Source organism: Somniosus microcephalus, chromosome 7 (genome assembly GCF_052327205.1).
Source record: "Somniosus microcephalus isolate GS21.2 chromosome 7, FLI_Smic_1.0, whole genome shotgun sequence".
Taxonomy (NCBI): Eukaryota; Metazoa; Chordata; class Chondrichthyes; order Squaliformes; family Somniosidae; genus Somniosus; species Somniosus microcephalus.
This window is the reverse complement of record NC_140993.1, coordinates 213686198-213758286: the sequence shown is the minus strand read 5'-3', so window position 1 is coordinate 213758286 and position 72089 is coordinate 213686198.

Sequence of the window (72089 nt, the reverse complement as noted above, 5' to 3'; positions counted from 1 at the left end):
AAAGTCTTCGCGTGCTTTTGAGCTAGCTCATTGGCTTGGCATATTTTCACAGCATTTTCCAATGTTAGTTCGGTTTCTCTCAACAGACGTTCCCTGACCTTTTTATCATGAATACCAAACACAATCTGGTCACGAATCATGGATGATTTCAGTTCAGAGAAATTACATGTCTGTGCTTTCAGTTTCAGATCGGTCACAAAGCTATCAAAAGTCTCATTTTGCTGCTGTGTCCTTGAACGGAACACGTACCTCTCATAGGTTTCGTTCTTTTTGGGAGAACAATGTGTATCAAACTTCTTTAGCACATCATCTAATTTTTTTCTGTTCTCCTCTGGATTAAATACAAATGTATTAAATACCTTTATTGCCTGTGGGCCTGCAACCGTAAGCAGCAACGCTATCTTCCTTGCGTCTGGCTTCGTACCGAACCCGATGGCAGCAATGTAGAGTTCGAATTGTTGTTTGAAAGTCCGCCAATTGCAGTCGACATTCCCCGTAAATTTCAAACCCTCCAGTGGCTTCAAAGTCTCCATGTCGCGTTTCACAATATTCAGCAGATTTGACCAATCCTGGTACCATGTTATGTTCATTAATAACTAGTCGTTTTCATTATGAACAGCTAGCTTCTAGCTAGTCACTTTATTGAGCACATGTGGACTTCTACAGCATCCATCTTGACTACTGCCTTGTGGGTAGCCTACTCTTATATACATACAGCTCTACAGCTCCACCTAGTGTACCATTCTAGAATGACAGGTTACTGATCATTACACCCTTGTCCTTCTAGGTGGTAGAGGTTGCAGGTTTGGGAGGTGCTGTCAAAGAAGCCTTGGCGAGTTGCTGCAGTACATCTTGTAGATGGTACACACTGCAGCCACGGTACGCCCGTAGTGGAGGGAGTGAATGTTTAAGGTGTTGGATGGTGCACCAATCAAGCGGGCTGCTTTGTCCTGAGTGGTGTCGAGCTTCTTGAGTGTTGTTGGAGCTGCACTCATCCAGGCAAGAGGCGAGTATTCCATCACACTACTGACATATGCCTTGTAGATGGTGGAAAGGCTTTGGTGAATCAGGAGGTGATTCACTCGTCACAGAATAACCAGCTCTTGTAGCCACAGTATTTATGTGGCTGGTCCACTTAAATTTCTGGTCATTATAACCCCCAATATGTTGATGTTGGGGAATTTGGCAATGATAATGCCGTTGAATATCAAGGGGAGGTGGTTAGACTCTTTCTTGTTGGAGATAGTCATTGCTTGGCACTTTCGTGGCACGAATGTTACTTGCCACTTATCAGCCCAAGCATGAATGTTGTCCATTCTTGCTTCATGCGGGCATGGACTGCTTCATTATCTGAGGGGTTGCGACCAGTCATGTGCAGTCATCAACGAACATCCCCACTTCTGACCTTATGATGGAGGGAAGATCATTGGTGAAGCAGCTGAAGATGGTTGGGCCTAGGACACTGCCCTGAAGAACTCCTGCAGCGATACCCTGAGGCTGAGATGATTGGCCTCCAACAACCACAACCATCTTCCTTTGTGCTAGGTATGACTCCAGCCAGTGGAGAGTTTTCCCCCTGATCCCCATTGACTTCAATTTTACTAGGGCTCCTTGATGCCACACTCTGGCAAATACTGCCTTGATGTCAAGGGCAGTCACTCTCACCTCACCTCTGGAATTCAGCCTATTTGTCCATGTTTGGAGTAAGGCTGTAATGAGCCAAGTGGTCCTGACGGATCCCAAACTGAGCATCAGTGAGCAGGTTATTGGTGAGTAAGTGCTGCTTGATAGCACTGTCGATGACACATTCCATCACTTTGTTGATGATTGAGAGTAGACTGATGGGGTGGTACTTCGCTGGATTGGGTTCGTCCTGCTTTTTGTGGACTGGACATACCTGGGCAATTTTCCACATTGACAGGTAGATGCCAGTGTTGTAGCTGTACTGGAACAGTTTAGCTAGAGGTGCGGCTAGTTCTGGAGCACAAGTCTTCAGCAGGACAGCCGGGATATTGTTGGAGCCCATAGCTTTTGCTGTATCCAGTGCGCTCAGCCATTTCTTGATATCACGTGAAGTGAATTGAATTGGCTGAAGACTGGCTTATGTGATGGTGGGGACTTTAGGAGGAGGCCGAAATTGATTATTCACTCGGCATTTCTGGCTGAAGATGGTTGAGGACGCTTCAGCCCTGTCTTTCAGCCCTTCACATGTTGGGCTCCACCATCATTGAGGATGGAGATGTTCACGGAGCCTCCTCCTCCTGTTAGTTGTTTAATTGTCCACCACCATTCACGACTGGAAGTGGCAGAACTGCAGAGCTTTGATCTGATCCTTTGGTTGTGGGATCGCTTAGCTTTGTCTGTAACATGCTGGTTCCACTTTTTAGCATGCATATCCTGTGTTGTAGCTTCCCCAGGTTGGCATCTCATTTTTAGGTACGCCTGGTGCTGCTCCTGGCATGCTCTTCTGCACTCCTCATTGAACCAGAGTTGGTCCTCTTGCTTGATGGTGATGGTAGAGTGAGGGATATGCTGGGCCATGTGGAGGACTGCAATTCTGCTGCTACTGATGGCCTACCGTGCCTCATGGATGCCCAGTTTTCAGCTGCTACATCTGTTCTGAATCTATCCCATTTAGCATGGTGCCACTCAACATGATGGAGAGTGTCCACAATGACTATGTAGTGATCACTACAACCAATGCTGTCATGGGCAGATGCATCTGCAACAGGTAGATTGGTGAGGACGAGGTCAAGTAGGTTTTTCCTTCGTGTTGATTCTCTCACCACTGGCCGCAGTCCCAGTCTGGCAGTTATGTCCTTCAGAACTCGGCCAGCTCAGTCAGTAGTGGCGTTACTGAGCCTCTCTTGGTGATGGACATTGAAGTCCCCCACCCAGTGTAAATTCTGTGCCCTTGCTACCCTCAATGCTTTTTCCACGAGGTGTTCATCAGCTGAGGTAGGACAGTAGGTGGTAATCAGAAGGAGTTTCCTTGCCCATGTTTGACCTAAAGCCATGAGACTTCATGGGGTCTGGAGTCAATGTTGAGGACCCCCAGGGCCACTCCCTCCCGCCACCTCTGGAAAATGCTCCATAAACTTGATGTCAGCCAAAACTCTGCTGCCCGTGTCCTAACTCACACCAATTCCCGTTCACCCATCACCCTTGTGCTCATTGACCTACACTGACTCCTGGTTAAGCAAGGCCTCAATTTCAAAATTCTCATCCTTGTTTTCAAATCCCTCCATAGCCTCACCCCTCATTATCTCTGTAATCTCCTCCAGCCCCACAACACCCCGAGATATCTGCACTCCTCAAATTCTGGCCTCTTGAGCATCCCTGATTTTAATTGCTCAGCCATTGGTGGCTGTGCCTTCTGTTGCCTAGGCCCTAAGCTCTGGCATTCCCTCCCTAAACTTCTTCATCTCTCTACCTCTTTTTCCTCCTTTAAGACACTCCTTAAAATCTACCTCTTTGATCAAGCTTTTGGTCATCTTCCCCAATATCTCCTTGTGTGGCTCGGTGTCAAATTTTGTTTGATAACACTCCTGTGATGTGCCTTGGGACATTTTATTATGTTAAAGGTGCTATTGTAGGAATGGTCAAATTCCTATCTAGAGATTGAGTTCGACACAGGCAATCAATCAAAAAGGTTTTTAATGTCAAACTAACGAGTTTAAACAGATTGATGCAAGAGAACTATGAATACAGGTCTTAACAGGTTGGAGGCTCCACGAGGACTGCCTGGGCGGTCCCGTGGATGGCGTCATGACGTCATCACGTTTTTCCTGTGTTTGGGTGATCACGTGATTAGCGGCATGACGTCATCGCGTTTGCCCGCGTTCTTAAAGGGACCGCGCACTGTACATGCAAACAGTATATACAATGGCACAGATTTAGTCTGTAGCTAACACATTGTTGAAGGGAATTATGTACAGTTGTTCCGAGTCCCTCAGTGGCTCTGCCACACTATATATATACAAGTTGTTGTTGTTATTGTCCGTCCTGCCTGTGGGAACAGACATACCCAGGGATGGTGATGGAGGAGTTGGGGACATTGGCAGAAAGGTATGATTCTGTGAGGATGACTATATCAGGCTGTTGCTTGACTAGTCTGTGTGACAGCTCTCCCAATTTTGGCACAAGTCCCCTGATTGTTAGTGAGGAGGACTTTGCAGGGTCGACTGGGCTGGGTGTGCATTTGTCATGTCCGGTGCCGAGGTTGATGCCGGGTGGTCCGTCAGTTTTATTCTTAGTGTACTTCTTTGTAGCAGTTTGATACAACTGAGTGGCTTGCTAGGTCATTTCAAAGGGCAGTTAAGAGTCAACCACATTGCTGTGGGTCTGGAGTCACATATAGGCCAGACCAGGTAAGGACGGCTGATTTCCTTCCTTAAACGACATCAGTGAACCAGATGGGTTTTTACGCCAGTCCGGTAATTTCTTGGTCACCTCTCCTGATACTAGTTTTTTCATTCCAGATTTATTGAATTAACTGAATTTTAAATTCCCCAGCTGCCATGGTGGGATTTGAACTCACGTCTCCGGATCATTAGTCCAGGCCATTGGAATTTCAGCCCTAGTATTTTAAATTTTTGTTACAACTAGATTTAATATTTCTCAATTTTCTCCCCTCTTCACCCAACTCATGGAGCAATACTTCAGATACTGACTACTCACCTACTACTCACTATATCAACCTCGACAATGAATATTGGCAGGTTACTTCACGATGGGAGGTATAGCAGTTGGGCTTAATCCTGGCCGCACCCAACAGCCACAAACAAGCATTTTCCAGCAAGATTTAGTGAACAAGATCAAGAGCACAGAGATTGATTGCTTTTTTCCTATTTGTCTAGATGTTTAGACCATCTATAGCACCTGGACCACTGCCCCAACTGAGATAGCTAACACCGCACAGACTGGGAGTTGGATCTGGTCTGTGAGGCTCAGTTCCACACTGGCTGGTGCATTTGCCAGCAAAGGCACCAGTGAGCCAGCAACACCTGTTTTAATCAGAGGAGAGGAAAGGCAGGAAAGCCCCCTGCTACTGCACAGTTGGATGAATGGCTCACTTCCTGCAGTCAGTTATTTTATCTGCATGGCCAGTTTCAAATACAACCCATTCTCTGTTGGATTCAATATTGAGCTTAATGCCATACGCTTTGGTCTGCACCAGCTATGTTTTTGTATACCATCTATGCCTCTTAAGTTGAATAAACTACTTAATACACTAATTACATTTTGAGAATTCACAGTAAAATATTAATGAGAATTTTCTGTTTCAAAATGTCTTGCTTTTAATTATAATGTGAGAGTTATCAAATGTTCATCACCATTGTCAGTCGACAGTCGTCAGCGCTCCTGTGACTGTCCTCCCCACTAAGGGTAAATGCTTCCTTTTTTAATTAATTTGGACTTTGCTATAGTTTGGTAGATTGTAAAAGACACAATTCAAGTGATAAAACATAGAAGTTGACTGTAATTTGGGCTGTAAACCTGATTAAATGTGTAATCTGGGCAATAATGCATTCATCTCAGAGGGATTTACAGTAACAATGATTGTAGAAGAGAGTATTTTCAGGATTAGATCCTATCTTTCCGAGGGTAGTCTAATGCAGTCTCTTTTAACTTTTAAATTAGATTTGGCTTCAAACTGATATTAAATGAATTTATATGATAAAATTGACTTTGGACACAGTGAAATTCTTTAGTTTTACAATATTTCCTTTATAGGAATGAACAGAATATTTTCATGATTTTCAATTTCTCTTTGCCAATCTAGTGACTTAAATTGCATTACCAGTGCAGTAATTGTGGGGTAAAATAGAACCTGTCACTTAACATTAACAATGCATTGACATTTTAATTAAACAAATAACTTTTATGGGACAGATCTTTTAAATGGCAGAAAGGAACCTCCGAGTTGGATATATTTGGAAATACCCAGCAGCTTGATGAGCATCTGAAACAGAAAGATTGGTTAATGTGAAACCCTTCATTAAAGTGAAGTCCTTTGAGAACAAAAGCAAAATACTGCGGACGCTGGAAATCTGAAATAAAAACAGAAAATGCTGGAAATACTCAGCAGGTCAGGCAGCATCTGTGGAGCCAGAAGCAGAGTTAACGGGCTGGATTGTCCAACCTCGGCGGGTCCGGGGTGCGCGATGTGGGTGGCGTGTGGGGACTTCGTATCTGTCTTGATCCCAGCCGCCAACAGGATATTCCGATGATTGGGCTTGTTAAGCCCACCCTGCGAGGTAACTGGACAATTAATAGGAAGCAAGTCTGATGATGTCATTTGATGACTCGTCATCAGCTGGTTTCCTTAAAGGGGCCAAGTACAAATTGATTTTGACTGTTCTGCAGCATTGAGGTGCTGCAATCACTGACCATCACTGCACAAAGGTGCACGGCTGCACCCAGGTTCTCTCATGGGTCACAGCACGCAGGGAGGTTCTCTTCCCTTCCAATGGGCGGAAGACACCTCCCCAGGAGACAAACACAGCCTGGTTGCACATTGCACAGGAGGACACAAGCAGGGATGTCGTTAGGAGGACCAGGCTGCAGTGGCGCAAACCTTTCAATGATCTCAGTAGATCACGAAACATTACTGCAAAGCCACACTCAACCTCATCCTGCTGTGCCACTCAACACATCCCCATCTCTCTGCCTTCCCTACTCTATTCCTGCACATCTTTACTCACACCAACTTACCTTGCACCTCCACCCATCCCTCTCTAGCTACATTATCACTTCCCCATCTCACTAGCCAACCCTCACACTTACCCTCATCCTTGTCCAATCATAACAATTAACAACACACAAGGGTAGGCACTTGGATGTTTTAGCCAATGCTCGTGTAAACTTTCAGTTAATGTGTTGTCACGCATTGAAATCCTTATTGTCACCACTTTGACTTCTTGGGCAGATTTGTGTGCACCTTTGAAAGTTTGTTAGTGAGTTCCAGTGAATGGTGAGACATAACATCCCCTCAACGGTGATGAGTGTGAAAGGAATGGCTTGCACACTGTAGGGATACTGGATGGTGCCTGGTGTGGGGTGGTGCCAACCTGGGTGTACAGTATTAAGTGAAGCATATCCGGCCATGGTGAGGCCATTGGTGGCGTCGCGGGCAGCAATGTGCTCGGATGATGATGCCCTCTGTCCTGTGCAGCATCAGTTGATTGTGGAGAAGGTTGGTGGGGATGTTGGTGCTGCTGGTGTGCCCGGTGATGCTGGCATTGGGGCTGATCATGTTGGGATTCTGAGGACCAAGGTGAGATTTTTTCAAGGGCACTGATGCTGATGGAATGGCAAGTGAGGTTGACATGACAGAAGTAATCTGTCAATGTTGAGATAGGTTGTTCCAAGGAGGTGGCAGTGGATAGAGAGATTAATCCAAACACTTCAAAAGTGCATAAAGCTCAAAAGTGGGTTCCAAATCATTAATGCTCCAGCTTCTAAGATTGGGAAGTGACTAGCTGTAAAATGGTAGGTTTTAGACCACTTTTGTAGCTTTCACAGCAATCCACAGTCATTGATAACCCGACATACTTACCAATGTGATAGCCGCTCTCCGGAAACCTCGTTGAAAACCTGGTAAAATGGTAAGTACATGGGAAAATGGTTCTTAACTACCTTTTAATAAGCTTTTAACAATCTAAATTGGCTGACCTGCCGCTTGGTGTCGGGTCTGTTCAGGGATGACAGGCCTGCCACTTAGGAAACTCACAAGGAGGCGGGTTCAGTGCGGGATACCGACCCGCTGTCAATCTTGGTAATTTTGACAGCGGACCCGCCTCCAAACCCGCCCTCTGAGCGCCAGCAAAATTCAACCCAACGTTTCAAGTCGATGATCTTTCATCAGAAGTTAACTCTGTTTTTCTCTCCACAGATGCTGCCTGACCTGCTGAGTGTTTCCAGCATTTTCTGTTTTTTATGTAAGTCTTTTGAGAAGTTTATTTCAAACTGTTCTGGCTGGGAGGCAAGGGGCAATCTTAACCTAACCCACTTGTTGGGAAACTGATGGCATCGGGGGCAACGCTGGTTTTACCTCACCTGATTGTACTCTCCATGGAAGTCAGTGGAGAGTAATATTGAGCAGGGTGTAAAAGCAATGTTCCTCCTGATCCCGTGGGTTTCCCGATGGGCTGATGAGGTTAAAATCCTGTTCAAGACATGCCCTTAGACTGGTGGCCCCATGAGCGTGAGGAGTATTGGAAGCACTCAGCAGCTCAGTGAGGTAAGCCCACACTTTACCTCAAGGGAAGAACTGACAGCAAGCCCAGTCCAGCTTACCCTCTAGAAGAAGGTTGAAAGTCATGCAGAGCCGTAGAGCAACACTAATAAGAGCAGCAGCTACACTCCCTGTAGTTAGCAACTGTGGACGGCCAAGAGGAGGAAGCACTGAAACCAAAATTAAATAGTCTGATATTTATTGCTCAAGATTGCTTTTCATGTTTTGTAAGAGGAGCTTTATGAATCGTAGCAGCGCTCTTGTTGATGTGTCAAATAACTGCCTGAATCTATGAGGTTAAAGCTTAAAACTAAAGGCTTTTATTAAGTAAGAACATGGCATCAAGTTAACACAGTCATCACCGACCCAGCCCTTGGTAGAACATTCCAGAAGAGGGGCAGGGCTAGGGAGGAGCAATAGTGGTTACACCGGTGGAACATTCCAGACATTAACAAGTACAACAACAACAACAACAATACAAATGCCAGAACACGGAGTTATTTCATCACATTCACCCCCTGCTGTAGATTCAGTCTGTCAGGAGGTCTGATAATCCTCTGGGAATGACGTATCTCTTGCTGAGGCTCCTCCCGGAGTACTAACTCCAGTTCATTCGAATTCCCAGAATCATCAGTATTTTCCACACTGAGGGTTTGTGTCTCTGAAGGTCCAATACCACGATTGAAAACTCTACTCTCAGAGTCGAACTCTTTTCAAGCTCAATTAGTCCAATAAAAGGCGACGAGTTAAGAACGTAACTGAAGGTTTTTATTGGCTAAATAACAGAGCCCACCCTCGTGGGTGATCCGATCCAACAGGGAGGAATACTAGCCAGTCAGCTACCTTTATACCTGGGCAGGTAATGGGCGGAGTCGGAGGTGGTCAGCCCAGGTATAACAGTGCGACAAGAGGCGACCTCGTGTAGTGATGTGACAGTGAGAACAGTGAGAACAATATACAGTGATAACTATAACAGTGGTTTACCACAATCACATTCACCCCCTGCTGTAGATTCAGTCTGTCAGGAGGTCTGATAATCCTCTGGGAATGACGTATCTCTTGCTGAGGCTCCTCCCGGAGTACTAACTCCAGTTCATTCGAATTCCCAGAATCATCAGTATTTTCCACACTGAGGGTTTGTGTCTCTGAAGGTCCAATACCACGATTGAAAACTCTACTCTCAGAGTCGAACTCTTTTCAAGCTCCAGCAGGTGCAAGATCTTTAATAGAGACCGTATCCTCTCGCCCATCCGGATATTGAATATACGCATACTGGGGATTAGCATGGAGGTGTTGTACTTCCTCCACCAGTGGATCAGTCTTGTGACCTCTCACATGCCTGCACAACAACACAGGGCCCATGGTCGTCAACCATGTGGGTAACATTACTCCATTAGTAGCTTTTCTTGGAAAACTAAACATCCTTTCATGAGGGGTGGCATTCGTCGCTGTACACAAAAGAGACCTTATGGAATGCAGCACGTCTGGCAGGACATCCTGCCAGCGAGAGGTCAACAGGCCGCGCGACTTCAGAGACAGTACGATAGTCTTCCACACTGTCGCATTTTCTTTCTCGACCAGCCCATTACCACGAAGGTTATAGCTGGTAGTTCTACTCATTGCAATCCCTTTCGATAGCAAAAACTGTCGCAATTCTTCGCTCATAAAGGAAGAACCCATATCACTATGTATATAGTTAGGCATGCCAAACAAGGAAAACAGTTGGCAGAGGCATTTAATTACAACAGCACTAGTCACATCCGGACAGGGGATAACAAAAGGGAACTGAGAGTACTCGTCTATAATATTAAGAAAATAGACATTACGGTCGCTTGATGGAAGGGGACCTTTAAAATCGAGACTCAAATGCTCAAATGGTCGAGTTGCTTTAATAAGATGAGCTGGCTCAGATGGCTTATAGAAGCGGGGTTTGCATTCAGCACAAACACGACAGGTTCTGGTCATTGTCCGGGCCTCCTCAATAGAGTAGGGTAGATTGTGGGACTTAATGAAGTGGTTCATTCTGGTAACGCCAGGGTGGCAGAGTGCATCATGGAGACTTTGAAGCTTACCTATACCTAGACTAGCACATACTCCTCGTGACAAAGCATCCAATGGCTCATTAAATACTCCAGGCCTGTACTGAATATCATAGTCATATGTTGACAGTTCTATTCGCCATCTTAAAATCTTATCATTTTTGATCTTGCCTCTCTGCTTAGTGTTGAACATAAAGGCCACAGACCGCTGGTCAGTAATGAGCGTAAAACGTTGGCCAGCGAGATAATGTCTCCAATACCTGACTGCTTCGATAATCGCCTGTGCCTCCTTTTCCACTGAAGAATGTCGAACTTCTGGTCCTTGCAATGTACGAGAGAAGAAAGCTACTGGTCTACCAGCTTGGTTAAGACTTGCTGCCAACGGAAAATCAGATGCATCACTTTCCACTTGAAAAGGGATCTTCTCATCCATGGCACATACCACTGCCTTCTCAATGTCCCATTTAATATTAAGGAAAGCCTCCTGAGCTTCCGCCGATAGCGGAAAAGACGTTGACTTAATAAGAGGTCGGACTTTATCTGAGTAGTTAGCCACCCACTGGGCATAGTACGAGAAGAATCCTAGACACCTTCTTAAAGCTTTTACAGTGTGAGGTAAAGGTAATTCCTTAAGTGGGCGTAATCTTTCAGGATCTGGCCCGATTACCCCATTCTCCACAACGCAACCAAGAATACACAAACGTGTAGTATTGAAGGTACACTTGTTTTCGTTGTAGGTCAGGTTTAACCTCTTTGCAGTCTCTAGGAACTTCACGAGATTTTGATCATGCCCCCGTTGGTCATGCCCACAGATGGTAACACTGTCCAGGTACGGGAATGTTGCTTCCAACGCGTATTCATCCACCATACGATCCATCTCCCGTTGGAAGACGGATACCCCATTCGTCACTCCAAAGGGCACCCTAAGGAATTGGTACAGGCGCCCATTAGCTTCGAAGGCCGTATAAGGTCGGTCTTCTATTTTAATGGGGAGTTGATGGTAGGCAGACTTTAAATCAATGGTGGAGAGCATGTGGTACTGAGCTATCTGGTTCACCATCTCAGAAATACGAGGCAAAGGATAGGCATCTAATTGGGTATACAAGTTTATAGTCTGGCTATAATCGACCACAAGTCTTTTCTTTTCATTAGCTTTAACCACCACCAACTGGGCACGCCACGGGCTATTACTGTGTTCGATGATTCCCTCCCGTTGAAGCCTGTCCACTTCCTCTTTTATAAATGTTTTATCTTCTGAACTATACCGTCGACTCTTAGTCACTATAGGTCTACAATTAGGAGCAAGGTTCGCGAACAAAGAAGTTGGACTTACTTTTAAAGTAGAAAGGCCGCAGACTGTGAGTGGTGGCTGATATCCACCATACTTAAGGGTAACGCTCTCATGCTGATACTGGAAGTCCAAGCCTAAAATTAAAACGGTATGTTCTGGTCAACCGTAGCCGAGGCTAGAGTAAAATGATGGGCGGCAGCAGAGAAGACATCGGGTACAGGATTACCCTTACACGCTTTACTAAAATGTCCCTGTTTCTTACATTTAAAACAGGTAGCCTCTCTGGCTGGGCATCTTTGCCTGGGGTGTTTAGATTGGCCACAAAAATAACACTTAGACCCATGGGGCACAGCCGCAACAATAGGATTAAGTGGAGGCTCCATTGGTGTTATGGATGTCTCCATACTCAGAACACACGAGGCTGAGAGAGACACATGGGCTGATGCATACACTTCTAAATTCTTCTGGGCTACATCTAACGATCGAGCAGTAGCGACGACCATTTTTAAAACTAACGAGTCATTCTCGAGGAGTCTCTGTCTAATATAATTAGATCAGAGGCCAGATATGAAAGAATCGCGGCTGGCTTCTTCCTGATACACTATGGCAGACACAGCCTTGTAGTTGCAATCCTTAGCCAAAGCCTTAAGGTCCTGCAGGAAATCGTACAAAGATTCCTCGGGTAATTTGCCTGCGAGTAGACAAAAGATACCTGGCGTATACTTCGTTAACCGACTTAAGGTACTGGGCCTTAAGGGCTGCGAGGGCCTCTTCATATGTAGTAATATCTTCAATTATCGAGTAAGTTTGATGACTTACCAAGTTGGATAGAAGACCTAACTTGTTAACCATCGAATCGACCGATGCGATGAAGTGTTCAAAACATCAAAGCCAATGCGTAAATTTCTTCGACGCGTCTGCCGAATGGGGATCGATATCCAGACACTCTGGTTTCAAAAATCGATCCATCTTCCAAAAGTTGTTACTTAATAAAATTGATGTGCCAAATAACTGCCTGAATCCATGAGGTTAAAGCTTAAAACTAAAGGCTTTTATTAAGTAAGAACATGGCATCAAGTTAACACAGTCATCACCGACCCAGCCCTTGGTAGAACATTCCAGAAGAGAGGCGGGGCTAGGGAGGAGCATTAGTGGTTACACCGGTAGAACATTCCAGACATTAACAAGTACAACAACAACAACAATATAAATGCCAGAACACAGAGTTACTTCATCACACTTGTATATGAGGGGATTTTGCAAAGTTTGTTCTATGATAGTAGTCTGAAAGATTCTCACACTCAGCTCAGCTTAGTCATAAAGGTAGAACTGAGCAAATTTCCATGGTGTACCAAACAAATCCAAAACTAGGGATGGGGAGAAGAGTCACTCATTTCAGATTTGGAAGAATGCACAGGACTAAATGAAGTGATACAAAAAAAGCAGGTGCAGATTGAATAGATCTGACATCATTGAGACTTGTTATCGTTTCCAATCCTATTAACCAGAATGAAGAGACTTTTGTGTGGCCATTGCATTCCTTTGGAATGACAACAATTCCCTCAATCAAGAGACATGTCACTCTTTACTGAATGTCCCTGATTTTAACTGCCCCCCACCAGTTAAAATGAGGTCAGTCACTTACCCTCTCTGATCCCGCGGCCTTCCCACCGAGTCCCGATCTTAACCTGCTCTTTCGAGATGGCAAGCGGAACTTCCACAGCAAGACAGCAGGGTCCTTCTTGAAATATGCAGATTGGGCCCGATGATGTAATCGAGACCCAATCTGCAATATTAGTCCAAGGCCTGAGTGGGGGAGCAGTGTCGGCTTTTTTTAAAATTCATTAATGAGATGTTGGTGTCACTGGCAAGGCCAGCATTTATTGCCCATCCCTAATCCCCTTCTTGAACCACTTGTAGGATTCGCAAAAATCCATGAAATACAGTATATGGGTAGGGCCCCTGAAGTGGCCACATCGTGAGAACACAGAATGGAGTTGGCAGTTCTCATGGCCCAGTTCAAAAGGACACACACACAGTACCTTAAAGCAGTCTGAGTCATCGTCGATTAGAAGAATCCAGAACCTTACTGTTTTTGATATTGTAATGTGGTTACAGCAGTAAACAAAACTATTAGCACCTGGAGGTGCGCTAATCGCTGGCAGAGCGGTAACCGATCTCAGAAACCGCTGAGCACACACAAACGGAGGGACACTAAACGGATTCCCATTATGGCAAAGCGGTAACCGATCTCAGAAACTACTGAGCACACACAAGCGAAGGGACACTAATCGGATTCCCATTAGTTCGATTTGCGAGCAGTTAAAATTAATGTGCTTGCTTTTGTTAAAGCAACCTTAACAAAGGAAAACGGTTGATTTGGCGCCAAGATTAGGGCCAGAAAAGAGTATAACCGTTCAGGTAAATCATCAGCAAGTCAGTCTAAGATTCGACCAGAGTAAGGAAGACTCCTCCGGAGACGGTTCGCACTGTGAAGTCCAAGTCCAGTTACCATCAGGGGTTCGAGGACCATGCGGAACAGAAAACGGCTCGAGGACTTCGGAGGACTTCCAAAGTTTGTACAGGAGAGCGAGTCCAGGAGCCGGTCCCATAAGGAAGGTCGGAGGTCCCGGACGGCATCAAGTAGCAGGGTCCAGGAGCCGGTCCCATAAGGAAGATCGGAAATTCCAGACGTAACAAGAAGTACCAAGGTCCAGAAGGGTTTTGAAATTCTGATGAGCATAAAGGCCCAACTCTACCTAACTGACATAATTGAGGTATATTCAGTAACAGGAGGGTTTGTAACGTTAAGGGTATTTGTAAGTCAGGAGTGTGATTTATCCCTCGATGTGTCCGTGCGCTTCCCTCACCCCCGCTTTTAGCTTATCGCTATTTTAGAACTGTTTATATGCTTTAAAGTTATTTTTCTCAGTGTATAATTTAGTCCTCCGTGAGAAACGTTATTTTTCGTCTGCATTTATTCTTGCCATTTTTCTCTGTGTACATTCTCTTTCAAAAATAAAGATCGTTTTGATTTAAAACTCAATCTGTCTCATCTGACCATTTGTCTTCCGAGTCACGAGTTGGGCCAACACACAAAGGTTGTCTGGTAATAAGCCCAGTGTCTAGAACCATGAGGGGGGAGCGCTTCGAAACCGCTCACGAGTAGTGCGAAAATCAAAACCGATTTAGCACACCATAAGCTCATTAAAACGACCCCTTACACACTGCAGTCCATGAGATGAATGTACTCCCATAGTGCTGTTACGGAGGGAGTTCCAGGATTTTGACCCAGTGACAATGAAGGATCAGCAAAACATTTCCAAGTCAGGATGGTGTGTGACTTGGAGGGAAACTTGGATGTGGTGGTGTTCCCATGCGCCTTCTGCCCTTGTCCTTCTAGGTGGTAGAGGTCATGAGTTTGAGAGGGGATGTCGAAGAAGCCTTGGCAAGTTTCTGCAGTACATCTTGTAGATAGTACACACTGCAACCACGGTACGCCGGTGGTGGAGGGAGTGAATGTTTAAGGTGGTGGATGGGGTGGCAATCAAGTGGGCTGCTTTGTCCTGGATGATGTCGAGTTTCTTGAGTGTTGTCGGAGTTGCACTCATCCAGGCAAGTGGAGAGTATTCCATCACACTCCTGACTTGTGCCTTGTAGATGATGGAAAGGCTTTGGGGAGTGAGGAGGTGAGACACTCGCCACAGAGTACCCAGCCTCTGACCTGCTCTTATAGCCACAGTATTTATGTGGCTGGTCCAGTTAAATTTCTAGTCAATGGTGACCCCCCAGGATGTTGATAGTGGGTGATTCGGCGATAGTAATCCTGTTGAATGTCAAGGGGAGGTGGCTAGACTCTCTTGTGTGGAGATGGTCATTGCCTGGCATTTGTGTGATGCGAATGTTGCTTGTCATTCATCAGCCCAAGCCTGAATGTAGTCCAGGTCTTGCTGCATGCGGGCAAGGACTGCTTCATTATCTGAGGAGTTACAAATAGAACTGAACACTATGCAATTATCTTCGAACATCCCCACTTCTGACCTTATGATGGAGAGAAGGTTATTGATGAAGCAGCTGAAGATGGTTCTTACATTAGGTTTGGGCTGAGGAGCTGCCCCTTCTCCCTCCTTCTGCCCCTCACTAACCTTTCCATTTCCACACGATGCCACCCCACCCCCCACTTCCATGTCGCTGTCCCCCTCTGACTCCTCACTCTCAAGCTCTTCTGTAACCTCCCGTCCCTGCTCCCCGTCAGATATATAACCTTCCTTAGAGAGTCTTCCTGCTATCACAGCTTCTCCCACAGTGCCACTTCCTTCAGCCTCAATTTCACTGCTGACCCTTGCTCCCCATTTCTTCTCTCTCTGGAACAATGGCGCATCTGCACCTATCTTGCTTCCTTCTGGCGTCTTTGTCTCCCTGCTCCCATCCTGCTGCCCCTTTAAGGCTCCTGCCACTTGCACCCTATCCTTGTCTTGCCCCCTCCTGCTCCCCGAGATGTCTGACTCCCTGTCTTTCTTTGGAGTACTTACACTTACCCCGCAGCCCGCTCCCACCTCCTCTCCCCCCGCGGACACCAGATTCTTTAGGGAGAGCCAAGCCGTGTTATGGCTTGACTCTGCCCTCGACCCGTGCTGCCCGCTGCTGTATTTGTCCTTTTCCACCATACTTGGTGTGTTTTCCGCCATCTCCATCCTTTTCTCTGTGTAAAGTCCGTGCCTCAATAATACACGGGCTTCGGGAGAACAGTTTAACAGGTTATTTACTGAACGGAGGGCAACGTCAACTCAAATTTCTGTCCACGGATGTTGCCTGACCTGCTGAGTTTTTCCAGCATTTTCTGTTGTTATTTCATGATTTTAAAAGACTGTTTTAAAAGAAGCCCAGGAAAAAGGGGCATTCAAAATGGCCACCAGACCCTGTGACCAACTTATTGGGACACTTTAAAATGGTTCCTGCAGTCCTCAGACAGCTTTGTGGATTCAACCCACAGTAGGTTCTGGAAGCCGTTTCTGAGAGAACGAAACCAGACACCCACACATACATAAAGATTGGATGCAGATCCAGTCAGATCGGCCTGTAGATAAAGGCCATCTAAATGTTTACCCAGACAAAGGGGAACAGTTCCATATTCATAAAGAACGCATTAAGGACCCATTAAAGACATCAAGAAGACATTAAAACATTGCCAGGTCATTCCAGACCAGAGATGGCCATCACTGGCCATCCCGAAAGCAGTTTAAATATAATAACTACCCTGCTGTGCCATAAACCTGCCAAAAGTTAAAACAAAGACTAACCTTGATTTGGCGGGAGATAAAGGCCTCATCTGAAAGGTATAATTGGAGACACCCAGGGTAGCGAAGGGAGTTGGTTGGGAGTTGGCTTGAGCTTCATCTTAAAGAATCTTCATCGGACCTTCGATAATAGCCGTTACTTTCGATAGCAGCTGGAGTTCGGAGAAGAAGACGGTTCGAGCCGGCATCCTGCCCCGGGGTAAAACATCGGGAGATCATCGACCAACCCCGGGCCGTTGACGAAATGGGAGGGTAGAAAAACTACTGAAGAAACCTATATGAAAGCCGGCTAGGGGCTTCCTACCGTGGTCAAGCAGATGATCTCCGCTGACATCAAGGCCCGTCAGTGTCCAGCCTGTCCGTGACCTTCACCTCGAGAGAGAGAGAGAGAGAGAGAGAGAGAGTGAGGTGTGGCGCAGCCCGCTGTGGCTCCACTGACCACGAGGAAACAGGACGCCTGAGGGGATCAAAACGCAGACCTGTTTCAAAACTCTATCCTTTTCCAACTGGATTGGTGAGCATGTTTCTGGCCCTTCATAATCGGATCTAGATAGGTTAAAGGGGGTGGTCATTTTGGGTATAATTAACATGAGTTGTTGTCCCTCGATGTTCCATGTGTTTCCCCATTTCATGATGACTTTTGTAAAGTATAATATGCCTGTATCTATTTTAGCTAGTACTGTATTGTTATGATTTGTTTTTCCCTCCCGTGTACCTTGCATTTGATTTCTTTTTCCATATGCAATAAAATTCCATTTTGATTCATTAAACTTGGTCTATAAGAGTCTTCTCTGCATTGTAGTTCCTGCACCTAAGTCCAGTGTCTAGAATCTAAGGGGTGAGTGGATCGAACCACTCAAGGTTTTACTGTGCAAAAGAGAGAGAGAGGCCTCTGGCGAGAGAAACCTCTGTGACCTTGGAGAGAAAACCCCTTACAGAAAATGGCGACCGCGGCAGGACACTGGCAGCAGGATTGCAATGTATTAGACCCAAGTTTGAATGGTCGAAATGCAATGGATGAGAGGATAGCAGATTATGTCTTTGGTAAGGTAAGTCTCACTAAGCAGTGGATTTCCGATATCTTACTGGATGGGCGTCCGGTGGACGCAGCCATCAGGTGGACAGAGAGCAAAGAGCATAAGAAGTCAGTGGAAAAGGCAGTGTGGCTGATGTGCTCCAAGAAACAGGTCCAGATTTTGGACCGGGTCGTTGCAGCACAGGCAGCCAAGATCACTACCCAGGCAGCAGAGATAGAGGAAAAGGCCATGGGTGGGGAAAAACTCATCACAGCGCTTCATGCACTGAATCAAGAACGCCAAGTTGTAGCCAGCCAACATCAGGCTAGAATAGAGTATCTGGAATGCCAGGTTACTGAGGCAAAGATCCATGAAGCGAGAGTATGGGAGAAAAACGCCCGCCTCGCACAACAGCTAAGAGCGCAGGAGGAGAGAGTAGTGGAAGTCAAGGCAGCTTACAAGCTATCCCTTGAACATGGGTTTGAGAGCGCAGACCATGGCCCCTGCCAAAAGACCATAGAGGACATGAGAACGGCCCTGGTTATGCCTCGTAAGCCCAAAAGCAAGTCAGATTGACTTTTTGCAGGAATCCAAACACCCGATTCCGTGCGAAGTAGTTGCAGCACCAGCCACTGAACCCTCAGCCCCGCCAAGCTATGGTGAGGCTTGGCCCGAAAAGGGGGTGGTGGAAGAAAGGGTAGCCGAGATGGTACAGGAGGAGGAACAGCCCCTGGTAGCACAGCCGGAGCCAGCACCAATGTGTCCTGCTCGGCACCAGACGTTCGGTCCCAACGCTGCAAACGGCGATGATGGACCCCACCTGAACCAGCTCGTGGTGCCCTACGGTGCCCAACAACTAAGATCCATGGTGAGCCACCTCCCCAAGACTCACAGTGAAGGGAGATCCCTCAGTTCATTTCAGGGAGATAGAGGAGACAGCCGCCATCAATGATTGTGATGATCTTGAACAGGCAAAGATGCTGCTCTTCTCCCTGGATAGCACAATCCTTCAGTGCCTCTCAGACGAGAGTAAGAGGGGGCGGAAAGGGTATGTGGATCTCAGGGATGAGGTCTTGGAAGTTGTGGGAGTGGACGATGGTAATCCGTTCCAACGGGTGGAAGGGACTGTGCAGCTAGCTGGAGAACCCCCGCGGGTTTTCGCAGAAAGGCAGTGGCCAGTGTATCGACGCAGTTGTCCAGGCATGCCTTAACGGGTTGAAATGAGCACCGAACAGCAGGTTCATTGGCTCCGTTGCTTGGTCGCTAACAGCTTGCCACAGATACAGGCCTTAGCCAGGTCTTGGTTTGACCCCCAAGGTCCTGGTGTCACGGAGGAAACGGTGCTCCGCCAGCTCACCGTGGCATACAAGAATTGTAGAGGGCAGGAGACACCTCCCTCTAAAGGAAAAGTGCATGAGGCGAAACCCGCAGCCCCAAGCAAGAAGGAGTGGCGTCAGGAGGGGAATCGCCCTGCCCAAGCCAAGCTCAATTGCTACGGGTGTGGGAAGGATGGACATTGGCGCAAGGACTGTAAAAATCCGTGGAAGGATAATAAAGGGAAATCTCCCGCAGCCCAAACCCAAGCCCAGACCGCCGCCCCAGCACCAGCCCAAACACAAGCCGCAGCTTCTTTTCCAGCAAAGGGTGCAGCTATGGATCCCGCTGCGATAGAGTCAATTTTAGAGACAATGCGGTCTCTTATGATCGCGCAGGGGAAGATAGCTGTCACTACTGGTCTTGTCGTTCCCGAAACCCCGACTCCTGTGCCCAAATGACTGGAGCCGGCACAGCTCGTCTACCTGTGTGCGCTGCAATATGATGTATGGAGGCGACCCCTCGTGGAGATGGAGGTGGAGGAGGTAACAGGGACCGATTTGTTGGATACGGGGGCATCGTGCACCGTGATCCACACAGATAACCCCACCGCCTCGCCTCTGTCCACCGGGGTCCCATACCTTCTGTCGGGCTTCACGGGCGAAGAACAGGCTGGGACACATTCCATTCCCCTCTCCATTCATTTAGGACCACTCCGCACCACGTGGAAGTGTACACTAATGAAGTGGGAGGTGGGGGGTGGAACGGGAGTCCTTGGGTCTGATTTCTTGGTAGCCCACAAGATCCTCGTGGACCTGAGAAATCACTGTCTCTGGGGAGTGGGTGCGAGCGTGAAAGGGATAGAGGATGCCGAGGTCAACCCGACAAAAGCACGGGTCGGCCGGCGGAAAGTAAAATTCTTGGGTCTGACCCTCTGCGCTGGCGAGAGAGACACAGACCAGGATAGACAGGAGTCGGTGCAAAATCAACCGGTCCCCGCCAGTTGCGTAGTGAAGGTACCCTGACGCAATAAATGGTTTCACTTCAAGCGGTGCAAACTGTTTAAGCCGGGTGCAAAAGAGCCAACAACTGAGGCCAGGTCTGAGGGTAAAATTCCTCAGCCTGAGGCGTGCAGTAAGTCACAGACCACACAGGCTGGAACCGCAGCCTGCCTGGAGGGAGAAGCTGTCCTGCCCACCTGGGAGGTTTCCCCAATGGCCTGGGACTCGGACGAGGAGGAGCCCGAAGACCAAGGCCCTCCTCCTGATCCGAACGCCATCGGGGGGGAGCCCGAACAGCTAGGCCCCGCCCTCGACACGATTCTGGAGGAGGTGGAGTCGGAGGACGGAGGTCCCGCCCTCGACTCAAGCTTAGGGGAGGTAGAAATTGGGGGCGGAGATCCTCCACCTGTAGGGACAGGTGAGGAGGAGTCATCTGCCACAGACACAAATCCCAAAGGGGAAGAGCCTGAGGGAAGGGAGCCGAAGCCGGCAGCCGTGGAGGTGCCATGGGCTGTGAGGGCTAAAGTCCCAACCGAAGGTCCGCTCGCTAAGGGAGCCACGCCCAAAGTACCTCTTCGCAGGTCGGCTCGAATGTCTCAGCCGGTAAAACCTTGGCCCAATTCCCCCGTCTTCAGTAAACGCAGACTTGGGAAATCCCTGGCAAAACGCAGTCCCCAATTGACAGCAAAAGGCTGCGGGGAACCCAAGCCACAAGTCAGTGCAGCCCCGCCACAAGGAACGGCAAGCTGCAGTCCAATCAGGGATTAGGTAAGCCGCCCGGGGACGGGCGGCGCTGTACATAAGTTAAGTTTAAGTTTAATTAAGTTTAAGGTGTGTGTATATTAAAGTGATTAGTGTTATAAGTAGTTTTGGAATCTGCCCAGTATGTGTGTTGTTTTGGATCGGGGTCGAAAGATCCAATCATGCCTTCACCTAAGCCAGAATCGCTCGGGAGCCTGGCTATATCGTTTAATTTTGTTACAGGAACCAGAAAGATGAGAGGGATTCTCGTCGCATTCGCGGTGATCGGATGGAGCTGGGCCTATCGGGGCCGCACCAAGGACTCCACGATCTACGGGTGCTCGGGGAGCACAGCCCCCATCGCGACCGATGGGTCGGGCGTGCGGGGCGTTGAGGAGACAGCCACCTATTTCCACGAAGGGAGGTGGCCAGGATGGTTGGGGTCGAACTCTACGGAATAATCCAGCCAGTCCGGGTTTGCGACCGGGAGACTTCCTTGATGTGCCCCCGAGTGAGGGTCATCGCACCCAGCGTCAGCGTCACCGTCGGGAAGAAGATTTGCCTGGTTTGTCATGGACATGTTCCTTTGGACCGCTGGTGGTGGCTTCGGAAGCTGAGTAAGACCATGAAGAACTCCACGGTCGAGTGGGAGAGACTGGGTAACAATACCCATCGGACTATTATGGGGACTCAAGAGGGGTTGAGTGTCTGTTGGGACAAATGGTGGGAACCAGATAAGTGGATCTATATCTGTATGTGGGGTTCAGAACGCACCTGCCCCGCAGGCGTCTCCATCTTTTTCCAAAGGCAGTGGCAGGATGCTGGGAAAGGAATGAGGTGGGACGTCAGCACACGGGCGTGCGGAGTCCCATATTCTCAGCTCCCAGTAAATGCCACCGAGCTCATTACCCACCCACGCAAGCCCCTGCCCACGATTCCGGTAGCCAAAGCCCGCAAGGAAGGGTGCCCCACCACTACCAAGGGACCCAGGAACGGATTGGCATTAGTACCCACAGGTCAGGTGCTGTACCAAGGGGTGCACTACGCGGTGGCCTCGGTGATTTTAAACCTCACCGAGGTGCGATTGCCAGAGTGGTGCCCCAAGGAAACGGAGCAATTGTACCAGGTCCTGTTAACAGACATGTTCAGGCAGTTTTACGAATTCGACTTTGCTGATGTAGACAGCCGAATTGTACACCACACCACATGAGGTCTTGGACAGGATAGGGAGACAAAGAAGGGGTGCAGTAAATGATATTTTCACAGCTTTTAACACAGGGACTTCCGTCATCAACACGCTGGATGACGTGGAGCTGCAGACCCAGATTAATGGTTTGAAAACACAGTTACGAAAGATACTGATTGACGAGAATAAGGTAGTGGGTTCTGAGTTACATGAGGACCAGGCCATGACACTACACTTAAAAGAAATTATTGCTGAGCTGGAGAAACACGCCAAAACGGTAAATGCTCTCATCAGGGAGGATCGGAATGCGTCCGATCAGGCTGCGCAGAACGAAGCTTGCGTGCTGTACGGGGCGCGGTTACTGGGCGAGGGCCGCAGTAATCTGGAGGATTTAAAACAAGGTTTAGTCCCCTCCTGGATCAGCAACAAGCACCTCGCAGCCCTCCACCCTTTTGAGAATGCTTTAAGTCCGTCCCAGCTCAGACTAGCTTCAGAAGCCTACCCAGTCCCAGTGGACTGTGGACGGTCTAATCACACCATTATGGGTATAGTGGTAAGAATGCCGGTGATGGGAAAGACAGCTAGACCCGCCCCGGTATACAGGGTGGAGAACATTTGTAAGATTCGAAATTTTCAGCAATAATCACGCAACAGGATAAAATAAGACAGTTCATTGACCAAAGTAAGCTTGCACAGAAAAACCTTTGATAAAAGGGCATACAATATGGCCGCCGGGCCTCTTGATCAGTTTCTGGACCATTTGATTTCTGTTACTGCAAGCCAGACAGGCTTGTGGATTGAAGACAGTAAGCCCGCGAAAGCCAGTATCGGGAAACCGAAACTCAGGGAAACAGCATACATATTCAATGGATTCTAAGTACAGGACAGTTTCAGGCAAACAGGATGGGGCCCATCAAGATATGGGCGGACAATGCATGAACACTTAAACCCATTTAATGTACAAAGGAGAAACCGTTTAACAGCCATCAAGGGAAATCTCCAGACCGATCAATATGCGAACCGAGTCACGGTGACAATGTAAAAGACATTAAAAGACATTATCGGCCAGGAAGGCCAGTTAAGTTATCACCGGCTCCCGTTACAAGACAAAGCGCCCCTGCAGAGATTTCTGCCCGCCAAAATATTACAAAGACTGGACTATGATCTGGCGGGAGATAAGGCTGGCCCAAAAGGGTATAAATATGGATTTTGAAAAGTCCATCAGCGCTGCCCTGCCCTCTCTTCCACCTCGGTAGCTTCGGAATCGATAAAGACGCTTCAGACAGACAATTTCGGTGAAAAGACAACGTGGTCGGTGTTCAGCCAGACAAGGCTCGGCCCCGACGGGAAGACGACGAGGGTGGCCCGGGTGCTGTTGTCGGGAGATCATCGACGACCCAGGCCGAAGGAGAAGATACCCTCGGGGAAACGACGATCCAGGCCGGAGAAAAGGACACTCCGGGCCTAGCACTTCCGTGCCTCAACATCCCAGCGAGGTGTTGTTCTGTTCCATGAACCCAAATCCACAACAGACTTGGTGGATTTCAGCCATGACGAGCGCTCACCGAGGCTGTGTCCACTGCCTCATCGCCTGAGAGAGAGAGAAAAACAAGCTGCGCCAGAAGTTTCCAAATCCACGTGACGACGGAAAGCTGTGCCAGAAAGGCTGCGAACCCCTCCTTTTGCGATTCTGATAGTGGTGAGCATGATCCCGAGTTCCTCAAGTCGAAACTTAGTTTAGGTATTAGGGGAGGGAGTAAGGTTAAATCATAATGTGTTTCCCCTTTTACGACGTGCCGTGTGTTCCCCATTTCCATAGGGTCAAGTTCATAAATTTGTGCATGATTGTAGTTACTTTAATCTGTGCCTATGACATGTATTTTGTAATGCTTCAAACTGTTTAAAAATAAAAGTATCCATTTCGTGCTATTCAACCTGGTCTATTGAGTCCTTTCTCTGCACTACAGTTCTCTGCATCTAAGTCCAAGGTCTAGAACCGTAGGGGAGAGTGGGTCGAACCACTCAAGGGTAATTATTGCACAAAGCCTGGCAGGAGACCAGAACGAGCAAGAGAAACCCCCTGCACATTGGAGTCATTCAGGGGGGTGCACACTTTCGCTACACAGCGGTCCCACCTTACGTCATTAGATGGGAGCATGCAATGACGGGTACCGACCTCTCGGGGTGCCGGAGCCGGGGAGCACACATCATCCTGTGTCCCCAGCACTTGAATGCCTATTCGAAACCACAGTGCGGGTTCAGAACTGCTGGCGCGAAGCCTATAAATTGCACCATGGAGGCAATGGCACAAGGCCATGTGCCCCCGCAGGTTGCATATATAGGAGGTGGGACATACTGTGTCACCACTGCAGCGCCCCACTACCAACATGGACAGCACGGCTGGTGTCCGGTGAGTGACAGCAGCTTCTGCTTCAAGCCCAAGGCAGAAGTTCAAATGGCCCAAGAGCGAATTGTCCCCATTCCTGAACCTTCCACTGTTCACATCACTGTTAAAGAGAATTTCACCGATCTGCAACGATTCATTGCACATTTTGGATATATCATTCTCCCTCTCCCTGAACACTTCACCAAGATATTAAAAGCCGTTGTCGTTTCACAGAAACATTTTTACACACTGGAGCAGAAGACTTTAGAGATAGGGGCAAACATACTGGATATAGTAACCCCACCGTGGTGGGACCTGTTCACTAATGTAGAAGTCCCATCTTGGATTAGGATAGCCTCCCACATCCTTGTAGTGTGTCAGGTTTTTATTGCGATTTATTTACTGTTTGTACACTGTAAAAAGGTCAGACATTTGCAGAAGTATGAGAACAGGGGAGAATGGAGAGAGCATTATGTGCGGGTAGAAGAAGAGACACCTGTTTAGATTTTTGCTGCTATCTCCCTCCTTTTTGTTTGATGTTTGGTCATGTGTAAGTTTTGTGTATTTTGTTCTTTATTATTGAAGTTTATTCAGCGAGTTGGTATTAATAAAAGATAAGGGCCTAGAAATTCATTGACGCCACTTTTGGGGCGCTAAAGTGGGGCGTCCGCTAAAGTTAGCGGCCGCCGCCAAATCTAGGTCACTTCTCCGATATTCATTAGCTTCGCCCTACTAGTTCGGGCGAGCGCTAAAACTGCTGTTGGACGCCTCTCTTTGGGCGCTAAGCCGGAGGTGGTGATCGATAGCGCCGAGGCCGGGCGCAGCGCAGGTGCGGCCATCTCGTGACTGACAGCAGGCACCCTGGCGCCGGCCAGCTCTTAAGGGGGAAGGGTCGACTGTGTCTGCTGCCACGCCCTGGATAGTGGAGCCCTCCAGCTAGGCCTGAACACTGCTGCTGGACCCAAATAGCGCCTGAAGACATGGAGAAGGCCCGTGAACGTGCACAGCGCTTCTCAGAGCGTGATCTGAGTGTGCTGCTTGCTGCTGTGGAGAAGAGGCACCATGTTTTGTACCCGGACAATGGCAAGAAGTCGACGGTCCGCGTCTACAGGAGAGCCTGGAGGCATGTCGCCAGCAAGCTGTCAGCCAACAGCGACATCCCCAGGACCGGTGCCCAATGCCGCAAAAAGATAAATGACCTCACACGCATTGTCAGGGTGAGTACCCTTTCCAATGACCTCCTCATCCTTGCATGTGCACCTCACATTATGGGCAAAGGGACCTGAAAGCTCTAATGGCCAGCCTTCATCCAGCAGCTATGGCACAGGCATGAGCATCAATTGCACATTCTGCACTGAACACACTGGCCAAGCTATTCCACCATGGGAGGCAGTGCACACCAGATCATGGCGACACACTGGCCAGGCTATTCCACCATGGGAGGCAGTGCACACCAGATCATGGCGACACACTGGCCAGGCTATTCCACCATGGGAGGCAGTGCACACAAGATCACGGCGACACACTGTACTTAGAGGCCGTCCTTTCTCTTGCAGGCCAAGCTGGCGAATAATCGCAGGAGCCGGACTGCGACCGGGGGAGGCCGACCCCATATCCAGCCACTCACCGACCTGCAACATCGCGTGGAGCGCCTCATGGGTCGCCGGGTGATTGGGCCTGTTGCATGTGGAGATGCCGACCCTGTTCTGGGAAGCAATGGTAAGGACATCACCTTTTGCACCTCTCTCGTCCCACTTGCGCATCAGATCTACATCCTTTGCCACTGTCCGACCAATGCGCTGAATGCCACCACTCATGCATCCCGCACTGACGCCCTCTCCTCACGCTAAAGCTACTCTTGTGCCTTCCTGCTTTCAGATGGTCAAGAGGAGGTCCCTCAACTTGCCAGTGACAGACCCCCCGAGGAGGAGCAGGAGGAGGAGCAAGAGGAAGGCGGCCCATCAGGGGAACCCTCAGCCGCGGCCACCCAGGCCAATGTAGGGGACACGTCTTCCCTGGAGGGCAGCGTGGCGGAAGTGTCGAAGGGGAGGGGAGCTCCTGGGACCTGCGTGCTGCAGAAAGGCGGGAGGGGGGTGGAAGCTCGGCGGCCTTCTCCCCAGAGGGGGGATGCGTCGGTGGGGAGTCCAATTGCTGGGCCCAGCGGCCTCCAGCAACGCAGGAAGGGTCAGCCAGCTTGGCGGCCTTCTCCCCAGAGGGAGAGTCCGGCCTCCAGTCAGGAGATGCTCTTCGCTGAGGAGATGGAAGGCCTCGAAGACTTGTCCGCGGACTCGGAGCGCCGGCACACAGAGCTCATGGCGGCAGTGTCACGGTTGCCTGAGTCCATCGATTCCCTCTCTCGGAGTGTGGCCGAGTTCGGGCCCTTAGAGGCCACCAGTCGGGCGGAATACCGGGCAGATCTTGCAGCGACTGGCCAGGTGATTAGTGGTGCCGTCCAGTCACTGGCTGCTCTGCTGCGGGCAGTGAACAGGTCAACACGGGCACTCACTGCTGCCACACTCGCTGTGTCTGCCAGGCATCACCAGGGCACCCGGCGCACTGCAGCAGCACATCGGTCTGTCCCTCGGCAGATTGGTGCGCATGCTGCAGTGCTGGCCCGGCCGAGTGCCAGTGTCTCAGGCGACCAGCGAGCGCCTGCCATCCGCCAGCTTGCCGCCATTCCTCCAGCCGCCACTGCCACTCCCCCAGTGGAGCTGCCAGGAGCTGCTGCAGCGACTGATGCTGGCCAGCCACAGCTGCAGCAATCAACAGCCGGCCGCTCGACGCCCAGACCTCGACTCGGCCGACCCCCAAGGGCATCTGCCGTCACGACATGTGCCCCTCAGGAGCCTGCCCCCAGCCTTGCAGCAGCCAATGGCCTTACTTTGAGGCGGAGCAGCAGGGCGGGCAGGGGCCACCCAAAGATGGCCAAGGCATCGCCCTAGCGGGCCAAATATTCGAATGTGTGGCCATTTGTGTTTGTTTCTTGAGGCCGAGAATTGGATGTTAGTTTTTTGAAGGCCGATGATGTGATGTTTGTTTTGGACGAAGGCCGAGAATGACGGCCATTTTAGTTGCCCTATTTTGTTAATCCTCCCCAGGTTGTGGGAGCGAGTAATGTGTTGGAGTGTTTTTTGGGGGTTTCCTCTGTTTTTGGTTTTCATGTGGGAAGGGCCCAGAGTTTGTACAATAAAGCATTTTATTTATTCACATTGTCCATGTTTGATCTTTGAAGTGTTTGTTGCCTTAACCGGCTGAGGGCTTGCGGAACGGCTGCAATCATGTTCTATCATTGGCACAAGCCATTCCCTGACAGGGGGCCTAGAAGTGACGTTCAATAAGCCGACGACGGGCGGTCCTTGGACCTTGTGCGTCCCTCCTGGGCTGGTACTCCTCGTCCTCATCGTCCTCATGCTCCTCCTGCTCCTCCTCCTGAGGTGGTGGTCCAACGTGAGGTGGCAGTGCCTGAGTCCTGCGGATAGCCAGGTTGTGCAGCATGCAGCAAACAACGACGAATTGGGAGACTCGATCCTGCGAATACTGGAGGGCTCCCCCGGAGCGATCGAGACAGCAGAACCGTTGCTTGAGCACGCCGATTGTTTGTTCTATGAGGTTCCTCGTCGCTTGATGGCTCTCGTTGTATGCCTCTTCAGCAGGGGTCGTGGGCGCGCGGAGCGGGGTCATGAGCCAGGTACACAAAGGATAGCCTTTGTCCCCGATAAGCCATCCTCTTGGGGTAGGCTGTGCCTGGAACATGTCAGCCACAGTTGTCTGTCGCAGGATAAAGGCATCGTGGCTGCTGCCTGGAAAGCGGGCATTGACAGCTAGGATGCGCTGCCTGTGGTCACACACCAGCTGTACATTGAGGGAATGGTAGCCCTTCCGGTTGCGGTAATCCTCGGCATGCTCAAGAGGTGCCCGCAAAGCCACATGCGTGCAGTCAATGGCGCCCTGCACCATGGGGAAGCCCGCTATTCTTGCAAACCCCACTGCACGCTGCTGCTGCTTGTCCAGGGTCATGGGGAAGGAGATGAATTGATGTCTCCTTCTGAAAAGGGCTTCGGTCACCTGGCGGATGCAGCAATGCACGGCGAACTGGGAGATGCTAGCGATGTCCCCAGTAGCAGATTGGAAGGAGCCGGAGGCATAGAAGTTGAGAGCCACCGTCACCTTCACTGCCACCGACAGAGACGTCCTGCGTATCAGCTGTGGCTGCAGATCTCTCTGAAGCAGCCGGCAGATGTCTGCAACCACCTCCCTTCTGAATCGCAGCCTCCTAACACACATCGCGGCAGACATGGTCAGATAGGAGGTCTGCTGGCGGTATACCCTGCGTGGGTAAGGCCTCAGTTGGCGACGCCTGTTGCCCCCTCTGCGTCTAGCCAGGGCTGCCACTCTCTCACGGCGTCTGTAAGCCCTTCTGGCATAAGGCTGAAATTCAGCGTTGCCACCCAATGCAGCCCCCATTATATGCTGACAAACACTGAGCTCTGAATGAAGGCTAAGATAATTGGTAAGCTCTGGCCTGAGCCAAAAATACCTGTCCAAGTGTTGGTCCAAACCAGTAAACTCTCCTCCTTGGTCTCTGTCCAAAAAACCGTTGCACAAGAGTGAATGCTGCAAAATGGCTGGCCTTTATACTGCTGGGTAAGTGCCCGTTAATTAGCGCTCCCCCCGGCCCGGCTGGCCTGTGTACCGTTCCACTTCACAGTCGCTCGGGACGCCCGGCGCACAATGGGCCGGCGCGAGTGAAGTTCCGGTTTGGGGCGCACAAAGGGCGTTGCACTATTAAATGACGTCATGATCTGCGCGCGCAGCAGGGCGCGCGCTAAGACTTTGCGCCGGCGCTAAATGTGTCCTGAAGTTGGGGAGAGGCGCAGATCGCGCTGCGCCCGGGCGATAAGCGCCTAGCGCTCGAGATCTACTCCCCCTAAGGCGCTAACGGCTGGCGCGCCCAACTGAATTTCTAGGCCAAGGTGTATGAACCAGGTGGTGTAGGGGTATTAGGCCCCGCTCCATGCCTGTAAGTGAATGTGTCAGAATTTAAATCCAATGTATTGCCATCTATAGATGCTTTATGTACACTGTAGGTTTTCTGAAATGGGAAATGCATGTGTCGTGGGATCATGGATAGGTAATTACAGGGGATGGATTAATTATGGAAAGTCAGAAAATTTTGCTCACCCAGAATTATGATGCTTCAAGCAAGTTATAGTGTCATCAGGGGGGACTGTAAGATTCGCAAAATTGATATTGTATTAATAAGGGTCCTCTGGCAGAAGAGGCCATGATTTTAAAAGACTGTTTTAAAAGAAGCCCAGGAAAAAGGGGCATTCAAAATGGCCGCCAGACCCCGCGAACAACTTATTGGGACACTTTAAAATGGTTCCTGCAGTCCTCAGGCAGCTTTGTGGATTCAACCCACAGTAGGTCCTGGAAGCCGTTTCTGAGAGAACAAAACCAGACACCCACACATACATAAAGATTGGATGCAGATCCAGTCAGATCAGCCTGTAGATAAAGGCCATCCAAATGTTCACCCAGACAAAGGGGAACAGTTCCATATTCATAAAGAACGCACCAAGGACCCGTTAAAGACATCAAGAAGACATTAAAACATTACCAGGTCAGTCCAGACCAGAGATGGCCATCACCGGCCATCCCGAAAGCAGTTTAAATATAACTACCCCGCTGTGCCATAAGCCCGCCAAAAGTTAAAACAAAGACTAACCTTGATTTGGCGGGAGATAAAGGCCTCATCTGAAAGGTATAATTGGAGACACCCAGGGTAGCGAAGGGAGTTGGTTGGGAGTTGGCTTGAGCTTCATCTTAGAGAATCTTCGTCGGACCTTCGATAATAGCCGTTACCTTCGATAGCAGCTGGAGTTCGGAGAAGAAGACGGTTCGAGCCGGCGTCCCGCCCCAGGGTAAAACATCGGGAGATCATCGACCAACCCTGGGCCGTTGACGAAACGGGAGGGTAGAAAAACTACTGAAGAAACCTATATGAAAACCGGCTAGGGGCTTCCAACCGTGGTCAAGCAGATGATCTCCGCCGACATCCAGGCCCGTCAGTGTCCAGCCTGTCCATGACCTTTGCAGTGTCTGGGTATCAATAATACTCGGACTGCAGGAGGACAATAAAACAGGTATTTACTGAACAGCGGGGAACTCAAGACTGAAATACAGAAGCCTGCAATGGCTTTATATACAGGGGTGGTCACTGCCGGTACTGCAGTATAGAATCAGTTCTTCTCTTAAAGGCACATACACAACCATTCCTCCCCTTTTAGATAAGCAGTACATAACATTCATTTAACAACTAAATAATAACTAATTACAATTACAATTTTCTCTGTACTATATACATCAACTGAAATAATCATTTATAAGTTCAGTCTTTGAGGAGACTTCCTGATCCTGACTGGATAGCGCCTTTCTCGAGTATCCTGTTCTTGCGGCGGAGTTGATTCTGGCTCATTGTCATTGGTTGGTTCGCCAGCTTCCAATACCATTGCTTCTAAGGTAGACGCAATCTGTACTTCGGGTTGATTACCAGGTGCACCTGCTCGTGGTATGGGTTTGGCCTGTTCCTGTGACTCCAGAATCTGGTCAGCATGGCACCTCACGATGCTCTCTCCAACGTCCACTGTGTACATTAGTGGTCTCTGCTGTGTGCATATCGTTCCTGGCTGCCATTTTTCTGCTCGGTAGTCGCGGGCCAAGACTGGTTGCCCTATCTTGAAGCTCCTGGTTGGCTTCTCATTTATGTGCTGGAATTGCTTATCCTCAACATCTCGTCTTATGTTTGATTTGAGCAAATCCAGGCGACATCTTAGCCTTCGGTTGAAGAACATTATGGCTGGAGCTTGGTTGGTGACTGCATGTGTCGCATTCCGGTAAGCAAACAAGAAATTATCCACCTTGTGTTGTAGTGGTATGTCATCATTATACATTGCCTTTATTGCCTTTTTAAAGGTCTGAACAAACCTCTCAGCCAATCCATTTGTGGCTGGATGATATGGGGCAGATGTGTAATGTTTTACCCCATTATTCCTCAGAAACCTCCGGAAATCCTCGGACACAAACTGTGGCCCATTGTCGGAGCAAATCTGTTCTGTCAAGCCATTCCTGTCGAAGATGGTCCGTAGGACTGCAATAGTTTTCTCCGTGGTGGTGGAGGACATTTTGATGACCTCTGGCCATTTCGAATGGGCGTCCACAGCGATTAGGAACATTGAGTCCATAAATGGACCAGCAAAATCAATGTGTACTCATTGCCATGGAGATGAGGGCCACTCCCATGGATGTAGCGGGGCCTGTGGTGGAGCGTTTTGGACCTTCTGGCATCCTGTGCATCTCTTGGTCATAGCCTCGATTTCTTTATCGATTCCTGGCCACCACACAAACGCCCTGGCTAGGCTCTTCATTTTTACCCCTCCCAGATGACCCTCATGAAGCTCATTGAGCACTCTATCTCTCAACTTGGGTGGAATTACCACTCGGGATCCACACATCAAGGTCCCCCAGCACACTGACAGCTGTTCTCTCCTTAGCGAGAATGCTGGCAACAGTGAGTCGCCATGTGCTGGCCATCCCTTCACCGTCAAATCATAGACCTGAGAGAGTGTCTCGTAATTTCGGGTTTCCTTCTCTATACTTGAGTTTGTAACAGGTAGGCATTCGACTATGGTCGCATGGAATATCTCAACAGGGTCCACTGCAGGTGCTTCCTCTACCGTAGGTAACGGTAGGCGCGACAGCCCATCAGCGTTTCCATGCTGCTTCGTACCCTTGTACTCTATGTCGTACTGATGTGCCCCTCGAAAAAGTGACCATCTTTGCAGCCGTTGCGCCGTCATCACCGGAATGCCCTTCTTTGGGTTAAAAATGGAGACCAGGGGCTGATGATCAGTCAGTAGGGTGAATTTCTGCCCGTGCAGATAGTGATTGAACTTCTTCACACCCCCACACCAGGCTGAGGGCCTCCCTGTCAATCTGGGCGTAGTTACGCTCGGCTGAGGTTAACGAGCGCGACACAAAGGCTATTGGCCTCTCTGAACCGTCAAGGAATTTGTGTGACAGCACTGCTCCGATGCTGTAGGGAGATGCATCACATGCTAACTGAATCGGTAGTGTTGGATTGTAGTGGGTCAATACTTCTTTTGAAGTGATTAGGCATTTACATTTCTGAAAGGCACGCTTACACTCATCACTCCATTTCCAAGTTACTCCAGTTTGCAGCAGGGCATTCAGTGGGTGCAGAATTGTAGATAAATTCGGCAAGAACTTATGGTAGTAGTTCACCAACCCGAGGAACGACCTCAGTTGTGACACATTTTCCGGTGCTGGAGCCTTGACTACAGCCTCAATCTTGTCCGGCGACTTATGCAACCCTTCCTCATCAATCATGTGGCCACAATACGAGATTTGTCTCCTGAAGAACTCGCATTTGGGGCGGTTGGCTCGTAGCCCATATTCCTGTAATCTCGTGAGCACCTGTTCCAGGTTGGCAAGGTGTTCACTGTCATTTTCGCCCGTAACCAGGATGTCGTCCAAATAACACTGGGTCCCCGGGATCCCTTGCAGGACTTGTTCCATTGCCCTCTGCCAAATAGCTGGGGCTGATGCTACCCCGAATACCAGTCGATTGTACTGGTAAAGGCCTTTGTGAGTGTTTATCATGAGGTATTTCCTAAATGCTTCTTCCACCTCCATTTGTAGATACGCTTGGGCCAGATCAATCTTTGTAAAGCATTTCCCTCCAGATAGTGAGGCGAAAATATCTTCTATCCGTGGAAGTGGATATTGTACTGTGTGCAGGACTGGTTTCACAGCTACCTTGAAGACCCCACAGATGCGAACCTTCTTCGGTTCCCCAGGCGTGCTGCTCAATGATTTCTTCATTACAGGAACGATGGGTGTGGCCCACTCGCTCCAGTCCACCTTGGACAGCACACCCGAACGCTCCGGACTCTCCAGCTGTGCTTCAACGGCTGGGCAGATCGCGTAAGGTACCGGTCTGGCCTTAAAAAATTTTGGGTTTGCATTATCTTCGATTTTTATCATTGCCGTTACTCCTTTTAGAGTCCCAAGTCCTTGTTGGAACACCTCTTTCGCGTCAGTTAGAATTTTTGACAATCGTCCAGGTGTGACGTCATTATCCTTTTTATCAGTCACAGTTAGGGCCTGAATAGAATGCCAATCCAATTGTATTTTTCGGTTCCATTCACATCCCAGTAATGGTGGTCCTCCATCTGGTAGTATATATAGATACAGTTTCTGTGTTTCCTTGCCGTTGTATTCAACTGGCACCCTTATTTTTCCTCTGGGGTAGTCTTTTTGCCCCATGTATGTCTTCAATACAATGGACGTGTCCTTCAAGGGTATGTGTGAGAATAGCCGCTCATAGTCTCGTCGATTCATGACAGTTAGGGCTGATCCTGTGTCCAATTCCATCTTTACTGGGGACCCTGCTATCATGAGGGTGACCCAAATGGTTCGGTGATCCTCCTTTGCGATCATGTTGTGTAACTTTAGACAACTTAGTCTCCTGCTCCCGGAGTCCTTATCACTCTCCTGATCTTCCGAACTACTGTCTGTCAATTTATTTACTTTCTTGTACTTTTCCTTAGTAGTTCTTGTAGTGTTGGTTTTCTTTCCCGACCTGCAGACTCTTGCTATGTGTTCCATTTTCCCACATTGCCGACATACTTTGTCCTTAAACCAGCAGTCCTTCTGATCATGGGTTGTTCTGTCGCAGCGATAGCACTTTTCTGCTCCATACGCCATTTCGTTAGCGCTGTATTCCTGTGGTTTCTGTTGTATTTCCGCAGCTCCCCGTGCTGCTGCTTCGTAGGATACTGCCACACTGAAAGCCTGTTCTAGCGTCAGGTCCTTTTCCAAAAATAGTCGTTTCTGGGTTCCTTCACTCTGGAGCCCGCAGACAAACTTATCCCGTAAGGTGTCTGCCAGTCCTGCTCCGAACTGGCAGTGCTTCAATAACTTGCGTAGTTCCGTAAGATAGTCAGCATTGCTCTCATCTTTGTGCTGGTTTCTTTTATGGAACTTGAATCTTTCTGCTATCAGCAGCGGTGTAGGGTTTAGGTGTTCCTGTAAAATATTAACAATCTCTTCAAAACTTTTCTCCATTGGTTTAGCTGGGGTAATTAAATTCCGCAATAGGCCGTACGTTCTCGCGCCCATCAAATTTAATAATACCGACGCCTTCTTTCCATCGGCCACCTCATTTGCCTCGCAGTACACTTCAATTCTTTCCACATACATGGTCCATCTTCTACCTCGTTGTCGAAAGCAGTGATACTGCCACTCTTCGGCATCTTGAGTGATTTAAAATGGCACCTCCCGCGCTTTTTCTTCTTCCCCAATGGAATAAAATGGCGCCTCCCACGCTTTTCCTTCTTCCCCATGGAATAAAATGGCGCCTCCCGTGCTTTTCCTTCTTCCCCTTGCTGCCACGCTGCTCCTAGCATTCTACAGGGTAATGGCGGCGACCCGCGGCTTTGCCGCGTATCACTTTTCCTTCCCCTCATTCTATCCTCTCCACGCTGCCCGGTTCTTGAGCACCGACCGCACCCTGTGCGCTCCACCCTCTCTCTCTCTCTTCCTCCCGACGACGCTGCACAGCCCCTTTGCAGAGCTGCTCGATCGAGCCCGACCCCGCCGCAGTCCGGAAGGGTCAGCGCACTACCTGCTACCAGCACGACTTGCTGGAACACCTCGACTGGGGAGCCAGGCCCAGCTCTCCACAGCCTCCCCTGCAACTCTCCGATGGATCCCTGGCCGGTTGCCCGCGGTCGACGCCCGCCGTTCTGACTTCGACCTCCAAGAAGCTTCTCTTCAGGGAAAAGATCCCCGTGAGGTGATGCAGTACTGCAAGTGAGTTCGAACCTGCCATTCGCCAGTGTAGTGTCCGGGTATCAATAATACTCGGACTGCAGGAGAACAATAAAACAGGTATTTACTGAACAGCGGGGAACTCAAGACTGAAATACAGAAGCCTGCTATGGCTTTATATACAGGGGTGGTCACTGCCGGTACTGCAGTATAGAATCAGTTCTTCTCTTAAAGGTACATACACAACAACCTTCACCTCGAGAGGGAGAGTGAGGTGTGGCGCAGCCCGCTGTGGCTCCACTGACCATGAGGAAACAGGACGCCTGAGGGGATCAAAACGCAGACCTGTTTCAGAACTCTATACTTTTCCAACTGGATTGGTGAGCATGTTTCTGGCCCTTCATAATCGGATTTAGATAGGTTAAAGGGGGTGGTCATTTTGGGTGTAATTAACATGAGTTGTTGTCCCTCGATGTTCCGTGTGTTTCCCCATTTCATGATGACTTTTGTAAAGTATAATATGCCTGTATCTATTTTAGCTAGTACTGTATTGTTATGATTTGTTTTTCCCTCCCGTGTACCTTGCATTTGATTTCTTTTTCCATATGCAATAAAATTCCATTTTGATTCATTAAACTTGGTCTATAAGAGTCTTCTCTGCATTGTAGTTCCTGCACCTAAGTCCAGTGTCTAGAATCTAAGGGGTGAGTGGGTCGAACCACTCAAGGTTTTACTGTGCAAAAGAGAGAGAGAGGCCTCTGGCAAGAGAAACCTCTGCGACCTCGGAGAGAAAACTGCTTACACCTGTTTCGACACCTTTGGCGGGCGTCCTCTGGGGTTGCGAACCTGTGAGGGCTCGGCAACAGTCTGCTGCTCCTGCGGCTGTGCTCAGTTGGGTGAAGACTCTGGTGGGGCACTGACCGAGGGCTTTGCAGTGGCATGGCCCTGTGAGCGCTTGGAGAGGAGACCCCACTTCCTTGTTGTCTGCCACCAACATCCCTCTCATGGGTCAGCCCCACTTCAGAGCAAGCAAGTGGCTTGACAGCACCTTGCTGCACTTCAGGGGGGCCATGAGGACCCGTTTCGGCACTGGAAGTCCTACTCCAAAGGAATTCCATGAAGGTCTGGTTTCTCTGCTCAATAGCTGACCATCGCTCCTCAAGCGATGTCAGTCTATTCTGAACAATGACCATGTTTTCAAGACCCTGGCAACTAAGCTCCTCCATGGCCGTAGCCAACCTCTCCTCTACCGTAGCCATCCTCTCCTCTACGGTAGCCAGCCTTACCACAGTGGTAGTCATCCTTTCCACAGAGGTTGCCATCCTTTCCGTGGTGATGCGTTCATGCGCCAACGCCTCCACAAAGGCTCTGCTCATTTTCACGATGGACTCCTCCATTCGCTGCACACTCACAGTGACCCTGGAGACAAAACCTGCCAGAGACTCCTGCACCTGTTCCTGGAGTTCCAGCACCGCTCTCCTTCTGGATGGACCCGGAGGCACAGGGTCGACATGCAGCGGAGCCGAGCTGGGAGAGTCCTGTGCCCTCCGACGAGGACTCTCCACTGCTGTCCCTGTCTCCACCATCTGCTGATGCTCACTTGTGAGCTGTGATACACCAGGTGACAACACTACTTTATCTCCCGAAGGTCCCACCGAGATGTGAGTGTCTGTGCTGGTGCTGGGTGTGCTGAATTCTGCTGACGCTGTGCCCTCAGAGGTTGCAGCTTCCTCTGAGGAGTCTTAAAGCTCAGGATGTTCCTCATGGACAGTGGTGAGGGGGACTGTCGATGGTCCTGTGGGGGAGTAAAGGAAAGAGTTAGAGATGTGAGGTAAAGGTTGCATGCACATTGACTCAAAAATGACTCAATTGCTGCAGGAGGGAGGTCTGGCCCTGCCTTTTGGGCTGGGGCTGTGGGATCCTTTCCCTTGTCCTTCCAAGGATTTTTACAGTCTTTTCTCCAGTGACCGTCTTTCCCGCACCCAAAGCAATTTAGTCTAGCCTGAGAGGGCCGGTTCCCCTCCTGGTGCCACTCTTTCTTACTCTGGCTCCCAGGTTTAACCTCATGGACTCTTCCCTTGGGTTGGGGAGCCTCGATACCCCTCATGTTCCTGAAGGCTACAGTGAGCCGGCGGATCACTGCTTCTTCGGTGGTCTGGGGGTTTCGGGAGTCAAACCAAGCCATGACCTGGGCTTGGATCTGGGGTAGGCTGTTTGTCATGAGACACCGGAGCCAGTGAGTCAATTGTACTGGGTCCAGTGCTGCCCGCCCTGGCATTCCCGGGCATGCACTCCGGTAGACTGGCCACAGCCTGTCTGCGAAAGCCTGCGGGGACTTCCCTGGGAGCTGCACTGTTCTTTCCACCCGAGCGAACGGGCTACCATCATTGAGTCCCATGGCCTCCAATACCTCATTCTTGAGACCCTCATAATCCCTCTGCCCCCTTTTGCACTCGCCAGATAGGGACTGGAGAAGATCACCTGCCAGGGAAAACAGCAGCATTTTTGCTTGCTCTGCCTCATCGCAGTCATTTACACAAGCTGCTTGCTCTATCTCCCTGAAGTGCAGAGAGGGGTCTCCCTTTTTAGTAAGCTTGGGGATGTGGCTAACCATGTCCCTGAGCTGGTGGGTGCCATACGGCACCAGTAACTGATTCTGGATGGCCCCTGTGTCACCTTCATCAACGGGCGGACTGTACCTCCATTGTCGGAGGGGGTACACTGGTCCTGGTCCCGGCCTATCTAGCGGGGCTTGCTGTGCTTCCTCTACCACCTCATCCTCCACCCCCCTTTGCTGCCAGAGCTCCTGAAAGCTCAGAGCCGTGGGTGGCGGTCGTGGGACCTCTGATTCCCTGACCAACCTTCCCCTGGGTGTTGCCTGTGGGACGGTTTTACTTGGGCTGCCAGTAAAATCCGACTGACCTGCCTTCGGGCTGATCAGACATATCATCCCCTTTGCTCTTTTTAAAGCCATATTCAAGCTTTCTATCTCTGCTCTACAGGGGCCATGATGTGCTTCCTCAAACCCTTGCTCGCAGGCCAGCTTATATGCTGCCTTTACCTCCCTAACCTTTTCCTCCTGCTCTTTTATTTCTTGTATGAGGCGAGCGTTCTCCTCCCGCACCCTCATCTCATTGCTCTTGGCCTCTGCAACTAGACACTTCAGGTACTCTGACTCGTGCCCCGTGTGGCTTTTGCCCTCACTAAACTGAACTACCAGGCGCTCTACCTTGGCCTGGTATTCCTCAACCTCCTTTTCCCTATCCCAACTCTCTGCCCAGGCTTCCCTAAGCCTGCGGTTGACTTCCCCAAGCCTGCGGGAACCTAACCACAAACAAACCAGTGGGATAAAAAGAAACCCAATAACTGCTGCTCTCTCCAGACTCAAACCACTGTCTGCCACATCGCACACCGTGGCCGATGGTCCTGTCGTGGTTGCCATTTTGTAGGAATTAGCACACATGCTAGTGGGGTTGGGGTTATTGTCTCTGGCCAGTCAGAAGCCTCTGAGCTGCTCCAGGGACCCCCGTGCGGTTTTGAAGCATTCTCCGTATTCCTGGTTCTGACCGCCGGACTTATTCGGTAGCAATGTAGACAGAAAGCGTGACTCGTGGTTTGGGTGCAAAACAGACCAGCATTTATTGAAACAAAAAAAAGAAAGAAACAACTTAAAATAATCGATACAGCACACCTGTGCCTGGTACAGCACTTTTGCTTAACGCAGTACACTTAGTGTCCACTACAGTGCTCTTTGCTCAGTGCAACACTCCTTTATTTAAATACAGCACTTTTAAATACAGCTACTTAGTGTCCACTGAAGCACCTCTCTGCTTAGTGCAACACCTTTTTAATAGCACTTTCAATATAGAAACACCTTGCTCACTACAGCACCTTTGCTTAGTGGCTTTTACTTAAAAACAGCACTTTAATACAGAACCCTTAGTGTCCACTGAAGCACGTCTCTGCTTAGTGCAACACCCTTTTTAATAGCACTTTTAATATAGAAACACCTTGCTCACTACAGCACCTTTGCTTAGTGGCTTTTACTTAAGAACAGCACTGTAATACAGAACCCTTAGTGTCCACTGAAGCACTTCTCTGCTTAGTGCAACACCCTTTTTAATAGCACTTTTAATATAGAAACACCTTGCTCACTACAGCACCTTTCCTTCGTGGCTTTTACTTAAAAACAGCAAATTAATACAGAACCCTTAGTGTCCACTGAAGCACTTCTCTGTTTAGCGCAATACCCTTTTTAATAGCACTTTTAATATAGAAACACCTTGCTCACTACAGCACCTTTGCTTAGTGGCTTTTACTTAAAAACAGCACTTTTAAATACAGCTACTCTCAGTGTTCACTACAGCCTTATCTGCTAGTACAACACTGTTACATAAATAGGGGAGGAGAGAACGGACACAACGAGGGAAAATTGACTAAAATCACAGTTCTAACAAAATTCCCACTTAATTCCCACCCCTATACCTATTCTAAGTTGCCTTGTAAAAGGCCAGAAAAATATATGCTCACCAATGAAAATGCCTGCTCCATGCCCTGCGATCTTTGATCTTCACTGCCCCGAAGTAAAAACACCCCAGTATTTTAAAAGTAAACTGCTGGTGTTCCACTCCTTTAGGCAGGCTCCCACATTGTAGAGGCATGGAGGCGAGGCCAGAGAGAGAGAGAGAGAAAGAGAGAAATGGCTTCTGAGAAGCTATCTTTTATACCCCATTTGGGGCCGAAATCTTCCCACCCAGATCCGGATGTATCTGGGCTAAACAAAAGGGATCCAAACTGTCCCATTGTCTTGTAATGGGTTTGGATGAATCACCCATTCGTTTAAACTGTTTCCAGTTTAAATGTGTCCTCATTGTCTGTGATGGGCTATCGAATAAAGCTGCAGTGGTTTGAAATGTGTCCATTTCCTTGATTGCTTGAGTAAATAGCCTTGAAGGTATTGTAAACAGAAAGTCATTGTCCTGTGGTCAACTGAAACCGCAGTCAAGTAGTTAATCCTTTGTGTACACAAAGTAGCAGTTTCTGTAAACACATCGATTGTCTGCTGCAGGGAGGGGAACTCTCCTTTGATTGGCAGATTGACTGCCCCATTGAACCTTTTCACAGACACATCCAAGCTGCCTTTTCAAGTCCTTTATCTTCTGCCATGCAGTCCGACGGCCATTTTGGTCCCTGGATTTTTAAAGGTATATCACCCAGGTATTCTTTAATCAAAATTAATCTTCAGAACTGTAGGAAATCTCGAAATTATTGCGAAATCCCTACACCACCATCTGCTGATGCTCACTTGTGAGCTGTGATACACCAGGTGACAACACTACTCTATCTCGCGAAGGTCCCACCGAGGTGTGAGTGTCTGCGCTGGTGCTGGGTGTGCTGAATTCTGCTGACGCTGTTCCAGAACACAGAACACAGAACACAGAAATCCCACAGTGCAGATAGAGGCCATTTCGGCCCATCGAGCCTGCACCGACACATATCCCACCCGATCCCCGTAACCCCTACACCAACACATATCCCACCCTATCCCTGTATTTAATCCCCCTAACACTAAGGGTCAATTTATCATAGCCAATCAACCTAACCCGCACATTTTTGGAGTGTGGGAGGAAACCGGAGCACCCGGAGAAAACCCACGCAAACACGGGGAGAATGTGCAAACTCCACACAGACAGTCACCCGAGGCCGGATTCGAACCCAGGTCCCTGGCGCTGTGAGGCAACAGTGCTAACCACTATGCCACCGTGCTGCCCACAGAGGTTGCAGCTTCCTCTGAGGAATCTGGAAGCTCAGGCTCTTCCTCTTGGACAGTGGGGATGGGGGCTCTCGATGGTCCTCTGGGGGAGTAAAGGAAAGAGTTAGAGATGTGAGGTCAAGGTTACATGAACATTGAAAAGTGCAGATGATCATAAGTCAATCTGTTAGAGCATCAGATTCATTATCAGTGATTCATGCAATGTCAATGAGAGAGATGCCAAACTATTCTGTCACCAGCTTGCTGCGATGCGCCCATCTGTTCGTCCCCCACTTGGGAATCTTCCTTAATTCCGGCAATCTCCAGGGCTGCCTCCTCCCAGGTGGTAAGCTGGGCTACTGAGGGTGGCCCTCCTCCGGTCATGGCTCTTTCCCTCTTATTGTGAGCTCTCTTTTCCTGCAATGAGGGACACAAGTAGAGTTTGAGTGAGAATGAAGGAGTGAGTGTAGAGAATCCATAGCATAGATGCTTAGAAGGATACAAAGGACCCTCCCTGTGTGCTGAAAGTTGTTGTTGTCATGGCATCACAGTGATATGGAGTGTGAGGGCTGCATGGTCGAATAGTTAAGTGAATGTGACCTTAGAGAGAGAGGGAATGGGTAAGTGTGCAGGCATGTAAGTGTCAAGTGGAATGTGGAGGAAGAGGTTGGCAAAGCAGAGTGCTGGTGATGAGAGGCGATGGGGATCAGATTGAGGGTGATGGGAAAGTCATACTCACATTTCCTGTGCGGAGAAGATCATGAAATCTCTTCCTGCATTGCAGCCAGGTTCTACGGCTCAGCGAGATGGAGCTGACCTCATGGGCCAATTGCAGCCACACAGCTTTAGTCTGCTAGGGTGGCTTTTTATCTCCCTGAGGAAGGGAACAACACCTCCTTCCTGGATCTCGCTCCCTTCACCAGAGCTTGGAGGGAGGGCTCATCGAAGCGTGGAGCACACTTTGGCCTACTGCTGGACATAGTTGATGAAGAAGGCGAGGACAGCAATGGCCATAAAGGTTGCAGTCTCCAGAAGAAGCAAGGCTGCTTGCAGGCCTTAAATTCAGCAGCATTGATGACATCATCAGTGGTGACTTTCTGTCTGAAAAGACTCATTGGGCCAGGGGTTCCCACACGCAGGAAATCAATTGGCCAATTAGGGGAAAATCTCACTTTTTCAGCACTTCAATTTGGAGTCGGGGTCCTGGCACGATTTCCACCTGACACACTCCAGCCCACCCACACTGACAAAATCCAGCCCAATGTCTCTGCCACCAAACCAGTTTTTAAATGAAGCTCCTGGTGCTTTAGGTGGGTGCACCCTTAGCATATTTGTCCACCCCTTGAACATTTGTCCACCCCTAGAAATGCATGTAACGGATCTCCACCTACTTTTCCAATCAGATTCATCTAATTTTTTGTGTGCATAAATTGAGTGAACCGAGTTGGAAAACCTACGCTAACAGCTTTTCTTCAGGTTTCATTGAGGCCTGGCCAATACGGACAGCTGTAAATATCGGAATATGCAAACTGTTCAGAAAATAGGCAAACCAAAAGTCACATATATAGAAATATATAATATAAAAACCAACTGACCTATATTACACAAACTAATGCACATGAACAAACCTACTTTTCCTATTTTGACCAAGTTTTGCTTTCAATTCTAGATGTAGCTTTGAAATATCCTTACACATCCTTCTAGGTTTCCTTCATGGTGAGAGATATCAAATACAACGTTTATATGGTAGTACAGTATATTTATATAATAATTGATTTCAAAGATTAATAAAGAAGATTTTTAATTCAGCAAGCCTTACCACAAATATTAAATATTTGGACAGTCCCTTTGGATTAATGATGGGTTTTTATAGTCTGGACCAAAAATGATAAAACTTAAGAAAAGATATAGCTAATCTGCATCTTCCCTTCTTTACCAAATACCCCTGCAACAGTTTTTTGTATTACAGGAATATAGGAACATAGGAACAGGAGTAGGCCATTGAACCCCTCGAGCCTGCTCCGCCGTTCAATTAGATTATGGCTGACCTGCGACCTAACTCCATGTACCCGCCTTTGGCCCATATCCCTTAATATCTTTGGTTAGTAAGAATCTATCAATCTCAGTTTAAAATTAACAATTGAGCTAGCATCAATTGCCATTTGTGGAAGAGAGTTCCAAACTTCTACCGCCCTTTGTTTATAGTAGTGTTTCCTAATTTCACTTCTATGGCATTGCTACTAGTGTTTCAATTCGGGACGATTATTTAGAACTCCCCTTCCAAACTTGATTAATGGTGCAGTTTTTCCAGGATTACCCTCCTTTAAGGTAACCTTTTTCTGCTCTTCTTAATTTTTTTATTCTCTCACAGATGTAAATAACAGAGATATAACTGCCCCAACACATTACCAAATAAACAAACAGGCCCTGAAATCCTGCCGAGGTTCTTCCGATTTCCTGTCATACTTTCGGCAGGAGATCAGCAGAAACCCCCAGAGGAACGGTGTAAAAAGCTGAAAACAGCCATTAATGCCATTTCTCCGGGGGTTCCACTAATCTTCTTCCAAAATTATGATGGGAGATTGGGAGAATTCTGCGGAATTTCAAGGACACAATGGCAAAGTGCAAGTGCAAAGTTTTACTTATCCCATAAGCAGCATAATTATTATGATGAGTTTCTCATTATTGGTTCCTGTCCCACTGGGAGTGCTGTGGTTGAACTGTTTAGTTTACATCACGTAGGGGAACCTAGTAACTCAATTTGGAGCAGACATTAGGCCAATGCAGAGCTGCATTCTGCTGTGTGTGAACAGAAGTTAAGTTGTGCATATCTGTTCGTCACTGCAGTCAATTTATTCTCAGGAAGGGTTCAAAGTGTTACCAGGGCTCAACATGTTACTGCTGAAGGCAGGCTGGAAAGAATGGAGATTCATATTCTGAAGGATGTGCCCAGACCATACTTCATCAGTGCACAGAAAATGTATTTATATCTTATAGTGTGAAGGAATAAGCAATATACCTATTCAGAAAAATACACCATTCTATAAAAGAATTCTGACTTTATTAAAACATGGCAAACTGGGCTTGAAAATCTAAAAACCTAACAATGGAAAAGCTGTAAACAGCATACAGGCTATTGAGATAAGATAAGTTGTTGACACTGAATCAATAGCCTTATTGAAACAGGAGGTTAGAGGTTCCTGAAAGTCTGAAGCCTTGGAAAGAACACAATGGTATACCCTGTTAAGGTGTCTTAAACCAACACTTCGGAAACAAACACAGAAAATTAAGAAACATATGCCTTTGTGGGAATGGCATCAAGTGGGGGAGGCACCAGCCATCACATTGTTTTTGTATTGAACTTGGAACACCTAGGAGACATGAGTCTGTGTTAAAACCAGTTGAGGTAACTAAGAAGACAATGGTGCACCCGGTTGAGGTGTTTTTAATTTACACGTCATAAAGAGACACAAATAGAAGACTTTGGTAAGAATGACATCAAATAAATGCACCTGCTGTTACATTCAAACACCTAAAGGAGAGACACAAGTCTGCATTGCTACCAGCTGAACTAATTGTAAGAATAACAGGGGCCAGCAGAAAAATGACTAGAGATAATTAGCTTACATCAGCAGAAAACTTCAAAGGAAATACCACTGAGAAAGGGTATAAAAATTGAACTTTCAAATGGGGAGATAGATTCGTTGTAAAGGGACAAAGCGATTCTTGGCTTCAGGAGCAAGCTCTGTAAGTCTACAACTCTTCGAGTCTCGGGGATCAACGGTATTGTATTTGATTTTGTTGGATATCCTGGAATAAAACTTTAAAAACTAAAAATGTAGCGAAGTTAAGATTTGAGAATAAGGATCTCTGATAATAGAATTGTAAGATTTCTGTTTTTGGAACTGTTAATGTTGCGATTGAATCACCAACTGTAAATTACATGTCGGTTCTTTAATAAATCTATATATTTTTAGAATTGTCTCACATAGTACTTCTGTATCAAACTGGCAAACTCAACCTCCGTACGCTCTTTGGTGAGGAATTGCAGAATTCTGGGGGAGTTTTCCACACCCTCATAATATCCGGAATGTTACAGTCTAGCTAAACTTATTAAAAGTGCTATCTGGAGGACGGTAACATCTTCAGGTTGTTCCTTTCCTTTAGGGAGAGATAGTCTGGACCTTTAGGCCCAATTAAGCGTCTTTAGGATTCGGCTACCTCTAACTTTAGTTGAAAGTGAACGTCTGGGGAATACGCCTGATCCAGGGTAGCCTAAAGGGGCTAGGAATAGTAATTATCCCTTCAATAGTTATAGTATATGAGAGAGAACTACAAGAAAAAGTGCTCAGAAGGAAAGCAAACACATCTAGCTAGTGTGATAAACTTATGAGACAAGACAATTGTGGTGGGCAATCTGTGGCATAGACACTGGAAAGAAGTTCATTAAGAAACAAGAGTCGCCTAGTGCTTAACCCGCACCCCCCCCCCGCACACAGTCTATTAAAGATTCTTCAGAAAGAAAGGCACAAATTCTAAAACAAACAAATTGAACATTTCTAATATTATAAGCTTTTTGAATACCTTTGATGAACAAATCTGACAAGTTTGTGAGGTGGTTTAAATAGATGCATTTTTTTGTGAGCTATAAACCGAGCTCATGCAAAACTCAATAATTTATGACTCAATAATGTTGTACGGTATTTAGAAAAAGCTAGCCTTCCACCTGCAGCTGGGTTTTCTACAGCCAATAAAGCTTAATAACAGAATAAATTATGAACAGTTTGCTGAATATTGATCTTTGACTAGCACAAAAGGGAACACAGGAAAGCTGTTTAAATAGATATAGCGCTGAATAGAAGCGATACAGTTGGTGTAATCATTGGTTCCCAGAGCCATGCAGTGACACCTCATTGTCTTTTTTGCAAATACAAGCCTTTTTAACATCACAATATAAACCATTATCTCTGCCAGCAAGGTATATTTAAAAAGGCACAAAAATGTATATTTCTCAGCCCCAGAAAGATCAATGGAGAAGATACAAAGTCATGCAAATATGATAAGAGTGAAATGCAGGCAAAATAATTTTAATTATTTCATATCTGCACATTTTGTTCCTGGAAATAATTTTTTAAGCACATTATATGATCACTAGACCTTGGATATGCTTGTTTAGAAATTCGGTGCATTTGATCTAATCTTGATATCAAAATATTCATGAAACACAATGATATCTCCCCAGAACAGCCCAGCACCCATTAATTTTGAAATTCAGGTAATTTATTAACACTTATCAGGAGCTGTAAAAGCGTTACCTCAGCATTTGTAATATGTGCAAAACCGAAAGCACTTATTTTTACTGATTCCTGGTGATTTATAATGACTGGGTACATTTAGCAGCAGTGATTCCATTATAATGTAAAGTTCAGTTTTGTTTCAAGATATTCTTTAACTCAAAGTTCTATTTGCTGCAGATATTGGGGATATCTCTTAATAGCAGAAATTTTGTAAAATGTCGATTCTGTGAATCCTATTGTTTGCTGCTTGCTTGTCATTTAAGATAACTTCATTAACCCTTTCAGTGCTTGCAGTTTTCCTTTTTCTTTTAATCAGGCAAGCATAATTACTTCCGTACCTATAACTAAGATAAAAGGCTTATGGTGTGCGCTCAACACGGTTATTAATTCCCCCCCCCCGACCCCCCTGCGCCACCCCCCACTCTCAGATAATGCCACACATGGGACAAGTTTCCTTCTATAGCGTAGTCGGCCTTCTTAAAGTGATCCTGCTCAACTTTGGGATTATTTTGAGAGTAACCTGGAAGGGTTTGGACAGTCGTGGAAGGTGGAGTGCAGAATACCTCTTTGTATGTCATCTAATTGCAGTATCTGCCCGAGCTTGGCAGAATCTTTTCCTGCACAGCCACAGAGTAAATGCTGGGGGAGGAATTAGAGGTAATTGCTCTTAGACTTGCCCAGCTGAGTGATCCTGCTAATGTTGCGCTGGTGAATATACTTAATGCTTCTGGAACATGAGCAGTAGGTAATTGCATCCATTAGATATGTTTTTGAAGGTATGGGAGGTGTTGGAGTATCAGCCCCTCTCATTCAGCCTATGTTTCTGCATCCTGGCACATGCTACAATAATGTGTGTTCATTCATGCAAATTCCACAATAAACAGCAAACATTTAATAAACCTATTTAAAAAGAGCACGCACTAAAGGTTATTTGAATTGCTACTAACCAGTATGTTTCCTTCCTTGGCATCAAAGGTTTCAATAATTGTAGTGCAGATTAACTTCTCTCAGCACCATCAGTCTGAAGCAGTGTCCCTTCCACACTCAGTTCCAACACTATCTCCAGGGTTTCCCCTCAAGCACTGCCAGCCCAGTCCCCCAGTTTTATTCATTCTGGATTCCCTGCCAGTTTTGTGTATCACCGTTTAATATTAATTTTTGAGTGTTTAAGAAAATAGAACATAATTTGGCATAACACTAATATATTTACTTTGCATTTAATAGGATTCTTTTTGTTTGACCCACCAAAAATTCTCTCGGTAACTCGCCAAGATTACTTCAATAGCAAATCTCCCCTGTGACCCCTGTTAAGGGGAGGGGAGATTTAATAGGGGAGTTAAGGGGAGATTTAATAGAGGTGTTCAAAATTATGAAGGGTTTTGATAGAATAGATAGGGAGAAACTGTTTCCGTTGGTAGGACAGTCGATAACCAGAGGACACAGATTTAATGTAATTGGCAAAAGAACCACGGGGGAGATGAGAAGATTTTTTTTACGCAACAGATTGTTGTGATCTGGACTACACTGGCTGAAAGGGCAGTGGAAGCAGATTCAATCATAACTTTCAAAAAGAAATTGGAAAAATATTTGAAGGTAAATAATTTGCAGGGCTATGGGGAAAGAGCATGGGAGTAGGACTAATTGGATAGCTCTTTCAAAGAGCTGGCACAGGCACGATGAGCCAAATAGCCCTCTTCAGCACTATAAGATTCTATGGCCCTGATTTTAAGATTGCAATGCACTGGGAGGGGAGGGAGTTGGGGGGGGGGGTCCAATTCCAAGCGGGAAACCCAGAATTAAGTGCAGCATGCCTGTCAGTGGCTTTTTAACCCAGCCACCTCGTTTTTTTAAATTCCAGGTTTCCTGTTCAATCAGCTGCAGTGGGCGTGATGAGGACCCGCATGATGCGATCTCAATTCCAGCATTTAAAGGGACAATCCAAACAAGCAAGTTGAAAGAGATGGAGTTGGCTGTCAAAGAACTGGAAGTGTCAGAATAGAGTCCAGACAGGCAAAGGCTGCGCCCCGTTTCACTTACGCCTCCCTGGATGTTCTGCCAGGGACTGTGAGGATTAGGGGAGAGATACTGTTCCTTAGCAATGGGAGGAAGAAGCCTACAGCAGAGACCAAGAAGGCGTGGTTGGAGGTAGCAGAAGGGGTCAGCAACAGGAGCGTGGTGCCAAGCTTCTGAATTCAGTGCAGAAAGCACTTTAATGACATGGGAATGTCAGGAAAGGTGAGTACCGTGGCACATTCACCTACATCCTGCTATGCACATCACCCTACCCCCTCACTCTGCCTTCTCAAGCGTACTCCAGTACATTATTCCTCACACCTGCTTACCTTGCAGGTGCAACCATCCTTCTCGTTCTATGCACTTCCTCACATCCCCATCTGTCCTTCCACCACTCCCACTCGCCCTCATCCTTATGCAATGTCATGCCTCTCCCTCAGTCACTCTCATCAAATGCTCTCTATCCATCAGATGCGCGCATGCCATTACACTCACTCATAGGTCTGTTCTTTCCCTCCTTGCAGAAGAGAACACCAGAGAGAGGGAGAGAACCAGAGCGGCCCCTCCGCAGATCATGCAGCTCACAACTGCAGAGGAGGAGACGCTGGAAATAAGTGGAGATGGGGAGCTCCCAGCTATCTGGTGACACAATTAAATAAAGGCCACCCACATGTCATACGACACTCAGTCATGTTGACTTTGTTTATCTTCATAATGATAACTTGCAACATTATTAACTTGCCACAACTAATTTATGCCTTTTATCTCTCACGGGGCCTTCACACATGCAGCTGGAGTCGATGGACGTGGTGGGCAATGAGACCTCAGAGGAGCTGAGTCCTTCTGAGGGTGCATCGTCACAGGACTCCTTCAGACCATGCTCAGATACTCACACTTTAGTGGGACTAGTAAAAACAGATAGTTGGGTAACTCACACTTCACAATTGAGCAAGAACAGATGGTGGAGACAGGGACAGCAGTGGAGAGTCCATGTTGGAGGGCGCAGGAGGCTCCAAGCTCTGCTCAGCTGGACACAGATGCTGTACCATGGGAACCGTCGATGAAGAGGAGAATCATTGAGCAGCAGCAGACAAAAAGAAAGGCTTGCATTTATATAGCGCCTTTCACGACCACCAGAGGTCCCAAAGTGCTTTACAGCCATTGAAGTACTTTTTGAAGTATAGTCACTGTTGTAATGTAGGAAACACGGCAGCCAATTTGCACACAGCAAGGTCCCACAAACATCAATGAGATAATGGCCAGATAATAAAAACAGAAAATGCTAGAGAAACTTAGCAGGTAGGCAGCATCTGTGAAGAGAGAAACAGAGTTAACATTTCAGGTCGATGACCTTTCATCAGATGTCTCAGTCAGTAGCCCACATGCTGCATCATCTCTCGATGGCCTAGTCTCCCCTGCACAGGTGCTTGTGGAGCAGTTTTTGGTGGAGCTCTCACCGGCTCCAAAAACCCAGAGGACGTCAGCCACGAGCATCTGAGCCATCAGCGCAGGGATGTGAACAGCCTGACTCTACCTCTGCTGAAGCCACACATGTTGCACTACATAAGAGTAGCAGGAAAAGGAAGAGTAAGGCTTTGTAGTTGCACATGGTGTCTGAGAAAATGTTAATTTGATGAGTTTTTGTTCATTATTTAGCTCACATAATGTTATTCTTTTTCACCACTTTCCCGTCTTGTCCATTTTTGGGTGTTGGGTGGTACGTGGCCGTCTAACTTGTTTGATGATGAATGTGAAGACATGAATTGATGGGGACCAATCAGGAAATGTTCAAGGAGTGGTTGATTGATTGCAGGACTGCTTTGTGTCAGTGGAATTGTTGCGGGGGAGGCGGAAGAGTGACCATTGCATTTTCTGGCACGGATCCACTGCTGCAACCTAAGTGAACTGTGCATTAATACGGCCACCCCTGGCATCCCGGGCAGCAATGTGAGCAGCTGGGGGTGCATCGCCCTCATCACCCTCCTCTCATCACCCTCCTCCTCCTCTCACTTCTAATTGCCCAAAGAGGATCTGAGCTCTTTGCATTCTTCCTCCTGCAGATCCAAGCCTCACTGTTGTGCAATGTTGTGCAGAGTACAGCAAACCACGACCATTCTGGAGACCCTGGCTGGTGCGTACTGAAGCGCACCTCCAGACCTGTCGAGGCACCTGAAGCGCATCTTCAGCATGCTGATGGCATGTTCAATGATAATCTGGTGGTGATATGGAATTCATTGTAGCATTGTTGGGCTTCAGTTTTTGGGTTTCTGAAGGGTGAGATGAACCAAGTCTGCAGTGGGTATCCTTTGTTGCCTAGCAGCCACCCTCAGTCTGCTTCCAGGTCCAAAGAGATCAGAGAGATTGGACTGCTGCTGAATGAAAGCATCATGGCACCTACCTGCGCACTCCTGCATAAACATCTTTTTGTGGTTGCACACCAGCTGCACATTGATGAAGTGGAAGCCCTTGTGGTTGACGAATATTCCTGGTTGCTCTGGGGGTGCCTGGGTTGCCATGTGTGCAGTCGATGATGCCCTGCATCTGTGGAAAACAGGCCAGAGCTGTAAAGTTGAGCCCCTGCTCATTCTGGCTGGCACCATCGTTGGAAAACAACACATCAGTTACCTGTCTTTTGTATTTGCGGCCGCCGACTGGGAGATCCTGGGTGTGTCTGTGGCAGAGCCCTGGAAGGAACCGGAGGCAAAAATGTTCATAGAATCATAGAATCATAGAAAGTTACAACACGGAAGGAAGCCATTTCGGCCCATCGTGTCCGTGCCGGCAATCAAAGAGCTATCCAGCCTAATCCCACTTCCCAGCTCTTGGTCCGTAGCCCTGCAGGATAGAGCATCCCAAGTGGACATCCAAGTACTTTTTAAATGTGGTTAGGTTTCCTGCCTCTACCACCCTTTCAGGCAGTGAGTTCCAGACCCCCACAACCCTCTGGGTGAAGAAATTTCCCCTCAAATCCCCTCTAAACCTTCCCCCAATTACTTTAAATCTGTGCCCCCTTTTTTGACCCCTCTGCTAAGGAAAATAGGTCAGTTCTATTCACTTTATCTATGCCCCTCATAATTTTATACACCTCAATAAGGTCTTCCCTCAGCCTCCTTTGTTCCAAGGAAAACAGACCCAGCCTATCCAGTCTTTCCTCATAGCTAAGATTCTCTACTCCCGGCAATATCCTTGTAAATCTCCTCTGTACCCTCTCTAGTGCAATCACATCTTTCCTGTAATGCGGTGACCAGAACTGCACGCAGTACTCTAGCTGAGGCCTAACTAGTGTTTTATAGAGTTGAAGCATAACCGCCCTGCTCTTGTGTTGAGGACGGTGGTGACTTTGACAGCCACTGATAACGTGAGCCACCTGATACACTGGTGTTCAGACTTGTCAAGGAAACTGAGCCTCTGCCTGTAGACCCGGTTTCGTGGGTAGTGACTCCTGTGAGCTTCACCTCTCTGCTGGCCCTCTCTCTCTGCTGGTCCTCTCTCTCTGCTGGACCTCTCTCTGCTGGTCCTCTCTCTCTGCTGGTCCTCTCTGCTGGTCCTCTCTCTCTGCTGGACCTCTCTCTGATGGTCCTCCCTCTCTCTGCTGGTCCTCTCTCTCTGCTGGTCCTCACTCTGCTCATAGTCATAGAGTTATACAGCACAGAAAGAGGCCCTTCGGCCCATCATGTCTGCGCCGTCCATCAAGCCCTGTCCAATCTAATCCCATTTTCCAGCATTTGGTCCATAGCCTTGTATGCAATGGCATTTCAAGTGCTCATCCAAATGCTTCTTGAATGTTGTGAGGGTTCCTGCCTCTACCACCCTTTCAGGCAGTGAGTTCCAGACTCCAACCACCCTCTGGGTGAAAAAGTTCCTCCTCAAATCCCCTCTAAACCTCCTGCCCCTTACCTTGAATCTATGCCCCCTTGTTACTGAACCCCCTACTAAGGGGAAAAGTTCCTCTTTATCTACCCTATCTATGCCCCTCATCATTTTGTACACCTCAATCAGGTCCCCCCTCAGCCTTCTTTGCTCCAAGGAAAACAACCCCTGCCTGTTTAGTCTTTCTTCATAGCTGAGGCGCTCCATCCCAGGTAACATCCTGGTGAATCTTCTCTGCACCCTCTCCAAAGCAATCACATCCTTCCTATAGTGAGGCGACCAGAACTGCACACAGTACTCCAGCTGTGGCCTTATCAACGTTTTGTACAGCTCCATCATAACCTCCCTGCTCTTATATTCTATGCCTCGGCTAATGAAGGCAAGTATCCCATATGCCTTTTTAACCACCTTATCTACCTGTTCCGCTGCCTTCAGGGATCTATGTGCATGTACACCAAGGTCCCTCTGACCCTCTGTACTTCCTAGGGTCCTACCACTCATTGTGTATTCCCTTGCCTTATTTGTCCGTCCAAAATGCATCACCTCGCACTTTTCAGGGTTAAATTCCATTTGCCACTTTTCCGCCCATCTGACCAACCCGTTTATATTGTCCTGTAGCCTGAGGCTTTCCTCCTCGCAATTTACCACCCCACCGATTTTCGTGTCCCCTCTCTGCTGGTCCCCTCTCTGCTGGTCCTCTCTCTCTGCTGGTCCCCTCTCTGCTGGTCCTTTCTCACTGCTGGTCCCCTCTCTGCCGATCCCATCTCTTCTGGTCCCCTCTCTGATGGTCTTCTCTCTGCTGGTCCTCTCTCTGCTGGTCCTCTCTCTGCTGCTCCGTTCTCTGCTGGTCCATTCCCTGCTGGTCCTCTCTCTGCTGCTCCTCTCTCTGCTGGTCCCCTCTCTGCTGGTCCTCTCTCTCTGCTGGTCCCCTCTCTGCTGGTCCCCTCTCTGTGCTGGTCCCCTCCCTGCTGCTCCCCTCTCTGCTGGTCCCCTCTCTGCAGGTCCCCTCTCTGCTGGTCCCCTCTCTGCTGGTCCCCTCTCTGCTGGTCCCCTCTCTACTGGTCCTCTCTCTGCTGGTCCCCTCGCTGCTGGTTCCCTCTCTGCTGGTCCCCTCTCTGCTGGTCCCCTCTCTGCTGGTCCCCTCTCTGCTGGTCCTCTCTCTGCTGGTCCCCTCTCTGTTCGTTCCCTCTCTGCTGGTCCCCTCTCTCTGCTGGTCCCCTCCCTGCTGGTCCCCTCTCTGCTGGTCCCCTCTCTGCTGGTCACCTCTCTGCTGGTCCCCTCTCTGCTGGTCACCTCTCTGCTGGTCCTCTCTCTGCTGGTCCTCTCTCTGCTGCTCCGTTCTCTGCTGGTCTGTTCTCTGCTGGTCCTCTCTCTGCTGGTCCCCTCTCTGCTGGTCTTCTCTCTCTGCTGGTCCCCTCTCTGCTGGTCCCCTCTCTGTGCTGGTCCCCTCCCTGCTGCTCCCCTCTCTGCTAGTCCCCTCTCTGCTGGTCCCCTCTCTGCTGGTCCCCTCTCTGCTGGTCACCTCTCTGGTGTGCAGCTACTGGTCTGTGACCAGAAGGATGCAGCTGCTGTGGGTGCTGTTGCTTTTGCTGGTCACCTTGGTCCTCATCTGAGGTCCAATCCAAGGCAGCCTAAGCAGCACACATTCTGATGTGATAGAACAAGCCTCCAAAGTGTGTAAAGTAATCTCTCAGCACATGTACTGTGAACAAACCCTTTCCCACTAGCAGGTAAGAAAGCAGCTGTGGTTATTGGCACATTTGCCTGAGATTGATTCAGCCCCCTCAATTGTCGCTGTGTATTCGCCTTCCTTTCACTGTCGAGTTTCAGGAAGCCTGGGAAACCTGTGGTCCCAACGTTAAACTGAAAAGTGTGTTGAAATATCGCTCTAATTGAGCGATTAACATATGGTAATTGAAAGCACGCCTCTCCCAAGGGGGTTGCGCACACGCAGGCTAACTTGCTCGAGTGAAATGCGGAAGTCGGCGGGTTGGAGCTGGATTCCCGACACGCTGTCAATTTCGCCGGTTTTAACCCCCCACCCGCACCCAAACCCACGCACACCTGAAGATTAAAATTCAGTCTATGAGTCTATGATTCTATGAAGGACAAGAAGCAACAATGTTGTGGGGTCATCGTGACCTCCAAGTCACACACCATCCTGACTTGGATACTGTGCCTTTGTCATCACAAGGCCAATATCCTGGAATTCCCACCATTGTAGGAGCACTATCAGCACAAGGACTGTAGCAGATTAATGACCGATCCCACCACCACCTTCCCAAGGCGACTAGGCAATAACTGCGCCTTGCCAGTGTCACCCACATCACGACAATAAAACAAAACTTCCAGCAATGCCCTTTTACAGATGCAAGGTATCAAGAATTGATAAGTGTCTACAGGACTTGCACTGTAAGCTCCGAGTATTTGCTTGGCACTGATGTGTATGTAAGGCCCCAGTAATGTTGCCTTACTATAGATGACTTAGGCAAGCAGCTGCTCAGATCCTACATTCCTGTTAAAAATGCTATCATTGCACTCAGTCAATGGAAGCACAGTCCAGTGTGACATCAAGCCATGCAGACCTGAAGGTCCCAGTCTGTGCCACGCTCAGTGTCTTGGACTAAGGAAGGCAAAATGAACCAGGGTTTCCACTCCTAGTTCTTATCTAAGGCCTTTTGTGAGGAAGAATCCCTAACCTACTAATACTGAATGCATTTGAAATTCATCCTACCTGCTCTTCCTTTTCCTTGCATCCTCATTTGTATCAAAACTTACCACACTGTCTCCTACTCTATTTCATTCTTTCCTAGGATCTCAAAACCTGAGTTCCCTCACTCTTCCTTTCCTCCTAAAATCTACAGGCTTATAAAGCCCAATCGGGATGGTGCTTTACAGGTAAGTAACTTGCCTTGTTTTTGCAGGGCAGATTTAGGTAGATTCCTAAGATATGGAAGAGGTTTTAAATGGCTACCAAAGATGATGCTGGATTACCAAGGTTGATGCTACAATTTAAATGTCAACGTGGATGATCAGGATGCTGGCCCTGTAGGCATTCACCTGAAGCTTCTGAAAGAAATGGGGCGTCAGCTCCGCGCGTCACTTGCTCAGAGATTTAATAGTTCGCTGGGATCTGGAATTGTTTGCATGAACTGGAGAGAGGTCCATATGTTGCCAACAATAACTGGTAAATTCCAAGTCCATTAGTTTGACTTCAGTTATAGCAAGTTGCTAGAAGGGATCATTGTATGATCAGGGAAGGAGATCTTAAGAGATCACAGCTTGGCTTCTGAAAAAGAAAGTTCTGTCTCATCAACTTGGTGGAATTTTTTGAGGAAGTCACTAAGTTGGTGGATGTCATTGTGTTGACACATGCCACCCGTTGCTCAGTTGGTTGCACTCTCTCGCCTCTGAGTTGGAAGGTTGTGAGTTCACGTCCCCCTCCAGAGACATGAGCACATAAATCTGAGCTGACACTCCAGTGCAGTGCTGAGGGAGTGCTGCATTGTCGGAGGTGCCGTCTTTTGGATGAGATGTTAAACTGAGGCCCCATCTACTTTCTCAGGTGGACTTAAAAGATCCTGTGGTAATATTTCGAAGAAGAGTAGGGGAGTTATCCCCGGTGTCCTGGCCAATATTTATCCCTGAATCAACATCACTAAAAACAGATTATCTGGTCATTATCACATTGCTTTCTGTGGGAGCTTGCTGTGTGCAAATTGGCTGTCACATTTCCTACATTACAACAGTGATTACATTTTAAAAAGTACTTCATTGGATGTAAAGTGCTTTGGGATGTCCTGAGGTTGTGAACGGCGCTATATATATGCAATTCTTCCTTTGTGTATCTGAATTTTTCAAAAAGCCTTTAACAAGGTGCCATAAAAAAGCCACTAATTAAGGTTAACACCTGTAGGATTGGCAGTCTGATTTGGATTTGGATAAAGAACTAGTTGCTTTCTAGTAGACCAAGTTCTGTGTGGGGGGTGGTCACTAGTTTTAGGACTGTTATTCTTCACCATCTTTATCATTCTTCTTTTTTCGTATGGTATTAGCAAAGCAAATCAAATGTCAATATCTAAGTCAGATATCCAGGCCATAGCTTCCAGTGTAACAGCATGGATATCTTGTAGGCTGCCTGTGAACTTCCTCTGAGGGCAGTGCTCAATGATGTGCTCCAGGGTCTGATTAGGATCTCTACAGTTGCATGGGGATGCTTTAATCTGCCATCTATGAAGAAGGTGGCAGCATCTACCATGACAAGTTCTGAGGCAGTTGATGGTTGTCCACTGTTTGCGAGGAAGGTTTGATCCTTCAGGTTTTACTGTGGGGTCCTCTATAAGGAATCCATTCCATATGTCGCAGTTCTTCCAAGCATTTTGCCATCGGTCATCAAGGATGAGGGGAGATCGCTGAAGGGCTTCGGCAATGGTCCAAACTGGCCTTCTAGATTTGAGATGGGTTGGTGGTAGGTTGTTCAAGTCGGCCTGGATCGGCATGTCTTTGCTGGTGTAACAGTTGTATTCTCTGGAGACTGCATATTCGCCCGTATCATAGAATCATAGAATGGTTACAGCATGGAAGGAGGCCATTCGGCCTGTCGCGCCCATGCCGGCTCTCAGCAAGAGCACTTCAGCTAGTCCCATACCCCTGCCTTTTCCCCTTAGCCCTGAAATTTTTTTTCCTTCAGGTACTTATCTAACTCCCTTTTGAAAGCAGTGATTGAGTCTGGTTCCTGACCCGTCTGCCAATGGGAACAGTTTCTCTCTATCTACTCTGTCTAGACCCATCATGATTTTGAACACCTCCATCAAATCTCCTCTCAAACTTCTCTGCTCTAAGGAGAGCAACCCCAGCTTCTCCAGTCTATCCACGTAACTGAAGTTCCTCATCCCTGGAACCATTCTCGTAAATCTTTTCTACACCCTCTCTCAGGCCTTTACATCCTTCCTAAAGTGCGGTGAATGAATCAACACGAGGGAAAAACCTACTTGACCTCATCCTCACCAATCTACCTGTCGCAGATGCATCTGTCCATGACAGCATTGGCAGCAGTGACCACCGCACAGTAATTGTGGAGACAAAATCCCGTCTTCACACTGAGGACACCCTCCATCATGTTGTGTGGCACTACCACCGTGCTAAATGGGATAGATTCAGAACAGATCTAGCAACTCAAAACTGGGCATCCATGAGGCGCTGTGGGCCATCAGCAGCAGCAGAATTGTATTCCACCACAATCTGTAACCTCATGGCCCGGCATATCCCTCACTCTACCATTACCACCAAGCCAGGGGACCAACCCTGGTTCAACAACGAGTGTAGAAGAGTATGCCAGGAGCAGCACCAGGTGTACCTAAAAATGAGGTGCCAACCTGGGGAAGCTGCAACACAGGACTACATGCATGCTAAAAAGTGGAAGCAGCATGATATACAGACAGGGCTAAGCAATCCCACAATCAACGGATCAAATCAAAGCTCTGCAGTCTTGCCACATCCAGTCGTGAATGATGGTGGACCATTAAACAACTAACAGGATGAGGAGGATCCAAGAATATCCCCATCCTCAATGATGGTGGAGCCCAGCACGTGAGTGCAAAAGACAAGGCTGAAGCGTTTGCAACCAACTTCAGCCAGAAGTGCCGAGTGGATGATCCATATCAGCCTACTCCCAAGGTCCCCACCATCAGAGAAGCCAATCTTCAGCCAATTTGATTCACTCCACATGATATCAAGAAATGGCTGAGTGCACTGGATACAGCAAAGGCTATGGGCCCTGACAACATCCCGGCTATCGAGCTGAAGACTTGTGCTCCAGAACTAGCCGCGCCTCTAGCCAAGCTGGTTCAATACAGCTACAACACTGGCATCTGTCCGACAATGTGGAAAACTGCCCAGATATGTCCAGTCCACAAAAATCAGGACAAATCCAACCCGGCCAATTGCCGCCCCATCAGTCTACTCTCAATCATCAGCAAAGTGATGGAAGGTGTCATCGATAATGCTATCAAGCGGCACTTACTCACCAATAACCTGCTCACTGATGCCCACTTTGGGTTCCACCAAGACCAATCGGCTCCCGATCACATTACAGCCTTGGTCCAAACATGGACAAAGGAGCTGAATTCCAGAGGTGAGGTGAGAGTGACTGCCCTTGACATCAAGGCAGCATTTGACTGAGTCTGGCATCTGGGAGCCCGAGTAAAACTGAAGTCAATGGGAATCAGGGAGAAAACATTCCATTGGCTGGAGTAATACCTAGCACAAAGGAAGATCGTTGTGGTGGTTGAAGGTCAATCATCACAGGCTCAGGACATCGCTGCAGGAGTTCCTCAGGGCAGTGTCCTAGGCCCAACTATCTTCAGCTGCTTCATCAATGACCTTCCCTCCAACATAAGGTCAGAAATGGGGATGTTCGCTGATGACTGCACAGTGTTCAGCGCCATTCACAACTCCACAAATAATGAAGCAGTCCATGCCCGCATGCAACAAGACCTGGACGACGTTCAGGCTTGGGCTGATAAGTGGCAGGTAACCTTCGTGCCACAGAAGTGACAGGCAATTACTATCTCCAACAAGCGAGAGTCTAACCACCTCCCCTTGACATTCAATGGCATTACCATCGCCGAATCCCCCACCATCAACATCCTGGGGGTCACCATTAACCAGAAAATTAACTGGACCAGCCACATAAATACTGTGGCAACAAGAGCAGGTCAGAGGCTAGGTATTCTGCGGCGAGTGTCTCACCTCCTGACTCCCCAAAGCCTTTCCACCATCTACAAGGCACAAGTAAGGAGTGTGATGGAATACTCTCCACTTGCCTGGATGAGTGAAGCTCCAACAACACTCAAGAAGCTCGACACCATCCAGGACAAAGCAGCCCGCTTGATTGGCACTCCATCCAGCACCTTAAACATTCACTCCCTCCACCACCGGCATACCGTGGCTGCAGTCTGTACCATCTATAAGATGCACTGCAGCAACTCACCAAGGCTTCTTCGGCAGCACCTCCCAAACCCGCGACCTCTTCCACCTAGAACGACAAGGGCAGCAGGCGCATGGGAACACCACCACCTCCAAGTTCCCCTCCAAGTCACACACCATCCTGACTTAGAAGTATATCGCCGATCCTTCATCGTCGCTGGGTCAAATTCCTGGAACTCCCTACCTAACAGTGCTGTGGGAGTACCTTCACCACACGGACTGCAGCGGTTCAAGAAGGCAGCTCACTACCACCTTCTCAAGGGCAACTAGGGATGGGCAATTAATGCTGGGCTTGCCTGCGACGCCCAGATCCCATAAACGAATAAAAAAAAAAGAAGCTTTTTTAACTGCTTTCTCAACCTGCCCTGCCACCTTCAATGATTTGTGCACTTATACACCCAGGATTGTACCCTTTAGTTTATATTTCTTCTCTTCATTCTTTCTACGAAAATGTATCACTTCGCACTTTTCTTCATTAAGTTTCATCTGCCACGTGTCCGCCCATTCCACCAGCCTGTCTATGTCCTCTTGAAGTCTATCACTATCCTCCTCACTTCCAAGTTTTGTGTCATCTGCAAATTTTCAAATTGTGCCCTGTACACCCACATCCAATTCATTAATATATAACAAGAATAGCAGTGGTCCTAGCACCGACCCCTGGGGAACACCACTGTATACCTTCCTCCAGTCTGAAAAACAACCGTTCACCACTACTCTCTGTTTCCTGCCACTTAGCCAATTTCATATCCATGCTGCCACTGTCCCTTTTATTCCATGGGCTTCAACTTTGCTGGCAAGCCTATTATGTGGCACTTTGTCGAAAGCCTTTTGGAAATCCATGTACACCACATCAACAGCATTACCCTCATCAACCTCTCTGCTACCTCATCAAAAACCTCGATCAAGTTGGTTTAACACGATTTGCCTTTAACAAATCCATGTTGGCTTTCCTTAATTATTCCACACTTGTCCAAGTGACTGTTAATTTTGTCCCTGATTATTGTTTCTAAAAGCTCCCCCACTACCGAGGTTAAACTGACTGGCCTGTAGTTGCTGGGTTTATCTCTACACCCTTTTTTGAACAACGATGTAACCTTTGCAATTCTCAAGTCCTCTGGCACTACCCCCATTTCTAAGGAGGATTGGAAGATTATGGCCAGTACCTCCGCGATTTCTTCCTTCACTTCCCTCAGCGTCCTAGGATGCATCCCATCCAGTCCTGGTGACTTATCTACTTTAAGTACAGCCAGCCTTGCACGTACCTCCTGTTTATCAATTTTTATCCAATCCAGTATCTCCTCTACCTTCTCCTTCACTATATCTATGGCAGTATCATCTTCCTTGTTGAAGACAGATGCAAAGTACTCATTTAGCACCTCAGCCATAACCTCTGCCTCCATGCGTAGGTCTCCTTTTTGCTCCCTAATCGGCCACCCCTCCTCTTACTACCCATTTACTATTTATATGCCTATAGAAGACTTTTGGATTACCTTTTATGTTAGCTGCCATTCTATTCTCATACCCTCTCTTTGCCCCTCTTATTTTCTTTTTCATTTCTCTTCTGAACTTTCTATATTTAGCCTGATTCTCAGATGTATTCTTGACCTGACATCTGTCATACTCGCTCTTTTTCTGCTTCATCTTACTCTCTATCTCTTTCGTTGCCATACCTTTCCCCCTAGTGGGAATGTACCTTGACTGTACCTGAACTATTTCCTCTTTAAAGGCAACCCATTGTTCCATTACAGTTTTGCCTGCCAATCTTTGATTCCAATTTACCTGGGCCAGGTCAGTTCTCATCCCACTAAAATTGGCCTTCCTCCAATTAAGTATTTTTACTCTAGATTGCTTCCTGCCCTTTTCCACAGTTAATCTAAACCTTATGATACTATGATCACTGTTCCCTAAATGTCCACCTACTGACACTTGCTCCACTTGACCCACCTCATTCCCCAGAACCAGATCCAGCAATGCCTCCTTCCTCATTGGGATGGAAACATACTGATCAAGAAAGTTCTCCTGAACACACTTCAGAAATTCTTCCCCCTCTCTGCCCTTTATATAACTATCCCAGTCTATATTAGGATAGTTGAAGTCCCCCATTATCACTGCTCTATAGTTCTTGCATCTCTCAGTAATTTCTCTGCAAATTTGCTCCTCCATATCTTTCCCAATATTTGGTGGCCAATCGAATACACCTAGTAGTGTAATGGCACCTCTATTATATCTTAACTCTAACCATTTAGATTCTGTTCTTGACCCCTCCAGGATAGCCTCTCTCTCCAGCACTGTAATATTCTCCTTAACCAATACTGCCACACCACATTATCTTTCCTTCCCTATCTTTCCTAAACACCTTGGCCCAGAAATTCGGGTCGGGGGCCTCCCGCGGGTGCAAGCCCCCGACCTGCACTTACCTAGCGCGCCAGCCGTTGAGCTGTGGGCCCCCGTGGAATTCCGATCCTGGGCCTGCTCCAGCTGCCGGCGCGCAGTGCTTGCGTATCCCAGGGGCGCAGTTAGTTCGATGCATCCCCTGGGATCACATGGGCCATGGAGAGCCAATCGGAGCAGGGAATGCTCCATTCATAAGTCTGAAAGGAAGTGCTGTCAAACTTAGAAATACTACGGGCCCCTTCTTCTTACAAAACATCACTAAATCTTCAAATAAATTTTAAAAAAACATCACATTTTTTAAATAAACTATAAATTACATGAAATAATTATTTTAAACCATAATTTAAATTTTTGAAAAAATAATTTTATTTTCTAACGGGGCTAAAAATAAACATACCTTGCTTTAAAGTATTAAAAAAAATAAACCTGTGGAAATTTTTTTTAAATTTTAATTAATTCACCACTTACCTTGTAAAAAGCAGGCCTTACGACTGTTTTTTACATGTCTAACTTCTGCAGACTTACCCTCCCGGGAAAACCTGTAAAAAAAAACGAAGTTTTATGCGCACACGCAGCCTCCCTCGTGCACGCGTTCGACCTCTGAACCCCTGCTTTCAGGGGAACGGAAGTGCCGGTTTCCCGCGCATGCGCAGTGCATGCAGGAAACTGGCACTTCCATTGGGCCTATGGGTGAGTACCCCGTACGTACTCACCCGTGGAGACCCGAATTTCTGGGCCCTTATATCCAGGAATATTTAATAACCAATCCTGCCCTTTTTGAGCCAGGTCTCCATCTTTGCCATAACATCTATTCCCATGTGGCTAGTTGCATCTGCAGCTCATCAACCTTGCTTACTATGCTTCGTGCGTTCATATACATACACTGTAAACCTACATCCTGTGTTCTCTCTTAGTCTGACCCCACCTAATACCTTACTATTTCTTACTTTAGTGCTATCCGTCTCTCCCAGTCCTTTGTGCCCTTTGTTTTTCCTTTCTAATGCTACATCCTGGTGCTCATCCCCCTGCCAACTTAGTTTAAACCCTCCCCAACAGCACTAGCAAACCTCCCCGCGAGGATATTGGTATCAGCTCTGTTGAGGTGCAACCCATCCGGCCTGTACAGGTCCCACCTCCCCCAGAACTGGTCCCAATGTCCCAGGAATCTGAAGTCCTCCCTCCTGCACCATCTCTCCAGCCATGCATTCATCTGCTCTATCCTCCTATTTCTATACTCACTCGCGCGTGGCACCGGGAGTAATCGGAGATTACGACATTTGAGGTCCTGCTTTTTAATCTCTTTCCTAGCTCCCTGAAATCTGCCTGGAGGACCTCATCCCTCTTTCTACCTATGTCGTTGGTACTGATATGGACCATGACCTCTGGCTGTTCACCCTCCCACCGCAGAATGTTCTGCAGCCACTCGATGACATCCTTGACCCTGGCACCGGGGAGGCAACATATCATCCTAGAGTCATGTCTGCGGCCGCAGAAATGCCTGTCTGCTCCCCTAACTATCGAATCCCCTGCCACTATTGCTTTCCCTATCTTCCTCCTCCCCCCTGTACAGCTGAGCCACCTGTGGTGCCATGGACTTGGCTCTGGCTGTACTCCCTAGAGGAACCATTGCCCTCACCAGTACTCAGAACAGAATACTGGTTGGAGAGCGAGATGCACTCTTGGACTCCTGCACTACCTGCCTGGTCCTCCTCTTCTGTCTGGCGGTTACCCATTCCCTCTCTGCCTGCGCACTCCTTAGCTGCTGGGTGACCATCTCCTGAAACGTGCTATCCACGTAGCTCTCAGCTTCACGGATGCACCGCAGTGACGCCAGCTACTGCTCAAGCTCCGAAACCCAGAGCTCGAGCTCCTCCAGCTGACGACACTTCCTGCACATGTGGTTGTCCAGGACGGGAAGTGTCTTGGAGTTCCCACATGGCACAGGATGTGCATGCCGCAGGACTGAGAAGCCCTGCCATGCCTTTATTTATTCGAATATTAACTAACTTTACAGAAACTTAAGACTAAGATGTATCTAATTCAAGTTATTAATATAATATATTATTAATAGTTACTAATTTAATGTAGTATTAACAGTTACTAATCTCCAAGCTCCTGCTTTATCCCTAACCAGCTATTTAACCCCGGCCCCTAACTTGAAGAGCCCCTCTCCGACCGTGCTCTTTAGCAGAACTTAGCAGAAATAAACTTAAAACTTAAAAAAAAACACTGACCAGCTAGTCACCAATCAGCTCCTTCCCTTGTGCTGACGTCACTTTAGGTTTTTTACCCTGATGTCACGCTTTCAAATTCTGCCTGCGTTGAGTTGCTCCGCTCTCACCGCGCTCTTTATCCCCACTCAGCTCTCGATCCGCTACCACTAAGGTCCGCTCCTTCTGGCGTAGGTGTGGTGGTGCGATGTTTGCAAGCATAGGGTGGATGATGACAGCCTTCTCGTGGCCCACCCTGTTACATGATCTTAGATCACAACTAATCTCGTCTCAAAGGACACTGAACTTGTCATTAAATCAACCTCCCGGTGACAGTAGCAAACCAAGCAAATCGAACAGTTCTCTCCAGGACCAAAGAAAAGTACATGCAGGCCCACCCATCCGAATATGCCAACTTATCATCGAAGGCATCTCTATTTCAAAAAGCGAATATCTTTATCAATGATCTGGATAAAGGCATAGAAAAATGTAGCACGATGCAATTGGGTAGGCGCAACTCCAAGCATGTGTATAACTTGCAGGGCTGTGTGTTCAGGTTTCCTGAGCAGGAGAAGGACCTGGGTGTTCTAGTGTGTGAGTCAGTGAAGGTCCATAGTCAGTGCCCGCAAGGCCATTGTAAAAATGAATCGGGTGTTAGAATGTATTGCCAGGACAACTAAATATAAAACAAAAAGTGCAGCCCTTTCTCGGTAATAGGCCTTAGTCAGACCACATCTAGGATACTGTGTCCAATTTTAGTCTCCTCTTATGGTGGGTGATATAGAGGCCCTGGAAAAGGTTCGGAGGAGGGCCACTAGATTTATACCTGGTTTAAAGACTCTTAGTTACCACATTCGGCTGAGAGAGGCTGGGCTTTTAACTTTAGAAAATGTAGATTTTGAGGAGAAGTCTTTAAATAATGAAAGGATTTGATTTGGTCCATGTGGATAGGCCATTTGAGCTAGATAGGTTGGGGAGGACCAAGGAACATAAGCATAGGACAAGGTTAGATGTCAGGAGGTACTTATTTACACAGAGAGCTGTCAACCTCTGGAACAATTGGCACATGCAGTGAGCGAAGATTTGCTGCAAACATTCTAAAGAGATCCTGAGAGTGGCCAACATATCCACAAACAGAAGGTAGGTGGGTTACTGGGGGATGTGTCACCCAATTTCCTCAAGCCTTTGGGAGTCAGAGAGAAATTTCCCACAGTTTTTTCCTAAATTGGCGTGAGGTGTTTTTCTCTTTTTTTTGGTTCTCCCAATGGATTGTGTGACAGATTGGGGTAATTTAAATAAAGGAAACTACGATGGTATGAGGCGCGAGTTGGGTAGGATTGATTGGGGAATGTCACTCAAAGGTTTGATGGTGGATAGGCAATGGCAAACATTCAAAGACCGCATGGATGAACTACAGAATTTGTTCATCCCAGTTTGGCATAAAAATAAAACAAAAAAGGTGACTCAACCGTGGCTAACAAGAGAAATTAGGGATAGCATAAGATCCAAGGAGAGGACATTTAAATTGGCCAGAAAAACCAGTAAACCTGAGGACTGGGAGCAGTTTAGGATTCAGCAAAGGAGGACAAAGGGATTAATTAAGAAGGGGAAAATTGAATATGAGAGTAAGCTTGCAGGGAACATAAAAACTGACTGTAAAAGCTTTTACAGATATGTGAAGAGAAAAAGATTGGTGAAGTCAAGCGTAGGTCCCTTGCAGTCAGAATCAAGGGAATTTATAATGGGGAACAAAGAAATGACAGACCAATTAAATACATATTTTGGTTCTGTCTTCACAAAGGAGGACACAAATAACCTCCCAGAGATGTCGGGGAACATAGGGTCTGACGAAAGGGAGGAACTGAAAGAAATCAGTATTTGTAGGGAAATGGTGTTAGGGAAATTGATGGGATTGAAGGCCGATAAATCCCCAGGGCCTGATAATCTACATCCTAGGGTACTTAAGGAAGTGGCCCTAGAAATAGTAGATGCATTGCTGATCATCTTCTAACATTCGATGGAATCTGGAACAGTACCCATGGATTGGAGGGTAGCTAATATTACCCCACTATTTAAAAAAGGTGGTAGAGAGAAAACGGGGAATTACAGACCAGTAAGCCTGACATCGGTAGTGGGGAAAATGCTAGAGTCCATTATAAAAGATGTAATAGCAGAGCACTTGGAAAACAGAGACAGGATCGGACAAAGTCAATATGCATTTACAAAAGGTAAATCGTGCTTGACTAATCTACTGGAAATTTTTGAGGATGTAACTGGTAAAATAGATAAGGGAGAACCAGTGGATGTGGTGTATTTGGACTTTCAAAAGGCTTTCGATAAGGTCCCGCATAAGAGATTAGCATGTAAAGTTAAGGCACATGGGATTGGGGGCAAGGTATTGACTTGGATAGAGAACTGGTTGGCAGACAGAAAGCAAAGAGTTGGAATAAATGGGTCTTTTTCCGAGTGGCGGGCAGTGACTAGTGGGGTACCACAGGGATCGGTCCTTGGACCCCAGCTATTCACAATATATATTAATGATCTAGACAAGGGAACTAGATGCAATATCTCCAAGTTTCCAGATGACACAAAGCTGGGTGGGCGTGTGTGCTGTGAAGATGATGCCGAGAAACTCCAGGATGATTTGGACAGGTTGGGTGATTGGGCAGAAGCATGGCAGATGCAATATAACGTAGATAAATGCGAGGTTATCCACTTTGGTGTCAAAGACAGGAAGGCAGATTATTATCTGAATGACAATAGATTGGGAGTAGGGGAAGTGCAATGAGACCTGGGTGTCCTTGTGCACCAGTCGCTGAAGGTAAGCATGCAGGTGCAGCAGGCGGTTAAGAAGGCAAATGGTATGTTGGCCTTCATAGCGAGAGGGTTTGAGTACAGGAACAAGGGTGTCTTGCTGCAGTTGTACAGGGCCTTGGTGAGGCCACATCTTAAGTATTGGGTGCAGTTTTGGTCGCCTTATCTGCGGAAGGATGTTCTTGCCATGGAAGAAGTTCAACGAAGATTCACCAGGCTGCTACCTGGGATGGCAGGAATGACGTATGAGGAGAGATTGGGTCGATTGGGCTTATACTCGCTGGAGTTTGGAAGAATGAGAGGGGATCTCATTGAAACTTATAAAATTCTGACAGGACTGGACAGACTAGATGCAGGAAGGATGTTCCCGATGGTCGGGGAGTCCAGAACCAGGGGTCACAGCCTAAGGATAAGGGGTAAGCCATTTAGGACAGAAATGAGGAGGAACTTCTTCACCCAGAGAGTGGTGAACCTGTGGAATTCTCTACCACAGAAGGCAGTAGAGGCCAATTCATTAAATATATTCAAGAAGGAGTTGGATATATTTCTTAAGGCTAAAGGGATCAAGGGATATGGGGAGAAAGCAGGGACAGGGTACTGAATTTGGATGATCAGCCATGATCGCATTGAATGGCGGAGCAGGCTCGAGGGGCCGAATGGCCTACTTCTGCTCCTATCTTCTATGTTTCTATGTTTCTAATGATGTGTAGAAGTTACACCATAATAGTATAGGGCAGGCTTGATGGACCAGCTGGCCTTTACATCATTTTATTTGAGCCATTTTATAGAAAGATAGACTTGCATTTATATAGCGCCTTTCACAACTGCAGGATGTCCCAAAGAGCTTTACAGCCAATACTTTTGAAGTGCAGTCACTGTTGTAATGTAGGAATGTGATAATAACCAGATCATCTATTTTATTGATGTTGGTTGAAGGATAAATATTGGCCAGGACACCAGGGAGAATTTCCCTGCTCTTATTTGAATTAGTGTTGTTGATCTTTTACATCTATCTTAGAGGGCAGATGGGGCCTTGATTTAACATCTGATCTGAAAGATGACGCTTCCGACAGTGCAGCACTCCCTCAGCACTGCACTGGAGTGTCAGCTGAGATTTTTGCGCTCAAGACCCTGGAGTGGGATTGAACCCACAACCTCTGACCCAGAAGTGAGAGAGTGCTACCAACTGAGCCATGGCTCACACACGGCTGATAGAGACCTTATTTATTTTTTATAAATTATTCTTATAAATTAGAGAAACTCATTTCTGCACAAATCAATTCAGACTTCACTAATAAAAGCATTTTAACACCAATTCCAACCATTCTGCCTGCAGTCATCCTATTTTATAATCTTAACCCTTTATACATTATGCCAAACTTTCTAGCTCTGTAACATATCTTAACTTTCAATTTTTGGTTCAACTCTATCAATGCAGATATTTCACAGATTCATGTGGCTCTTATTGTTGTGATGTAATTGCAGATCCATCCTTGCTTACTCTGACTGAGATCTCCTTTAAAGAGTGCGACGGAATGGGAAATTTTGGCATTTCTTCATGTCATGATTTTATGTCATTCAAAAAGACAGTTATTGTGAAGAAAGTAATTTCTATCTTTTAACTGCAACAAGCCAAGCCACTTTTGGTATGAACATATTAATGAAGCAGGGCCCAAAGGATAACAAAGCTTGTCATTTTACAGAAAATTGCAGAAACTTTAGAAGCTTCACAGAGAAGAAAGAAGCTGAAGGGGCCTATCTTTGTGTAGGTGGTACATTTATTGCCCCATTAAGTTTTGGTAGTATCCAGCATGCCAGTTCAATTCAACAGGGCTCAACACTCTGATGGCTGCTTCATGTGAATTGGGATTACACAACAGTTAACATCACCCATTTCCAATTTAAAAAGAAAGACTTGCCTTTCACGGCCACCGGATGTCCCAAAGTACTTTACAGCCAATGAAGTACTTTTTGAAGTGTAATCACTGTTGTAATGTAGGAAACACGGCAGCCAATTTGCGCACAGCAAGCTCCCACAAACAGCAATGAAATAAATGACCAAATAATCTATTTTAAGTGTTGGTTGAGGGATAAATATTGGCCCGACCACTGGAAGAGCTCCCTTGCTCTTCTTCAAATAGTATTGTGCGATCTTTTACATCCATTTGAGAGGGCAGGCGGGACCTTGGTTTAACATCTTATCTGAAAGACGGCACCTCCGACAGTGCAGCACTCCCTCAATACTGCACTGGAGTGTCAGCATGGATGTGGAGTGGGACTTGAACCCACAACCTTCTAAGGTTGATGAAATACATTTTGGAGGAAAAAAACAAGGAATGGGAATATATTCCTTTCATACCAGAATTTCAAACTAGGTGATTGTGCTACGACTGAGCCACAGCTGACACGATTACTACACTAAATTACAGAGCAGCATAATCATAGAATGAAACAGCACAGAATGAGGCCATTCAGCTTTGTGAAGGAGCTATCCCATTAGACCCACTCCCCTGCTCTTTCCCCATAGCCCTGCAAATTTTTCCCCTTCAAGTATTTATCCAATTCCCTTTTGAAAACTACTATTGAATCTGCTTCCACCATCCTTTCAGGTCACAATAACTCACTGCGTAAAAAAAATTCTCCTCATCTCACCTCTGGTTCTTTTGCCAAGAAGGAGCAATATATTTGAGTTCTTCCAATTTTATATATTTTAAAATTTTTGGAAAATGATTGTGGACACAACTGGGGTTTGTTTCCAATTATGTCTTTTTCCTCAAACCAGGCACTAGAGTTTATTGATTTTTTTTGTAATAAATACCTTCTATACCTGAATTGCTCTGTTGCACTGCCTGGTATGTTAGCTGAAATTGGTCTTCAGCAATAGGGAAAAACAGACAATAGTAAATTGTCACCCATTTTCACCCCGCTCGATTTTATTTTCCTTTGAAGTAAAATGGGCTGCGGATTCGTTATCACCGAATTTGTGCTACCACCGAAGACCAATTTCGTGCACATAGTGTCCTTCCCCAGGTACGAGTCTGAATTGCTGACTGTCTGAAGTCTGCAGTAATACATCTTTACACAAGATAAATAGGAACCAGATAGTTTTTGAATTTAAGGAATGCGCTATGTGATTGTCAATCATAATGAAGAAGGATTCTCCCATGGCTTAGGTGGTAAGGGTAGTTTGTAACTAAGTCATACAGACCAGGAACGTCCCATCTGCACTTAGTTAGCTGATCTCAGTAAGGCCACTTACCAGCTTCAGCACCCTGGGCTAATGTGGGCAAAATCAATGAGACGTCCTACTACGGCTCACTATCCAGTGACTGGGAAGTGCAGGTAAGTGGACATTGGGTGACACCAGGAAGGGGATCAGTTGTGAAGCTTCATAGTTGAATAGCTTGTCATCGGGTATGATAGCATAGTGGTTATATTACTGGACTAGTAACCCATCGGTCCTGGACAAATGACCCAAGAGACATGAGTTCATAATCCCACCACGGCAGCTGAAGAACTTAAATTCAATTAATTCAATAAATCTGGAATAAAAAAACTAGTGTCAGTAATGGTGACCATGAAACTATCGGATTGTTGTAAAAACCCATCTGGTTCACTAACGTCCTCTAGGGAAGGAAATTTGCCGTCCTTATCCGGTCTGGCCTATATATGACTCCAGACTCACAGCAATGTGGTTGACTCTTAACTGCCCTCTGCAGTTCAAGAAGGCGGCTCACCACCACCTTCTCCAGGTCAATTAGGGATGGGCAATAAATGCTGGCCTTGCCAGCGACGCCCACATCCCAGGAACGAATTTTTTAACAATCACTTACTGCCTAGACTCACACATGAAGAATGCTTGCTTGGCTGAGTTACCTGAGGGCTGCTATCATCCATGGACCATCCCTTCAGGACATGAGGAGAGGATACTGGAGAACAAAATGACAGCGAAGAATTAGCATTATCTGATTTCATCAAATGGTGCTGGATCTGTCTTACGATTAGCTTTCAATTTGTTAATGAAAAATTTGTCATGGCCAGTAGTGAGATATGATCCATCCAGGTGAAATCAGCAGGATAATTCAGGTCACTTGTGGGTTATTCTGTGGGCCTGGACCATGAGCACATTTCTTGTATCTTACCGCTCTTTGTGATTTAAAGGGGTGAATTGGTACTCGCAGTGGGGTAAGTTTCAGGAAATTTACCTGGGGAAATTGTGGACAAGGAGCCAGTGATTTCCTGTTTGGCAAATCATAGACTGTGGGTGTGCAAGCTCCTGGCCTCCACTCCCTAGGAGTGCTGCTTCCTGTTAGGAACGCTGGATGTCACTGTGCAATCTATTTATATCAAAGATGCAGCAATCTCCACCATTGTTTTCAGATCACATGTAGGGACATCATTCTTTACTGGCCCAACACTGTTATTTCACATACATGGAACGTAAAAACAAAATGTAATTCTGGTTAGTGAAAATAGCTGTCAGTCTCGTTTCGGGAATGCGACTTCAAAGAACCTGCCGTTAATAAAGATGAAAAGTGGCTATGATCCAGTCTCATACTGCAGACCCTGAATAGGCAGTCCGAAATCATGCATAATTTTTGCATTGATCAGAAAAGACTTCAATGCAGAGGGTAAAATTAAGTAACGTTTTGTAATACATTTATTTTAAAAGGGACCACATAATAAGTATATGTGAATAGTATTAAGCATAATTCACTGTGAAATTAAAAATCTGGAGTTAATTTCACTGAAGGTGAAAGTACTATAATGCTATAATGCCTGCAGGGTATGTGTGTAACTGCCCTTCAATACTTGTTACTGTGCTTTTACAATGAGTTACCCTTCATGTAGTCATCATTGCAAGTTTACTCATCATTTTTGGAAAAGCATAATTAAAAAAGTCTGCTCATTTTCAAAGTTGAAAAAGTTTGCTCATTGCTATTTGGATTGATGTTAATTGGTCACTAAAGACGGGTGTAGCCTCTCTGTACAGGTGTCCTTTTCAGGCAGGTTTGACTATAAAAACATTGTTATAAATCTGATCATCATAAAGAAACGACTCATGAAATAACACTGGACGGCCAGCTGGTGGCGCCGTCCCAGGAGTATAAATACTCGGGCGTGGGTCCAGCTTGCCCAGGGACATTTTGTAAGACAGGAACTAGTGAAGGACAACTAGACCTCCATGTTTTGAAACAAGTTGATTAAAGCCTTGCTTTATACTCGAACCAAGTGCGTAGTGAGTTTCATTACGTCAAACATCATGCAGGTATATTTTGTCAACTTGTTGACCATTGCATCAGTTGATTTAGTGCCATCTGACATTACTAAGGGAAAGAACTCTCCACTCTTCTTCTTGTTTGTGTTTTGGGTTTACATGACAATGCA